The sequence below is a fragment of the Panthera onca genome, chromosome X (genome assembly GCF_046562875.1).
Source record: "Panthera onca isolate mPanOnc1 chromosome X, mPanOnc1 haplotype 2, whole genome shotgun sequence".
In the NCBI taxonomy this organism is placed as follows: domain Eukaryota; kingdom Metazoa; phylum Chordata; class Mammalia; order Carnivora; family Felidae; genus Panthera; species Panthera onca.
The window spans coordinates 4,471,978-4,544,066 of NC_138357.1; the positions used below are offsets into that span (position 1 = coordinate 4,471,978).

Here is a 72,089-nt window from a genome sequence, read left to right on the forward strand (position 1 = left end):
CTGCACAGCAAAGGGAACAACCAATAAAACTAAAAGACAATCCACTGAATGGGAGAAGATAATTTGCAAAAGACATACCCAATAAAAAGTTAGTATCAAAATTATATAAATAATTTATATAACTAAACACCAAAAAAATCCAATTAAAAAATAGACAAAAGACATGAACAAACATTTCTCAAAAGAAGACATACAGATGGTCAACAGACACATGAAAAGATGCTCAACATTGCTAATCATCAGGGAAATGAAAACCATAATGTTATATCACCTCGCACCTGTCAGAATGGCTAAAATCAAAAACATAAGAAACAAGTGTTGGTGAGCATGTGTAGAAAAAGGAACCCTCTTACACTGTTGGTGGGAATGCAAACTGGTGCAGCCACTCTTGAAAACAGTATGGAGGTTCCTCAAAAAGTTAAAAATAGAACTACCATATAATTAACTAATTCTGCTACTGGGTATTTACCCAAAGAATACAAAAACACTAACTTAAAAAGATGTATGCACTCTTATGTTTATTGTAGCATTATTTACAGTAGGCAAATTATTCAGCTAGAGTATAATTCTAAGCGAAATAAGCCAGTCAGAGAAAGACAAATACCATGGGATTTCACAAACAAAAGGGAAGAGACAACCCAAAAACAAACTGTTAACCATAGAGAACAAACCGGTGGTTGACAGAGGGGAGGGGAATTGGGTGGGGGATGGGTGAAACAGGAGAAGGGGATCAAGAGTACACTTACAATGATGAGCACTGAGTAATGTCTAGAATTGTTGAATCCCTATATTGTACACTTGAAATTAACATAACACTGTATGTTAACTACACTGGCATTAACATTAGGATAAAAACACATTTACTGAGCCCCCACTCTGTGTCAGGCACTGAGTTAGATGCTGGGATGCAGTGGTTAACAAAAACAGATTAGAACCTGAGCTTCTAGTCTGATGGAGGAGATCGGTATCGATTCTATAATCCCACAAATAAATGATGAATTGCAACAGAGAAAAGCATTCTGAATGACAAATAAATATGTGGTATAATGAAAGAGTAGGATGGCAGAATTTGTCTGAACCAGGGAGGTCAGGGAAAGCTTCCCTTAGGAAGTTAACTAGGCATTGGGAGAGAAAGGATTTCCCAGGAAGGGAACAGTGTCTGCAAAGGCCCTGGAGCAAGAGAAAACAGGATTCAATGGGATCCCAGTTACTTCTCAACTCACTCCAATCTGATTTCCTTCTCTATTGCATTAGCAAAACAGTTGCTGTTAGGGTTACCAGGGCCCTCATCACAAAATCCATTGACCATTTTTGATCCTTATCTTACTTACACATCCTCTTTTTCTCAATCTCTAAACAAGGATTTCCTCATGTTTCAGCCCTAGACCCTCTCCTCTTCCCACTCTTCACCCTGAGCCTTCCCAACCACAGCCACCCCCATGGCTTCCATGACCCATGTGCACAGATGGCTTCTAAGCCTATGTCCCCAGCCCAGACCTTTCCCATGAGCTCCAAGTCCGTAAATACACTGATTGATGAAACTTATCTCCTCTTACAGACATCTTAAAGGCTCTCCGCACTCAACATGCTCAAAATCAAACTCTGCTCTCCCCCTCTTCCGATGGAAAATTGTTCCAAAGTGTATGTCAGTAGTACTTCTTGGAGGAGTTATATTCCAGGAGAGGGTGGTTGGCTAGTTAGCATCTTCAGGGTAGATGTAGCAGCAGGATGTGGTGAGGGGAGTGTGAAGGTGCTCGTACTGAAGGTTTTAGAAGACAGGAATTGAAATGACGCATGATGGGGCCAAGATAAATTGGGAAGACAGAGAGCTAGAAGAGGCTAATGAACTACTAGTGAGTGGTGTAGAGGGAATAGCATGGACAAAGAGTGTGTGTGACCTATGAGAGAGGACTTGAGTGGCTGGAGTGTGGATGGGAGCCTGAGGAGAGAGGCAAGGAACAGGACCTGGGTCACATAGGTCATGGTAAGGAGTTTGTAGTATGTCTTGATAGCCATGGACCTCATGGAGGGTAGGGCATGAAGTTAGACCTGGGCATGGTGACTGGATTTTGGTTGTGGGATGCCCACGTGAAAATGGCCACCTTGCAGTGAGGTATATGATTCTGGAGTTCCGGGAAAAGGTCAGGGTAGAGCCATTGGTAATTCAGGGCCTCAGTGCGGATGAGCTTGGTGGGGAAGGCATATGGCAGAGAAAGGGCCAGGAACATAGAATGGAGTCCTGAAGGACAGATTAAGAATTTTGCACAGAAGTTTTGGAGTTGACATAGAGGTCACAGGAAAGTGGGGAGAGGGTGGTATTCCTGGAAGCCTGTGGAAGACAGCTTTTTGGAAATCCAAGAGGAGTGACAGGTCAGAGCTGGCAAGAAGTCGCAGAACAAAAGAACCCCTTTGAGTGTAGATGGAGGGCCCAGCACCCAGAAATGTGTCTGGCACAGAAGAAGCACTCCAGGTTTGTAGAAGGAGGGAATTCGGGCGTTTAATGTCTCATTAATAAACAGCACAGGCAGTAGTCCTTGACATAAGTGTTTACCATAGGGCACCCCTAGGGCGTACTGGGCTCCTGTCTATACAAACAATTTGAGTCACTAAAATCAGCATGTCAGCACCAGTCTGGCAGCCCAAACTTTCTCCCTCCTGAGAAAGAACGACCTCGCTGGCCACCGGGAGCGATCTGTTTTCCAGACCGACCCCCTTCCCCCCCCCCCCCCCCCACCTCCGCCCTGGAACCAAGGCCTGGCCTTGGGGCCCTGCAGTGACTTCCATAGGCTGGGGTCCCAGAGCTTCTCAGGACATCTGGTCCACCCTGTGGGTGGGAGTAGAAGATCCAAGGGACAGTATAGGAGCAAAACCCGAACCCACGCAGGTCCACAATCGAGATCTGCTGGGGACTTCCTTCGAGGAAGGCACTGCAAAGCAGAGGACCCCTGAGACACTGGGCCCAGGGCAGGGCCCTGGCTTGCTCTTTCTAAGGGCGACAGCCACAATAACCTTGTGAGGTGGATGCTTTTGCCTCCGTGTGTAGTCCCCAAAGCCGAGACTCCGAAAGGGAAAGTCGTTCTGTGACTGTGCATAGGAGGATCCTCAAGCGCTGCTCGGGAAGGGACTGCGGGGACAAGCAAGCAGTTGGGACCGGGACAGATGAGCTGCGGAAGCAGCTGCGCACTCTCAGCGGCCGCCTGTTCACCGCCGTCCCCCTCCCCAGCAAAAGATTCCATTAAGCCTAAACGCAGCCTGCAATGCGCCGGCCGGCCGCAGGGTGGAGCGCGCGTCCAGGGTGGCAGCGGTCCCCGCGCTCCCGCCCAGCCAGCCTCAGCGGCCGCAGCATTTGTATTCCCTGCGAGCTGAGCCGAGCCGAGCGGAGCCGCAGCGTGAATTATTAAAACCCGACTCAGAGCGCGCTCTCCTGCGTCGGCGTTCGTCGCCCTCTGCGGAGCTGGCTCAGCGTGGCGACGGAGGCCGGCCTCTGGCTAAGCCGCAGTCCCTCGGGTTCGAGCTGGAAGACCTTGGAAGTCACTTGGGCCCACCCTCTACTTCAAACATGCCATCCGGAGGGGACAGGGCCTTGCTCAAGCTTCACGGCGGTACACCCAGGAGCAGAAAACTGGCCTCCTGAACACCGGTCGTCGGGGACCTTTTGCAAAATTCTGAATGTCCCTGGGACTCCAGAGTGGACTGAAGGTCCCCAATGCAAAAATCCCCCTCTAGCCCTTTCCCTGGTGTCTTGCTGTCACACCCATCCCAAGCTTCCAAAAGCACACTGCTTCTTCCCCTCTCCAAAAATGCTCCTGCCCAGTTGTACCTACAGATCCTTTCCTTAAACACCTCCATGGTACAGCCAACAGACCGGGAGCAAAGGAGGGGAGAGGCAAGGTCTTTCCAGATTTCTGCTCAGGGCACACCAGGAAATACCAATGGGGTCATTTGATAAGGCAGATGGAAGGGACTTCTCCACTTTCCCTCTGTGTCCTGAAGTCTTCCCGAGACTGCCACAAGCTGTAAGCACCTGCAGAAGGGGAAACTGAAGCAGCTAATCAGTTAATGAGCAGGCAGCCTTCCTTCCTACTTGCCTGCCAGGCCTGGAATCCGATCCTCCCACCAAGTACCAAGGTCCTTGGATCCAAATTCTCCCAGACGCCTAAAGGGATTCTCAAGTTCATGCACTCAGTCCTGAAGCAGGAGCCTCCCCCCTGGGGGTCTGCTCTTCTGAGAAGAACCTGAAGGACTAGATGTCTGTCTGTCTCTCTCTCTCTCTCTCTCTCTCTCTCTGTGCGTGTGTGTGTATGTGTGTTTGTCTGCCTGTCTCTCTCTCCTAGAATAGAACATACATGGCCAGCTCCAAGGGAGTTTGAAGCAAAATTGAACCACAACTAGTCAAAAAGTTGTCCACTCCCACCTTTTAAAACCTACCCTGCTCAATTCCCACCATGATTCTACAGACAGGTTTCTCAATTCAGCGGTTCAACCCAGCAGATGGGATAAGCCACCAGCATGTCTCACCTGGATGATTACATTAGCCTACCTGCTGCCTTATAGTCTATTTCCAGCACAGTCGCCCAAGCGATCCTACTAAAACACAAGCCAGGACCCATCCCTCCTCTGCTCAAAACCCCGCACCAGCTCCTATCTCATACAAAGAGCCCAAGTCCTCATGGCCTGCAAGGCCACATCTGTCTCCTGGCCCTGACCACCACTCTTACCTCCTCGCCTCTTACCACTCCCCACCCAGCTCACGCTCTGAATCAGCCACACTGGCCTCTTTGCCTTTCTGCAAGCACTCTCCCACCTTGGGGGGCTTGGCTCTAGCTGTCCCCTCTGCTGGAATGTTCTTTTCCTGAATTCATCTTCATCCTTCAAGTCTGCTCAAATGTCACTTTCTCATCAAGGCCTTCCCCAACCACTCTACTTAATATTTGTGACCCCCTCCCCATCTTGTTCTTTTTTCCCTGACACTTGCTAACCTGCTATATTGCTTCCTTTTTATGATGCCTACCGTAGGTCTATGCAGTCGTTTTATATATATAATGCCTTTACGTCGTGGCTCTGGATGTGGCATGAGAACACCAGAGCTGGAAGAGAGACACATACGCCCAAGGGGCTCACACCCAGGCCCACAAATGCTCTTAATCACAAGCTACCTCTCATCCTCGTCACAAATAAATGAGGATTCATGGGGGGGCGGGGGTCGTGTTGACAGGAGACTCCAAACACAATTCAGGGATCAAAAGCAGGTCTTTCAGCCGATGCTCCTGGAAATTCGCCACCTTTGCTCGAATTGTTTTCTGTGAAAATGGGCCTTGAGGTTTAAAAAAGAAATGAAAAGCATTTTGGAAGCACAGCCTCAAATTCCTTAATCAGGATGGCCTGAACTGAAAACGTGGTGATGGCCCCACTAGAGGGACTTGCGACCAATCTGACACGTCATCCAATCACGTATGGCATCCTGAGTAATGTCCGAAGGACAGTTGGTCGACCAGTTGATCAGCCCGTGTCCAATGCTTCATCGGAAACAGATGTGTTTGTTGTTTTGCTCATTACCATGATTTACTGTCTTCTGGGCATATTAAAGATGAAGGCTGGAGCCCACTTTGGTGTGTGTGTCCTGGGGGAATGGGGGATGGAGGAAGGGAGGGAAGGAGAGAGGAAGGCAGGGCCGGCCAAGGAGCTTGGGAGATTTCCACTCTGCACTGGTGGCTGGGTTCCCAATGCTGCCACCCACAGCCGTCCTCTTCCCCCAGGGCACCCAGTTGGCTGAACCTGGCCTGAAGGGTTGGTCCACTTCGTGGAGGGCTCTTCACCAGGCCCCCTTCAACAACCACACAGCATCTGCCACTACCAAAGTCACACAGCCTCATTCTGTTACATGACCAACCACCAAATGAGCAGAGAAAGAGCTGACATTGCTTTTCTCCACAACAGAGACCGGGAATCTATTTCATTTAGTTAATAGGCTTGTGTGTTTTAGAATATTCTCATTCCACAGCCATAAAAACCCAGATTCTCTTCCTCAGGGCTTGGGCTATTTTGCACACACACGTATGTCCACTTGCACAATCACATGTACACATATTTACACCTATGCTCACAAATGGTCACTGACACAGATATATACATTTACTCATGCATTCATACACATACTCACATACTCATACACACAGGAAATCACTCACAACCACATACTTTCACAGCTATCCCCACAGATGTACTGACACTTTCATGTTCATACACTGGCACTGATGCACTGACGTGTCCCCAGGACACCAGTCACCTTTGACAACAGTATTTCTTCCACACTGTTCTGTGGGATGGAGAACTGGGGGGGGGGGGGGGGGGGGTGCGGGGAGAGTGGGAAAGAGTTGGAGAAACCTCCAGGCTGGCAAGTCTCAATTTTTTCTGGCTTAAAATCTTCTTTCATAATAATAATACTAATAATCTAATATCATTCATAACACATAGACAAATTTAGACTTTTCCCATCTTCCAAAGTGACATATACTCCTCATTTTAATTTCTATGAGTTATGAAATGCAAAGAATGGTTTCTCGACAGATACCTTCCAAATGACATTAAGCATGATTAGCTTGGAGACCAAATGTATATTAAGATGTGGGTTACATTCAATCACATGTTAGGATCAAATGCATGCAAACCTACTTTTATGACCTAATGTTGGGACTATTCTATTTGAACTTTGAAAGTTAAGTAATTATTATATTTAATTTACAGATCTTATGTCTAAATGATTAGTTAAGAAACGATATTTAAGGCTGTTAGTTGTAAGGAATTTACTCCAAAAATAATTTCCGGGGCACCTGGGTGGCTCAGTCAGTTAAGCATCCAACTTGGGCTCACGTCATGATCTCACAGTTCGTGAGTTCCAGCCCCGCGTCGGGCTCTGTGCTGTCAGCCCACAGCCCGCTTCAGATCCTCTGTCCCCCTCTCTGTCCTTCCCCCGCTTGCAATCGCACACGTGTGCGCTCTCTCTCTAAAATAAATAAACATTAAACAAAAAACAAAACTAATTTGCCAGTCTTTATTCCAAATGAATGAAAAGCCAAATTGGCTATAAATGCCCCTATATTATCTCTCCCTTAGTTTTTTTTTTTACGTTTTTTTTTTATTTTTGAGAGACAGAGTGAGACAGAGCACGAGCAGGAAAGGAGCAGAGAGAGAAAGAGACACAGAATCTGAAGCAGGCTGTGAGCTGTCAACACAGAGCCTGACGCGGGACTCGAACCCACGAGCTGTGAGATCATGACCTGAGCTGAAGTCGGACACTCAACCGACTGAGCCACCCAGGCACCCCTGTTATCTCTTCTTAACATTGTTTTGTGAAGTAATACAAACTTCTTGGTGTGTTTTACAGGAGTTTGGGTGAGATGAATATGATTTCCATATCTTGTGAAAACCATCCTGAGGTAAATTTGCCAAATTATTATCATTTTTATCCTTATCACCAGCTTGTATTTGAATATCAGGTATTCCTTATTCTTATGCCTTTAAGCAATAGCCCTTTACAAATATAAAATAAACAATGTTTTATTTACATAAGAATAAAATCAATTTACAACTGTATAATGAGTCAAAATGGTCACAAGGGATAGCAGTATTTTGCTGAATTATAAACTGATATTAATTATATCTACACTAAACCCCACACATGTTCACTTCATACTCAGTGAGCTACTTTCAAACTACTCTGGCTTTAAAGAGGAAAATGTTTACAGTTTTTAATGAAGTAACTTTTAATTGAAATCTAACCAGGAGTTTCACCATCTTCAAGTCTATAAAGCCCACGGAACGCCATCACAAACCTTAGCTGGTACAGGCTGATTAAGGCCGTGACCCTCATTTCAGGTGAGACATGGAAGTCCAGGGTTATAGGACAAGGCATGGGAGGGCCATGGCTGAAAGGCAGGGCAGCAGGGTAGGAAGATCAGAAAACCCGGCTCTGAGTTCTGGCTCCCCTACTAACATCCATGTGAGCCTGGATTAGATTATTGCTTCTCGTGGCTTGTGTTTCCTCAGGAGCAAAATGGGAATAATAACAAACAGTGCCCTACTTACTTTACATTATTTGTACAATTATAACCCAGATTTGGAGCCATGAGAAATCCTACAAGCTTTGCTGAGGGGTTTGAGCGGAGTCCATAGCTAGCAAGGGTGACATCGTAGCACAGACGAAGTACTTGGGTATAGGTATCACCAGCAGGGAGGAATAGCCATCTTGTCCAGTACACAGGGTCCTGACTGCAGCTAAACTAGTTCATACCCAAGGATCTCTGCGTGGTCTTCCAACTTCTGTTGGAGTAGGCTTGAAGAATGCAACCAAATTCCTTGTGTGTTTTGCTGGAGTAATAGTCTGGATGAGCTAAATGGGGGATGGGCATTAAAGAGGGCACTTGTTGGGATGAGCGCTGGGTGTCATTTATAAGAGATGAATCACTGGATTCTACTCCTAAAGCCAAGACTGCACCGTATGTTAACAAACTTGAATTTAAATTAAAAAAAAAAAGAGGGGCACCTGGGTGGCTCAGTCATTTAAGTGTCCAGCTCTTGATTTTGGCTCAGGTCATGATCTCGAGGTTCGTGAATTTGCGCCCCACTTCAGGCTCTGCGCTGACAGCACGGAACCTGCTTGGGTTTCTGTCTTCCTCCCTCTGTGCCCCTCCCCTGCTTGCTCTTGCGCTCTCTCTCAAAATAAGTAAAACATATAAATAAATAAATAAATAAATAAGAAAAAAGGAAAAGAGAAAAGAAACAAAAGAAACTACTCTGGACACAGGAGCTAGAGAGAGGAGCAGTGTCTGTATCTTCACTCCTAAACCACCGCCAGTTACAGACCATGGAAGAAGATGGGCTTTTGGGATTCCTGCATTACAAGACCCAAGTGGCACTCGAGACATATCCTATAAGCAGCCCGAAGAGTCATGAGCATGTGTCAGGTCTTCCCTGGTCACTAGGAAAGCAATACAACAATATTAAGACAATTTTGAAATTAAAAGAAAATACGTATAATCCCCTATTCTAGCAGAGCGTTAGCTTTCTCCCTTCCAGGCCTGCCCAGAAGCAACTCCGTGCTCATACTGTGGTTATCATCAGGCACAAAGGATTTTACATTCTGCTTTTTCTTGCCCAAAATTGCATAATTAATATTTCCAAGTTGCTACAGTTTCTGTCATTGTTTTTTATTTGTATTTATTTCTTTAAAGGTTTATTTATTTTTGAGAGAGAGAGCACACAAGCGGGGGAGGAGCAGAGAAAGTGAGGGAGAGAGAGAATCCCAAGCAGGCTCTGTGCTGTCAGCGCAAAGCCCGACACTGGGCTAGAACCCACAAACTATGAGATCATGACCTGAGCTGAAATCAAGAGTCAGACGCCTAACCGACTGAGCCACCCAGGTGCCCTTCTGTCATTGTTTTTTAAAGATAACTTTTTCTCTGTAAGAAAGGTAACACATACGCATTTTAGAAAAGTGAAGAAGCACAAGCCAAAAAAAAAAAAAAAAACCACACACACACACACACACACACACACACACGTTTTCTCTGTAACCCACCTCTGTTGTCAGTCGATGTTTGCCTCTGGCGGAAGCTTCAGTTCTGTAAAGCAGCACCCACATTTTGTCCGCTGCCGCAGAAAGAGACTAAGGAAAGAGAAGGCTTCGACAGCAAGCAGCACCAGGCTGGGAGTGTGAGTTACTCCTACTTGGGACGGGGCAGGAGTGGCTCCCTTCCTGCAGAGGCTGCCGGAGGCACATCACTGCCTTAGCCAACAAGGCCTCACATGATCTGGTGTCCATAACCTCTCTGAAGTCACCTCCTCCCACTCCCCTGACCCCTCGGTTTCAATGACACTGGCCTCCTTGCTGTACCTTGAACATTTTAAGCACACTTCTTTCTCGGGGCCTTTGAATTTGCTCTCCCCTCTGCCTAAAAAAACCACTCTCTCCCAAGATATCCAAACGGCTAGCTTCCCAACCTCCTCCACAAATGGCACTCCGTAGAGAGGCTTTCCTTGGTCATTGAATCAAAAATAGCACCCTTTATCCCTTGTTCCACCTTGATTATTCTTAGTAACATGTCCCCTGCAGACGTGGTTCCCATGTATCTGTGTGTTTATTTTATGTCTCACCACACTAGAATGTCTGCTCCATGACAGCAGGGGTTCACAGTCTGTCATTCACTGCTGTATTCCCATCCATGGCACAGGGCCTAATTGTTGAATGAACAAACACAGGTAATCCCACCTCAAATGCCAGGTAAGAGAGAAGAAAACACCCATCTTATTTCCAAAATGAAAATAATTTGATTGCATTCTCTGATTATAAGGGTAATAGTACATGATCATTATAAAACCTTCAGAAAATAGAGCAAAGTATTCAGAAGGAAACAAAACATTAGCTGTAATCTGTTCTCAGAAAACGGCTGTTACTATTTTGATATACCTCTTTTCTCTCTCTCTCTCTCTCCTTCCCTCTCTATCTCTCCCTCTCCTTCTCTCTCTTTCCATAGATAGGTAGATGATAAATAGATAAAAAACGGAACTCATGCTGCACAAGCTATTTTGTAAGATTACTCTGTACCGAATATACTTGTCATTCAATCTTTGCTCACATCCTGAATTATTCCCTGAGGATAAATTACTAGAAGCAGAATTGTTGGGTCAAAGCAAATGAACAGTCGCATGGCTTAAGCTATGCACTGACAATTGCCTTCCAGAAAGACTGAACCAGTTTTGCTCCACTACCATCTCGTGCCCTCACCAACACTGGTGGTTCTACCTTTTTACAAATACTTGCCCATTTGATAGGCATCATTGCTTTCGTTCGCACTTCTCTGTTTATTAGTGAGGAGGAACTATTTTTCAAGTCTGTGGACTACTTGAAGTTCATTATTCCAAGGCTCATTATCACTGTGGGGCACAACAGAGCCAGATCCTCCCCCTCCACTGGCCCTGGCTTTGCATCCTAGCCTCCTGTACTCACTGAGTGACTTTGGACAAGGGTTACCTTTGCGAAGCCACCATTTCACTGACTGTAAACAGAGGATACTGCAGCCTTCAGAGGATTGGCATGAGGATTAATGATAAGGTATGTGTAACGAACTTATCACAGGATCTAGTGCTTAGTAAGTCCCAGTAAAAGTACAAGAAGAAAAACTAAATTGGTGTTATGTACTCTCAAGAGAAAGGACTTCCCACTGTGTCCTGAGTTTCATGGGAATGTCTGTAGGGGTTCAAAGTTAGCTATAATTTAGGCTATTCATTTGAGATTTAGTTTTTAAAATCAAGAAGTTTGCCAAAATTTTTAGTAGAAATATCCCTTCAATTTTATCCAATGTCTGTTTGGCATGTATTGAAATTATCATGTGCTTAGTCACCTTTGAACTCTTCACTGAAGTGATTGATTATAACAGTGAATTTCCTAATGTTGAATCACCTTACACTCACATATTCATTCAGTCAGAAAATATTCATTAAGGGGCACCTGGGTGGCTCAGTCGGCTAAGCATCTGACTCTTGGTTTCAGCTCAGGTCATGATCTCACAGTTTCATGGGTTCGAGCCCCGCATGAGGCTTGGGATTCTGTCTCTCTTCCTCTCTCCCTGCCCCTCCCCAACTCATGCTGTCTCTGTGTCTCTCAAAATAAATAAATTTTATTTTAAAAAATTCATTAAACATCTGATGTGCCAAGCATTGTCCTAGACTCTAGGGATACAACAGTAAACAAGAGAAAACAAGGCTCTGCTCTCATGAAGCTCATATTCTACTGGTAGAGAGTCAATGAAGAAAGAAATAAATGTACAATGTCCATGCAAAAGACAAGAATACACTTGGCATGTTTGAAGAATGGCAATATGACTTGGATGACTAAGAAGTCTTTGAAGAGTATTAAATGGGGGATTGATAGTCTGACTTATATGTGAAAAATATCGCTCTGGCTGCTGTGTTGGGAAATGGATTGGAGAAGAGTAAAAGTGGAATCAGGAAGACCTTGAAGGAGGCTCCAACTCTCATCCAAGTGTGAGCTGTTGGAGGACTTTGGCTTTGTGGAGCTAGCAGTGGGGGTGCGTTTGCTACACATTTTGATGTATTTTGAAGAGAAAAGCCCATAAGATTCAGTGACACATGGGCTATAGGGCATGAGAGAAGTAGAGGAGTCACAGGTAGTAGAATGGAGTTGCCATATATTGAAATGAGGAAGACTGCATGAACAGGTTTTGGAGGGAAGAGCAAGTGTGGCTTCTTAGATGTTAAGTTTGAGGTGCCTGTTAGACGTGCAGAAGAAGATGGCAAGTGGTCATTTGGAATAATAACTGCTAGATGTGTTTCATTGTTTATTTTATATCATGCTGAAGTCTATTGCTAGCATTTTGTTTAGGAATGTATATTATATTGGTCTGCACCTTTTTCTTTGCCTTTTGCGTTGTCATTTTCAACCTTTCAAACCCAAATTATGCAGAATACTCTGATCTAATTGGTCTGGGTTGGAGCCCAGGTATTCAGGAAACAGTATGCTTCTACGTCTTCAATTTCTTTCAACATTATTCTTCCATTCAACTCTATTTAGCCTTCAGTCCATTTTGGTCACTTATATTTCCCTATGAAACCATCCACGACATCTCAGATTTTCAAAATTTAGACTTTACATAATAATACCTCAAAATTTAAAAGAAATCTCTGCATCTTGGCTGGAAATATCTTTCTGGCATTCTGAGTCATAAATTTGTCTGATACTTTTTTACTGATTATTTGTCAGAGTTTAGCCAATTTTGTTTTATCTCTTCAAATAACCAGCTCTTCAATTTACTTTTCAATTAGTTTTCACTTCACTAATTTATTGTATCTTTATTAATTGCTTCCTTTTATTTTCTTTAGGTATTTCATTATTGTTGATGTTATTATTTCTAACTTTTTGAATGCAATAGTCAATCTTTTCCTTTTATTATTTCTTATTCATTTAACAAAGGAGTTGACTTCTGGGAAAGATGTCAGTAAAAGTGTGCCTTGACAGAAATCTCCCACTGAAATGAACAAACAAGCCCAAAGAGAGAAGAAAACCTTTTTTCTAATGAATACATATGCCAGCTACAAAATATAACTTCTACTAAAGCGAAACAGGGTTTTAGGAGACAAAACCCAACCCTCCAGCTCTGGGTCGTAGAGCAGTGAAGATAATTTCAATTGGTATCACTAGTTCTCTCTGGTTTCAAAGAACAAGATCTAAAAAGTACTTCAGAAAAGACAAGAAACACTCTTTTACTTAAGCCCTGTTCTCCATTGAAGATTACTGGGGAGTGGAGTAAAAATCTTAATATATAATTGTGATATTTTTCTGCTAAAACCAGCTTGTGATGCTGAAAAAAAATTAAGGGAAGTAAGGCTTTGTTACCTAAAACAGGGGGTAGGTGGGAGTGGAATCAAACACAACTCAAGCTATCAATAAAAAAAGAACAGAAAACAGTTGATCACTGGATATATCAGGAATATCAGCAGCAAAAACCATCAAGGCAATCCATCTGAGAAATGAGTTCAAAACAGTGAGACAGAGTCAATCTAGTGAACAAGAAAGAACTTTCTAAAATCTAGTTGGTATTTTCTGTGATATTTTAGAAAATATGCATATATAAAACAGGAACAAACCACTGTAGAAGTAATGGAAAATACTACAGAACAAAAAAGAATCTTTAGAAATATTCAACATAACTGACAAAGTAAAAATACAAATGAAGTACGAACTAGCAAATTGAATGCATAGACATTAGTGTAGTACAACTGCAGAACACCGAAAACAAAGATAAGATCTTGAAAACTTGGGAATGTAAACTGGTGCAGCCACTCTGGAAAACAGTATGGAGGTTCTTCAAAGAGTTAAAATAGAACTCCCCTATGACCCAGCAATCCCACTATTAGGTATTTATATAAGGGATACAAGTGTGCTGTTTCAAAGGGGCACATGCACCCCAATGTTTATAACAGCACTATCAACAATAGCCAAAGTATGGAAAGAACCCAAATGTCCATGGACAGATGAGTGGATAAAGAAGATATGGTACACACACACACACACACATACACACAATGGTGTATTACTCAGCAGTCAAAAAGAACGAAATCTTGCCATTTGCAACTACATGGATGGAACTAGAGGGTATTATGCTAAGCAAAATTAGTCAGTCAGAGAAAGACAAATATATGACTTCACTCATATGAGGACTTTAAGAGACAAAACAGATGAACATAAGGGAAGGGAAACAAAAATAATATAAAAACAGGGAGGGGGATAAAACATAAGAGACTCTTAAATACAGAGAACAATCTGAGGATTGTTGGAGGGGTTCTGGATATGGGGATGGGCTAAATGGGCAAGGGGCATTAAGGAGGGCATTTGTTGGGATGAGTACTGGGTGTTATACACAGGGGATGAATCACTGAATTCTACCCCTGAAATCATTATTGCACTATATGCTAACTTGGATGTAAATTTAAAAATAAATTAAAAAAATAATAAATAGCAAAACAAATTTTAATATATGCATTTATTAACATAACAAAATACAATAAAAGAGTAACAGTAGAACCAATAAAGAAAAAGATGTGGCATATAGAGAACAAGCAACAAAATGCCAGACATGAGTCCAACCATATTCATAATCATATTATAAATATGAATGAGCTATTTCCTTTGTTTTGTTAATGTTGTAGATTGTATTGATTGATTTTTGTAGGTCGAATCATCCTTACATTCCATTCCAGAAATAAATCCCACTTGGTCTTGGTGTATAACAAAAAAATATCTTGAAAACAACTCAGGAAAAAGAAAAAATTACTTATAAAATAATGGCAGTTGGAATTACAGCAGACTTTTCAACAGAAACTGAGTAACTCAGAAGACAAAAAAATAATATCTATACAGGTAAGATTAAATATACATAAACCTAAAATTGGTATGCAGTGCTCATCTTTCTAGAATAAGAATAAGTACATTTACAGATAAATAAAAACTGAGGAAGTTTAACACAAAAGATTTTCTTTACCGGAACTTGTAAAAAATGTAATACAACAAGAAGAAAAATAATCCTCAGAAGGACAATCTTAAATGTAAGAAGGAATCATGAATAATTACAATGGTAAATAAACAGGTAAATCTAAACAAATACTGTTCATATAAAATAATTATAATAGTGTCACATTCATAGAATTAAAAAATACAAAACTGAAATACTGAACAATAATATATCACATTACAAAGTGAAGATTAACACTAAAATGTTTTAAAGTTTGTGTGTCATTCATGAGAAGAGTCAAAATATTGTTTAATTTTAGCCTTTAAGTTAAACATGGATGGTAAGAGTTCAAGAATAATCATAAATGATAGAAATAACAGGCATACATTAAAATCAGTAGGGAGGAAAAGGTGAAAAAAGAGGCATGGAGAGGAATAAAAATATTTAAAATGAGGGGGGAAAAGAAAAAATAAAACATAGGGGAAAACCAGGACAAATAGAAATCTAAAAGTTAGATAATGGAAATAAGTTTAACTATATCAAGAACACAATAAGTGTAAAGAGATTAAACTTGACCTTGAAAATATAGAGATTTTCCTGTTGGATAACTGAAAAGAAAACCCAGATATGTGCTCTTTACAAAAGGCACACATAAGGTATATGTAAGGACATAAATTGAAAATAAAAGGATGGTAAAAGATATGTCAGACAAATACTAACCAAAAGAAGGATAGTGCACCTATACTAACCTCAAGAAAAACAGGTTTTAAGACAAAGAATGTTGTTAAGAATGAGTGAGAGGCTCATTACACCGTAATAAAATTCTTGACTTGCTAGGAAGTAATGCAATATAAAACAATATATGCATAATAACATAACTTCAAATATAAAAAGCAAAATTGACAGACCTGCATGATGAAAATAGTAAATCAACCCTCATAAAGAGTAGACATGCCTTTCTCAATTGTTGATAGGCAAGCCATCAAAAAAATTGCATATGTGTAAAAGATTTGAACACAATTAGCAAACTTGATCTAATGGACTTACAGAGAGTTATAAACTCAATAATTAGAGTATTGTATTCTTTCAAGTACACATTAAACATTTATAAAAAATTAGCCATAATGATAGCCTCATCAAAATTTCAAAGAAAAGATATTATACAGACCTGTTTTCACTAACCAAAAGAAATCCAAAGAAGATTTTTGCTTTTATGAAAAAAGGTCATTACTGTATTAATGTAGGCCTTTTGTAAAAGTAAAGTGGCATAATGCAAACTTCCAGAAGGCAGGGGATACCTATATGTGTCTGTAAGGTCCATTTGGTCTATAGTGTTGTTTAAATCTTCTGTTTCCTTATTGATTTTCTGTCTGCATGATGTATTGATTGTTGAGAGTTGGACACTAAACTTCTATATAGGGACAAGTGGAACAGACCAATGGAACTAGAGAGACCAGTAACTGATTTGCTGTATGAGAGAGGGGGCTTGACAGTTCAGAAAAAGGCATTATTCAATAAGTAGAGCTGGAAAAAAAATTACTGTCCATATGAAAAGATGAAATTTAATTAGTACTTTATATCACAATGAAATGAACTGCCTTACACAACAATTAATTCCAGATGGGTTAGAATTTGGATATCAAAAAAAAACCCCTCAAACTTTTAGTTCAAACTAGAGATGAATATATTTTTCACCTTGGAATGGGGAAGTATTTCTATCCATCAAGATCCACTTATAAAAACAGAATCCATGCTAGGTAGATCACGAGAGAGCAATTAAGACAGCAAACTAGTTGCAAAGGTGTTGGAAAGATAAACAGGCAAATAAAAGACAATGAAGCAACCCAGATGTTAACAACTATAGAAAGTCCCTTTTACTCCTAGGAATAGAAGGACAAAGGGAGGAGCTAATGTCACCAGAGCTTAGTAACTGGGGTCACCTCTTAGGAGCTGTAATAGTAGAGCCTATTCAGTGGGAGCAGAAACAGGGTGGCCTAGTAGGAACTGTAACTATAGAAGAGACATAACCACTGCCCAGAGATGCCACCCACAGCAAATTTGCATTACATTAAAAGCTACAAATTGGCAATTCATATGATTGTAAAGGATTGATATATAAAAGACTGCAAATCAATAAGATAAAAACAAATAATTCAACAGGCAAATAGGCAGAAGACATGAATAGACATTTCATGGAAGAGGAAACACATATGGCCAATATCCATATGAGCAGATGCTCAACCTCATTAGCAATCAGGGAAATGGAAACCAAAACTACAGTGAGATGCCATTTTACACTGATTCCATTGGCAAGAATTAAGAAGTCTGACAAGTGTTGGAGAGGATGGGGGCAACAGAATATCCTATATTTGCTGATGAGAGTGACAATTCATACTACGAGGTAGTCAAAACAATTTGGCAATATTGTAAGTTGGATGTTTGCATACACAATGTAGCAATTCCACATTGGGGTACAATCACAGACATGTATAACAATGTCCACAGAAGCACTGTTTGCCATAACATGAAACAAGAACAACCTAAATGACAATCAACAGGAGAATGAACACGTTAGGATATATTATTCAGCAGTGAAAATGAATGAACTAAAGTCTTAAATGATAATATGGAAATTTTTCAGTAATGATGTTGAGCAAAAAGAGGCAAGCCCAAGATTACATATATAGTATGATCCTCTTTTTATAAAGTTCAAAAAGAAGTAAAAATGAAAGCCTATCGCATGGGTGTGTGTGTGTGTGTGTGTGTGTGTGTGTGTGTGTATATATATATATATATATATATATATATATATATATATATGGTTACCAGAGGGGAGGTTGGGGGGGGATGCATGAAATAGGTGATGGGGATTAAGAGTGCACTTGTTGGGGCACCTGGGTGGCTCAGTTGGTTGAGTATCTGACTTCAGTTCAGGTCATAAGCTGAAGGTTCGTGAGTTGGTTCGTGAGTTGGCTCATGAGTTTGAGCCCCACATCAGGCTTGCTGCTGTCAGCCTGTCAGCCTGTCAGTGCAGAACCTCCTGGGGATCTTCTGTCCCTCCCTCTCTGCCCCTCCCCTACTTGCACTCTCCCAAAAATAAATATTGAAAAAAAGAGTGTATTTGTTGTGACGAGCACTAAGTAATGTATAAAATTGTTGAATCATTATACTGTACACCTGAAATTAATATAACACTGTATGTTAATTATGTTTGAATAAATAATAAATAAATAATAGAAGCAATTAAAAATCTTAAAAGGATTTCTATCTCAGGCAGCTTTTACACCTCTAGTCAGGCGACAGGAGATTTAATCTCTGGGAAATGGGGAACACCAGGCACTGGGAAAGATGCGAGGGTAAGTCTCTCCCTCCCCCAGTCCATAGAACTCTGGAAGCCAAGACTACCAAGTAACAAACCTACACACACACACACACACACACACACACTGAGAGAATAAAAAAATTTTTAATATTTATTTATTTATTTTTGAGACAGAGTACGCAAGCAGGGCATGGGCAGAGAGAAAGACACAGAATTCAAAGCAGACTCCAGGCTGTGAGCTGTCAGCACAGAGCCCCACTCAGGGCTTGAACTCATGAACTGTGACATCATGACCTGAACCGAAGTCAGATGCTTAACCCACTGAACCACCCAGGCACCCCTGAGAAAACACTTTTTAACATTAGAGTATCAATCTAAGAGGTCTAACATGCAATAAGAGTTCCAGTAAAAGAGAACAGACTAAATGGAGATAAAAATTTTAAATAAATGATACAATAAAATTTCTCAAAACTGAAAGACATGAGTCTTCACGAGGGCATGAGATCGAAAGGGCTCCAACAAGTACCCATCAAAATAAATGAAAACAATATCCACATGGAATCTACAGTATCACGAAAGTTCAGAATACTGTGGGTAAGGAGAAGATCCTAAAAGCTTCAGGAAAGGAAAAGTGGGTCAAAAGATTGGTGATCAGAATGGTAGAAGACTTACCAACTGCAATAGTGGAAGCTAGAAGACAATAAAGGCATGCCTTAAATTTTTTTAGAGAAAATAATTTCCAACTTATAATTCTAAATTTAGCAAAGTATCAATCCCATGTAAGGGGACAATAAAGCTATTTTGAAACATATGATCCCCCCAAAAATGTAACTCATGCACCCTTTCTCGGTAAGATACTAGAGGATGTCCCCCCTCCAAGAGTAAGAATTAAGACATAAAAAGAGGGTAATATTGGATCTAGGAAAATGGGAGAGAAAGAGGAAGGAGAAGAGAACTTCCAGGATGAGAGCTGGGCAACATGTCTAAAGAAAAATAAGTCCAAATTGGAGCAGGACAATGAAGAAGTCATTATAGGAAAGGGATCTCCAAAGGCAAAATAATAATAATAATAATAATAATAAATAATAAGGAATCAAACCTGTTGTGCTTGGCTGTATTAAGAGAAATTTTACATCTCTGGGTAGAAAATCTTGACAAAAACTTAATTGTAGGTGTAGAGAAAGCAAAAGCAAGTGGACTAAATGAAGCAAGTATTGACTTCAGGAAAAATCAAAAGGCTTGTAATAGGAAAGAAAAGGGAATCATATTTCACTTGGTGGCTCAGCTGTGGGTAATGTCTACATAGTCATAATAATGTAAACACTGAACATTTTCTTCACCCAACATTATGATAGAACTATATTGAAGCAGGAGGAAGAGAGAGTTTAGGGCAACAGCACCAGTGTAAGAGAGACAACTCCTCATCGTAAATGGTAGGGCCTTAATAAATAATGTGTAAAATTGAAAAATCAAGAAATATTAGCACAAGAACATTGTTTTAAATGTAGGGGGTTCATACCAATGACAACAAATCTGATCTCTGGGGGGTGACACTCAGGAATGGGGAGGGGGCTGAGGCCAGCTGTGTTTCAATATACTGAGAGTGCTGCTTTGTAATTGCATTCATATATCAATGCATTTGATAAAACATTTTTAAAAACCTCAAAGTTCTCCCTCACCTTCCCTACCCGCCCAAGGTCACCAGATGTTTTCCTCCACCTCACACCACGTACAATTAACCCCAGGTGGATCAACTGCTTAAATGTCAAAAGTAAAACATAAAAACTTTTAGTGGACAATAGTTTTCTGACATGGGGGTAGGGAAGAATTTCTTAAACAAGACCCAAAAGGCACTGAGAGAAAATTGATAAATTAGAAAGATCTATTCATTAAAAGACATTCTAATCAAAATGAAAAGACAAGTCCCAGATCAGAAGAGTTTTGTCACACATATAAACAATACAATATCCAAGGCAAAGAACTACAAATCATTAACAAATGGATAAGCATTGCAATGAAAACAGGTAAAGGACATGAGCAGGTATTTCACAGGCAAAAGAAATACATATAATCTCTCTCTGTGTCTCTCTTCGACTCTCTCTCTCTCTCTCTCTATATATATATATATATATGTATATATATATATATATACATATATATCAATATAATCTGTGTGTATATCTATATCTACAATCTCTTTCTGTATGTGTGTATATATATATATAATATTCTATATATAATATACATAATAAATATATACAGAGAGAGTGAGAGAGGGACAGTCTACCTTATTATTGATCAGGGAAATCAAGAGAAGCTGGAGCCATTCTCAAATGTCACGTTCTGCATGAGGCCTTCCCTGACCACCTTATTTACAATTCTAGCCCCACAAGGGGTGCCTAGGTGGCCCAGTCGGTTAAGTGTCTGACTTCCGCTCAGGTCATGATCTCACGGTTCATGAGTTTGAGCCCCACGTTGGGCTCTGTGCTGACAGCTCAGAGCCTGGAACCTGCTTCAGATTCTGTGTCTCCCTCTCTCTGCCCCTCCCCTGCTTGCGCTCTCTTTCTCTCAATAATAAATAAACATTAAAAATTTTTTGATAATAAAAAAATAAAAAAACAATTCTAGCCCCACAAATTCTTTGATTTATATAGCATTTGTCACCGTCTAATACAGTACAGGTGTATTTGACACCGTCTAATACTGTACAGGTTTTTTTTATTTCCTGTTTCCTTCATCCCCCTCAAATGGCAACTGCAAGAAGGCATGGATTTTTGTCTGGCACAATGCTTGGCACTTGGTAGTCCCTTAATAAATATTTGTTGACTGAGTGGATGAATGGATTTAATAAAACAAGAGCTCAGAGAAAACACAACAAATAAAATAGAAAAATATTCAGAGGTTTATTGTGAGCAAATTTCCTCAAAATAGAGCAAGAACTGAATCAGCAGATCATAAAAGCATACCACATATGAAGAAAAAACGAATATAGAATCATTAACTTGGAGGTATGTCCTGATTAAATTATTTAACTTTTAGTATAAAAACAGTTCTTGAGATAGTCAAGCAGAAAGAGCAAATCAGCAAAGGGAATAAAAACCAGACTTCCCTGTACTTCTCCATAGAAACTATCAGCGCCAAAAGACAGTGGAGCAATGTTTTACAAAGTTCTGAAGGAAAGGAAGTATGGCTCAAGAATATTACACCCAGCCAATTTATTCTTCAAACATAAACGCTATCCACGGTCAGGAAAGACTCAGGGAATTGAGTATTCATTAACTCTTCTTGAAAAACATACCCAAAGAGAAACATCCTGCCAACGAAGGGATAGGTCCAAATTCAGAAATAGAGAGCTATGAGCAATGAACCCATTAAAATCTAAAACTGGGACTTTACTATAGAATCTCTACTAAATGACTAGAATGCATTATAGCAATTGACAAAGTAAAGCCAATATAATCAACAAAAATCAGGATGTGGGCGAACAAGAAAACAGAGGTCCCATCCTCTGTTGATAGTGGCTGCATAGATTTTTAAAAGGAAGGGAAGGGAAGGGAGAAAGAGAGGAGGCAGGGAAAAGAGACAGGAGATAGAAGGGGAGAGAAGGGGAGGGGAGGAAAGAAAAAGAAGTTTCCAATCACTTCACTCTACTAGTAGACCTTAAGGAGAGAAGCAGTAACATCAAGTCCTTCAGTTCCTTTATGTTCAGATTCGTTTCTTTTTTATCATTTATATTCAAATAAAACCAAATTTCATACTTTTCGTTGAAACTAACATGACTGGTATGATCCCGGTGTTATAAAATTATTTCTAGATAGTTTGCGGTCTTCTAACTGGATGTGTATATAAAGAGATGTTTGGGATGCTGTTCACCAGATGTTAACTGTATTTTTTTTCTTCTCTAGGTAATGAAATTCTTGGTGATTTATTTGTCTCTTCATTGTAAATCTTAAATTACTTCAATTTTATAATATGCATTACCTACTTTATAAAAACAATACAGGCCTTATTCTTTTCAAAATATTAGGAATGAAGAAATATTCTCCCTTGTGTGTTAACCAACCCATAGGAAGCTGTTTATTGCTGCATTTTTTTTATAATAGGGAAAAATGAAAACAACATAAATGTTCATGTTGGAGGAATGGTTACAAAAATGCTGTGGTATTTCCAAAATAAGCTACAATGCAGCAACTTAAAAGAAAGAAGTACAATTCTACATGGAAAGATTGCCAGGACAGATAGGTGAAGAAAGCAAGTTACAGAATGATGTTTATAGTAGGATGTCATTTGTAGTTCTTTTCCAAACACACACCCCAAAACCCTATGTTTCTGTAGATGGGTTATTGTACAGGAAAAAGTCAGGAGATAGATGCACCAACCAGATAACTGTGATTCACCAGAGAGCAGCCAGGGATGGGGCTGAGTCCAGGAAGCTGGCCTATCTGTAAAGGATGGCATTTTTAAAAGGTGGATTTATCAAGTATTAATTACATAATTTAAAACCCCTTTATTTTTAAGACAAAATGTTCAGCTTGATAGTTTGAAGCTCATAGAAGGGTCAGCTTTGAAGCAGAAGAATCATCCTCTAGTCTAGACCCAACAGCAAAGAGCCAGAAGAATCCGTCCCCTCTCTCCCCAAGATGGGAGGCGGTGGAGGACATGGCTCCCTAATGGGGCGAGGCCTTTTCCAGTTAAGGCTGCAAGGGGATGAAGAAAGACTTCTGGGAAGACATTGAGGAGGTGGTGGCATTTGTTTGCAGCAGAATGGGAGTTCTAAAGGGCCTTTGGGAAGAGCTTGGTGGGATGGGGTACTAGCTGGGCGGAAGCAGGGTGAGAATGCTCCTAACAATACTGGGATGGGGATATTGGGTGGGGAAGGGGCTTGTTTGCCCTGAAGTGCCTGAGGATTGCAGTGATGAGAGGTCTAGTTGGAAATGACTGGCCTCAGACATGCCCAGATTGGCTTATGGTCCCTCTTATGCCTGAAAGCCCCAAATTGGCAGCTGGGCAGCAAGAAACCTGTTCTTGGTGAGAGCTGCCAAGAAATTTGTGGAGCGCTGGCAAAAGCCCTGCTTACCTGGCAAGAGGAGTGGCAGCAAGGTGCTTGGGATGGTGGCAAAGGTCATTATTTATCCTCTACTTATGTATGTAATGGATATAATATTTGTTAATAAAAATAGCAAAGACATAGTGCTTACTATGCGTCAGGCGCTACTGAAATGTTTTTACACACATATTCAGTCCTCACAACAACTCTAGGAAGTAGGTCTGTCTCCATTACACAATCATGGAAACTAAAGCACAGTGATGGTAAAAGTGACTGGCCCAAGACCCCCATAGCTTGTACATGGCAGAGCTGGGATTCAAACTCAAGCAGCCTGGCTCTAGTATCTGAGCTCTTAACCATCATGCTACTTATAAAATACCATATTTTAACAATTCTGAGATTCTTCTTTTTCATCTCTGAAGTTGAGATGCATCTTACAATCAGTGGTATTTCATGTTTTAGCTGGCAATGTTTTCACTTTCTTAAGGGTATGCAAATTCATTCTCCTGAAATCACAGTGCCATGGGGCTTCCCATACACTAGTACTTGGGGGAAGATCTTCAGCACCAGCAAGAAAGACCCAAAATGGGGCTGAGGTGGCATGATGACCACTTCATGGTCCATCTCCCAAATTTCATTAGGTAGCCCTTCAGCAGCAGATGCTAGCAACACAGTGACCAGGTAGGACAAAGGGCATGGTTACAGTGGCCAGCAGGGACCCACAGGGCAGCACAGAGACCCCCATGTGGATCTGAGGCCCCCTCTCCCTGAGGAAAGATAAGAATCTCCCCCATGGCATCTGGCAGCTCTCCATACTTTTGTCTCCCAGTGGCCTCTTCTCCACTCATCACTAACAAGCTGCACTTTCTGGAACTCATTCCATGCCCCGGCACATGATTTTGCCTCCTCAAGCACAGTGCCAAAATACCTGGCTCTTCCAGGAAGCCCACACGTCCCCTTCTGTCCACAGAATCCAAACAAATCTATGGGTGAGAGATTTCAGAAGCTTCATGCCCTCAGCCCCAGATCTGGTAGGTCCAGGAACAGGAGGATGTTCCAGGACACTGTCAAACAGGATAGAGAATTGGAAAACCAGAGTCCTTTTCAAGAGGAGCTTAAGTTATGGCTCAGAGATGGCATTATGTGTCAAGTTCAAAAGGGGGCACAGGCAAAACTAGTGGGAGATTAAAGCTGAACTGGTAGCTGGGGAAGCCTACTGGAGTTTGAGCAGTTAAAAACTAATACAACCCTTTCCTTGTCTGTGCTCAGAATCAAGAGAAAGAGACAAAGTTCAGGACTTCCCTGAACCGCAGGGATGTGCTCACCTTTTTCAAGTTCAAGACTCAAATCTTTTTGCCATTTCCACTTAGCATGCTACACAGAATTTCCCTAAACATCAAGAGAACCAAAATCAAAGGAGGGAAATGACAAGCAGCACTTGCTCTAGGGTGGGGGTCCTGGTTCCAGAAAGAGATTTCTCCCAGTTTCCTCCAGTGGGGGAGAAGGGAGGTCATGCAGTGAACGTGTATGTTTTGGTAGTGCCATAACCCTTCTTCCATCATCTAAGAACACTCAGTTTATCTTTTCAGGAACTACTCTTCCTTAATTAATATGGTCTTAGAGGGAGGGGGCTGTCAATCATATCTCCGAAGAGCCAATGAGGGTAATCCACCCCCCTAGCCAGAGGAATTGGTCTGGGATGAACACATGACTGAGCCTGGGTCAATGACAGTCTTCCCAGAAAAGTACATGTTGAGAGAAGCTCTATTGCTCCAAGCATCACAAACTGTAAGAACCAACTAACTTTAGTCATTAGTTACTGTCTACAGAAGAAACAAATTGTCTAAAGAATGAAGTCAAAATTTGAGAAGAAAACGAAGAGATGGAAGAGAAGAAAGTAGAGGCAAAGAGAAATAGAAATATTGAGCCCCTAAGGCCAGCTCAACCCCTGGACTTCCCAGTCTAGTGAGCCAATAAATGTCTTTTTGTACACAAGCTAGTTTGAGTTGGGTTTTCCATTACCTGTCACCTGAATTGGCAATGCACATACATGCAAACCCAGAATTCTGAGTGGATCTTCACTCAGGACACCAAGGTGGCACAGCTCCTCTGCATTGTTTGCTTATAGCTACTGTCACAAACTGGCTTCTTCACCCTCAATTGTCCACTTCTTCTCTCTTCATGGCTTCTATAGTCCTGTGGTTCATGTTCCCTGATAACCAGCCCCCATATCTCATCCCATGGCTTGTCTGATCTCTACGGACCTAATGATCTTTCAACTTCTGCTCCCACTGCTCAGTATCTTATCCTCCAAAAGTTCCCACCTATAAGTTCCTTAGAGGATCTGATAGGTCAAGATAATTTTGTGTGTGTGCTGGGCCATAGCATAGACCAATACATGGCTACCCTGAAATCTCCTTGAAGGCACCTAATAAGTATTTCATATTTGGCAAAATTGTATGTACACACACACACACACACACACATATATACACACACACACACACACACGAGCAGGGGAGAGGGGCAGAGAGAGAGAGAGTCCCAAGCAGGCTCCACACTCAGCATGGAACCCGATGTGGGGCTCAATCTCATGATCCTGGGATCACAACCTGAGTTGAAATCAAGAGTCAGACGCTCAACTGACTGGCCACCCAGACATCCTGTGAAATTTTAAATAGTAGTGTAATTTTTAATTTTTCATTTCCACATGTTAATTGCTAGTATATAGAAATACAATTGATGTTTATATGTTGATCTTGTATCCTGCAACATTGTTGAACTCACTTATTAGTCCTAAGAGTTTTTTTTTTTTAAACTATACCACTTTCTTACACCATACACAAAAATAAACTCAAAATGGATGAAAGACCTAAATGTGAGACAGGAAACCATCAAAACCCTAGAGGAGAAAGCAGGCAACAACCTCTTTGACCTCAGCCGCAGCAATTTCTTACTCAACACATCTCCAAAGCCAAGGGAATTAAAAGCAAAAATAAACTATTGGGACCTCATCAAGATGAAAAATCTTCTGCACTGCAAAGGAAACAACCAACAAAACTAAAAGGCAACTGATGGAATAGGAAAAGATATTTCAAATGACATATTGGATAAAGGGTTACTATCCAAAATTGATAAAGAACTTACTAAACCCAACACCTGAAAAACAAATAATCCAGTGAAGAAATGGGCAGAAGACATGAATAGACACTTTTCCAAAGAAGACATACAGATGGTCAACAGACACATGAAATGATGCTCAACGTCATTCATCATTAGGAAAATACAAATCAAAGCCACACTGAGATACCACCTCACACCAGTCAGAGTGGCTTAAATTAACAATTCAGGAAACAACAGATGCTGGAGAGGATGTGGAGAAACGGGAACTGTCTTGCACTGTAGGTGGGAATGCAAATTGGTGCAGCCACTCTGGAAAACAGTGTGGAGGTTCCTAACAAAATTAAAAATAGAACTACCCTACGACCCAGCAATAGCACTACTAGGAATTCCCCCAAGGGATACAGAAGTGCTGATGCATAGGGGCACATGTACCCCAATGTTTACAGCAGCACTTTCAACAATAGCCAAATTATGGAAAGAGCCTAAATGTCCATCAACTGATGAACGGATAAAGAAGATGTGAGTTATATATACAATGGAATACTACTTGGCAATGAGAAAGAATGAAATCATGCCATTACCAGCAATGTGGATGAAACTGGAAGGTATTATGCTGAGTGAAATAAGTCAGTCAGAAGACAGATATCATATGTTTTCACTCATATGTGGATCTTGAGAAACTTAACAGAAAACCATGGGGGAAGGGAGGTGGAAAAAATAGATACAAACAGAGAGGGAGGGAGGCAAACCATAAGAGACTCTTAAATACAGAGAACAAACTGAAGGTGGACAGGAGGGTGGGGGAGGGGGAAAACGGGTGATGGGCATTGAGGAGGGCACTTGTTGGAATAAGCACTGGGTGTTGTATATAAGCCAATTTGACAATAAATTATATTTTTAAAAATTAAAATAATAAAAATGCACTAATAATAAATAAATAAATACATAAATAAATACATAAATAAATTCCCTGAGGTTTTCTACATAGAAAATCATGCCATCTGCAAATGAGGACAGCTCTGTTTCATAAGGCCAAAATTAATAGAACCGAAAAAATAAATATACAAATCCATAATTATAGTTAGAGACATCAACCCCCCTCTGTCAGTAATTGATGGATCCTGCAGGCAGGAAATCAGTAGGGCTATAGATGACCTGAACAGCACTATCAATCAATTTGATCTAACAGACATGTTTAAAATACTCCATGCAGTACCTAGTGCAGACTTGGCTTATGATCCTAAGAAGCATCTGAAGTGTGTAGCAGCTGCAAAGCATTGGATACTAGATAAACTAAACAAAGTGCTCCTGGTCCATACGCCAATACTCACAAGCTGAGAGAATGTCTTTCCCCCATCCTTTTTCTAAGGAACAGATTTAAGTATGCTCTAACAGGAGGTGAAGTAAAGGCAATCTGCACGCAGTGGTCCATTGAGATTAATAGCAAGGTCTGCTATTAATGTTGATGGATGTCATCAGCACTGACAAGACCAGAGAGAATTTCTGTGTGATCTATGACACTAAGGATTGCTTTGCTGTCCATCATATTATACCTGAGGAGGCCACATACAAGTTGTGCAAAGTGAGAAAGATCTTTGTAGGCACAAAAGGAATCCCTCATCTGGTGACTCACGATGCTCACACCATCTGCTACTCTGATTAAGGTGAATGACACCATTCAGATCAATTTGGAGACTGTATGGTGAGAAGTGCTAATTTGGGGAAAATTGGCGTGATCACCAACAGAGTCAGACATCCTGGCTCTTTTTGATGTGGTTCGTGTGAAAGATGCCAAAGGCAACAGCTTTCCCACTCAGCTCTCCAACATTTTTGTTATCGACAAAGGCAAAAACAAAACAAAACCAAACAAAAACAAAAACAAAAAAACATGGATTTCTCTTCCCTGAGGAAAAGGTATCTACCTCACTATTGCTGAAGAGACTGGCTGCCAAACAGAGTAGTAGGTAAAATAATCTGTAGGTAAGGTGATTGGAAATGTCTTTTACTTAATTAAAGATAATATGGCATGAAAATAAAATACTCCATCCAGGGCACCTAGGTGGCTCAATCGGTTAAGCATCAGACTCTTGATTTCTGCTCAGGTCATGATCTCATGGTTCATGGGATCAAGCCCCGCATCGGGCTCTGTGCTGATGGTGCAGATGCTGCTTGGGATTCTCTCCCTCTCTCTCTCTCTGCCTCTCCCCGGTGCGCTCTCTCTCTCTCTCTCGCCCTCTCCCTCTCTCTCTCTCAAAATAAATACATAAACTTAAAAAAAATACTCCATCCAAACAACCACAGAATACACAAACTTCTCAAGCTCACATGGAACATTCACCAATATAAACCACATTGTGGACCATAAAATACACCTTGTGATTTTAAAGAAGAAATCATATAAAGTATGTTCCCATACCACAGTGGAATTAAATTAGAAATCAGAAACAGAAAGGTAGTTAGAAAACTGCCAAATATTTGGAGATTAAACAGCATGCTTATAAACAACACATGGGTCAAAGGAGGAGGCTAAAATAAATCTAAAAATAATTTTAACTAAATGAAAATGAAAATACATTTATCAAAGTCTGTAGGATGCAGCAAAAACAATGCTTAGAGGGAATTTATAGCATTGAATGCATACATTAGAAAAGAAGAAAGATCTAAAATCAATCACCTAAGCTTCTATGTTAGGAAAATAGAAAAAAAGAGCAATTTAAGCCTAAAGGAATGAGGAAGAGAAGAAATAATAAAAATTGAAGCAGAAATCAATGAAATTGAAAACAGGAAAACAAGTGAAAAAAAAATCAATGAAACCCAAAGCTAATTCCTAGAAAAGATCAATAAAATTGATAAAACTTTAGCCAGGATAACCAAGAAAAAAAGAGAAAAGGCACAAATTACTAAGCTCAGAAATGAAAGAATATCCATCATTATTAATCCCATGGACTCTAGGATATTGAACACCAAAAACAACTTTATGCCCATACATATGATAACTTAGATGAAATAGATTAATTCTTGAAAGATACAAACTACCAAATTCATGCAAGAAGAAATATATATGAGGACGCCTGTATAAAAGAAATTGAATCAATAATTATAAATCTTCCAAAACAGAAAGCATGAGGCCCAGATGACTTAACCGGTGAACTGTACCAAACATTTGAGGAAAAATGATTACAATACTCCACAGTCTCTTCCAGAAACTAGAAGCAGAGGGAATACTTCTGACTCATTCTACAAGGCCAGAATTACACTAATACCAAAGCCAGACAAAGACATGACAATAAAGGAAAACTACAGGTCAGTATCTCTCATGAAAATAGATGCAAAAATCCACAAAACTATTAGCAAATCAAATCAAACAATATATAAAAATAATTATATACCATGACCAAGCAAGATTTATTCCAGGTATGCAAGGCTGGTTCAACACTCCAACTCAATTAATGTAAGCCACCACATCAGCAAACTGAAGAAGAAAAATCATATGACCATATAAATTGATGCAGAAAACACATTCAACAAAATCCAGTAGCCGTTCATGATTTTTAAAAAGAAACTCTAAGAAAACTAGGAATAAAGAGTTGGTTTCAATTGTCCATTTTTCCTTTAGGTTTTGAGCTAAATCTTGACTTCTTGCATCACTAGTTATTCTTTTACTAAGTGCCAAATACTGTTTGTAAAAAATTTAAAAGATACCATGATATTGTGAAGCTGCAGTTAATGATATATTACACTGTAGTTTTGTTTCGAGCAGATAACTAGCCTAGGAATAAATTAGATTAATCCAATTAGGGATTCAGATGACTTTAAACTGACGTTCTGTCCTTTTTAGGGCTAATATAGTTCTGGCTAATGCTTATTCTTAGAATGTAAGATTCCTTCAGGATCCCAGCTCAAAACCTGGGGTGGGGGGTGGGAAGGAGTTACCAAGTCTCTTCTTTAGTGGGTCCTGGACTCTAAATTTGTCCCCCGACACCCTGAATCTGCACAACTTCTCATCCTCTTGGCTGTGGCTTTTTAGAATTGGCACTTTCCCCTTGAAAGAAAAAAAGCCAAATTCCAGGCACTGCTCCCTGGGCTTCCCTTCTCTTCCAGACCTTGGCCCTATAAATTCTTTCTGCCTTGGTAGCTTTGTGATGTTCTCAGGCAGGGTATCTTAATGCTTTTCTAGCTTCTCTAATTGTTCTCAGTTGGAGGATTTGAAAGCAACATTCTCTTTCTACATTTTAGAATACACTGATATTTTCTTTACGGCCCAATATATGTTCCACTCTTGTGAGTATGGAGGGGTACTGACAACCTGAATTTTATGATTACACAGTATAGAATATGATATATATCAACCAGGTATTGTGACAGATTATAATATTGTTCCCAACTTTCTGCTGCTGTCCATGTAAAAAGACTACACAATCCCTGCCCACTAGCATGTGATTTGTGGTGCCATCCTGTGAATGGAATATACTTCCCCATCATCTCAGTGACATTAGGCTTGGCCATATGACTTACTTTGGTCAGGGAAATATGATTGGAAGTGGTCTGAGGCCACAAGGACCTGAAGGAAGCAGTCTGAGGCCACAAGGACCAGAAACTTTAAGAGCCATCACTGGCTGCGCCATTGTTCTTTTCCCTCTGGCGCAATGCCGACACATCCTGGAGAGGGGCTCCTCCTTCACTGGATTTCAGATGGAGCAGAACCAGAGCCTACGCCAACCAACATGTAATGTGATCAAGAAATAAATGCTTGCTGTTGCAAACCACTGGTCCTTGGAGGTTGTTTCTTACCACAGCATAACCTAGCAAAAGATGATAAATATAGATAGATTTTATCATATTGTTTAGATCTTCTATATATTTGTTTATCTTTTGTCTATTTGTTCTGCTATGTGCCAAGAGAGATAAATTTCTTGACTCCAAATGTGTTTCTATTTCTTGTTGCATTTTCTATCCTTTTTCTGCATGAATTTTGACACTTTATTATAATTTGGTTCAAATGAAGGTGTCAACTTAAAAAAGCATATATCCATTACAGTTAGTAAAATGGTGTTAATGCTAATTCAGCTGTAGCTATGAGGAAGACACCCTGGGCTCTGACTCCTAGCAAGGTAAATTCTCAGAGTTCTGTTGTGCAACTAGGAGAATTTATCAAGACTTGCCCCTAGCCAGAGGCAAAATACCTTTCAAGATCAGTGAACTCTACTGGTTTTTGAGACACCTATAGTAACTAACTGGATTTTCCAAGTGTTCTGAGACTGAGATGGGAATACCGTATAAGTAGAAGGCTCCCATCGCTGTACAGCTATCTCCCAGAGAGGGATGAATCTGCTAGCTTCCAGTCCAACCACTTGAGGGTTTAGGTAGAGTGAGCTACTGCCCCACCTTACTCCCACTGTGAACCTCAAATTTCAGGATGAAGTGACAATACAGATACATGGGATCTGCAACTCTAAGGGAAAAAATAGTGGGTTTTGGTGATGTACTGCCTCCCCTTAATAACTGGTAATGTTATTGTTAGTATAATAATTATTATATGACATCCCTGCCCATTCTATGTGGCTCAGAGGGGCTAAAATTCCCACTCTGCTTGAGCCCCAGGGGTGGTGCTACATGGCTATGCCCCTAACCTCCAGAGGCACAGAGGCATAGACAGTTTGTTCACACTCTCTTCTTCTCCTTCTCTTCTCTTTTTTTGTCTCTCTCTGTTCCCCTCCTCTTCCTTCTCCCCTCCTCCTCCACTTTTCTTCTTCTTCTTCTTTAGTCTCTCTCCCTCTCTCTCTCTCTCTCTCTCTCTCTCTTTCTCTCTCTCCTCTCATTGCTGGGGGTAGAGGTGCACCAATCTCATGAAGCAGCTGGGGAATGAGTCAGGCTATTCCAGACACCACTGCCTAGCACAAGGCCCATTTACCCTCAGGTTCCTCTGTGCCAATCTGGCATAGTTACACCTGGCAACTGAAGAGTGTGGCCAGTTGCCCAGGACAGTGATCCAGGCCCATGACGTGCCTCTCATGTGTGTTTTTCTATTTTTTTCTGGAAATGGGTTAGGCATGTGGTACCATTCATTACAGTCCAGGTTCCTTTTGTGTTACAAGATGCTCTGATTAAGTACTTAGGATTATGATGACAAAAGCCTCTCTTTCCTTGGATCCTCCAACGTTCTCACCAGGCACTTGAAAGTGTCGACACAGTGCCTAGACACTGCATGAGCCCTTAGGAAGGAAGTGTTCTTCATTTCTTTCTGTTTCCAGATGGGGACATAGAAGTTTACATCACTGGTTAGAAGAGAAGAAAGGCCTCAGAGTTTTTGACTCCAAGGCTAGTGCTCCTGGCCCTACACCAAGCTAAGTTTCAATGAGCAATGCCAAGCCATAATGAATAGTGCTGAGGTAAGAGCATGGGCCTGCCAGTCGGGAGGCCTGATGTATGAGTTTTCCTGGGCTGCCATAACAAAATTCCATAGACTGGACAACTTAAACAACAAACATCTATTTTCTCATATTCTGGAGGCTAGAAGTCTGATCTCAAAGTCACATAGTCTTCTCTCTGTACATATCTGTGTCCTAATGTCCTTGTGTTATAAAGACACCAGTCATATTGGATTAGGGCCCACCCTAACAGCCTAATTTTATCTTAATTAGTTCTTTAAAGACCTTGTCTCCAAATACAGTCACATTTTGAGGTATTGGGGGTCAGAACATCAACATATGATTTTGAGAGGATTCAACTCCATCTGCTTCCACCCTGTCACTCCTAGCTTTCAACTTTGGGCCAGTCCCAGACTTCAAATTTGCACCCTATGAAAACAGAATTGGGCCAGATCTCTGAGGCTCTGTTCACTCCTGATATCTTCAGTGTCATAAGCCCTCTCATCAGAGATCTATGGCTGGGCAAGTTTCCAAGGCACCCAAACAGACTGGAGCAGGAGCTGACTCTGTAGAGAAGAGCTGCACCCAGAGGTACTAGGGACCCTGCATCGGGGCCCAGAAATTCGACAGCATCAGGACAGAACAGAGAGAATGGGCCAGGAAGATGGGGGGAGTAGTCACCCACTTGATATGACTCCACACCTCTGTTGAGTCCAGAACAAGGGAAGTAAATCCAGTGGTCAGGAGCCCATGCTTTAGGGTTAGACATCTGCATTGGAAAGTCCACCTAGCGACATAAGTGGAGGACCTTGAACAGGCTACTCAATCTCTCTGGGTATCTTCCATAAAAATGAAGCTAAGAATAACACATAATTCACAGGTTTGGTGTGAGGAATAAATGAGATAATTTTTATAAAGTTCTTAGCCGAGTGTGTGGCTTATAGTAAGTCCTTGGCGATAGCTAAGTTGGTGCTGCTGTGGTACACCACCCAAATCGCCCTTCAGAACTAAAGTGCTTGTTTTCTAGCTGCTGGGAATGCTGCTTCTCAAGTGTCAACTTCCTTGACTGCTCCATCAAGTTATCAGCTTTTGCAGGAATTGCCCACAGGTACCTAGAGCAACGTAGCCCCAGGTCACAGCCCCTCTGAGGGGCAGCCTCATCCAGTGACTGGTAGATGTTAGGGAGGGGAATAATGACAGTCTCTCCTCCACCATTCAGAAAGATAACTCCAAAGTTCCCCACCAGGTTGGGTGTGTCCTTGTCATGACTTCACCACAGCTCAACTTGTTTCTCTGCTTCCTGCCCTTCCCTTGTCCAAGTATTGATCCTGAGAGAACATTTCCATGGTACAATGGAGGGAATCGCTCTGTGATCTCATTCTTTTCAACTCTACCTTCACTCACCCCATTCCAGGCCCATGGGCCTCCTTGCTGTTCTTCACACACACCAAGCTGCCTTCTCCTTACAGTGTTTGCACATGCTGTCCTCCCTGCCTGGGACACACTCCTCAGCCAAATGGCACACACCTTCAGTGCCAAATTTCTGCACCATCTCCACTATCTGGCACCTGCTGGCCTTTTTTTATGCTTTATTTTTATCCATAGCACGTACTGATATACTATGCAATACAATCCTTTATCTTCTGTATTGTCACTATCCCCCAACCAGAATGTCATCTCTGTGAGGGCAGGAAATTTTGTCTGTTTTTATCTGGCTTGTCTGTTTACCCAGCACCTTAATCAGGGCCTGGCATGTAGTGGATACTCAATAAATATTTATTGAATGAATAAATGGATGAATGACTAACCTATATGGGAATGGGAAGTGCCACCTAAGCTGAATGTGAAAGTGAATCATGACCATGGGGGTTATTATTCTGAAGAACCTCTAAGAAACAGTGCACAGGAGTTTGACTTGTGAGTTTTCCACCTTGGACTTTTGGGTACTTTAAGGTTATAGGTTTTTTCCATGTAATTTATTTTACAGACCCTCAAAAGTCAATCAGAAACAAACTTTTTTTTTATTTTACAAGTGTGAGCATGTGAGGAATGTGGTGCAGGCAGAGGGCCCTGCAGCCTGGTTCATTGGCTCGCACACATATGTAAAACCCATTCATTAAACAGGTTTTACAGTAAACAGAAGTCTTTGCTTTTAACTCCTTTTTGAGGTAGCCCTTTTCAAAGTGGGCAAGCCCTTTGTGCGATGGATAGAATTCAAGCCTAGAGTCCTTTGTGAGTGGCCCACACATGAGAAACGTTTGAGAAAGACAGTGAATGTATTTTCAATAAAATCTCTGCAGTGGCCTGGGAGATAAGATGGTATGTTCTGGTTAATACATGTGTCTGCCAAACAGAATTGATGTGAATCCCCAGACCTCCATGATCTTGTTCCAGAGGACTGGTGCATACCAAGTATGCAGAATATCAACATTCCACCAAACAGAACTGTCTTTTCCTTTTATCATTCAGGAGCCACTTGAGACACTCGCAAGCCTCACAGCCACTTTGAAGCTTCTTAATGCTCAGTGATCATGCGAGTTTGAGATATGTAGGTATCACTGGCCTCTAGTTGGGAACATGTTCAGTGGTTTTTATAGTGAACTTATCAAATGAAAGTCAGTTCCTTGAGAACTTGTTTTCCACGTATCTTCTAATGTAGCAGTTCTCAGGGCATAAATGGTTTGGAGGAAGCCCCCTTGAACGGAGGAAAGTCTCTGAATTATCGGGGGAACTTTTTCAATGTGAGTACTCTCACTCACCATTCAGCACAGAGATTCGGACCCTCCCACGGTTGATAACAAAGCAGGTACACTTATATCTGCATCACCAACAAGAGCACTGCTCAAGCACAAACCTTGGGCTCCACTCCCCACCCTCCACCTAATGAGAGTCCAGCAATGGGTAAGCGGGAGGTTGCGATCAGCCTGCCTGCTCTACCTATTTGCAGTACGATCTTAGACAATGAACTTAACATGTTTGAGCCTTAGTTTCCTTTTTTGAAAAATGGGGCTAATCATCCCTGCACTGAGTGTCTCTGCATATTTTCTACATGCAGGGGGCCACAAAGCCACCTGCAAACAGTCTCATCTCTGCGTGTGTCTGTGTGGGTATGCACATGCACACACCAAATGGAGTCACACAAATGGCATTTATGTGTGACCAATTTCAATAAATATTCCAAAGGGCCTGCTGCCCTTCTCTGATAAAGACTACCCTTTGATATATTCCAATAATGTTTCTGTATATTTATTGAGTTCTACTCTGACCTCCAGATCATTTTCAGTTTTGCGTGTCTGACCTGCTAGGAATGGCCATTCTGAACTACAATTCAAGTTAGATTTTTCAGGGTGCTTCTCATCTTCCTACATTGTTGCTCAAGGCTAGAAAGTGTGCATATCCTTAGAAACTGAGCTCAAATGCATACAATCACTCATCTATTTAATAATTCATTTTTTTATTTTGCAAATATATGCTGAGGGCCTACTAAGCACCAAGCATTCTGCTAGGCTGCAGGATACAAGTATAGTTTCTACCTTTATGGAGTTTATAGTCTAAAGTGGAAACAAAACTGAACAAAGAAATAGTCAAATACTGTGACAATTTCATGAATGGAGTGTCATGACAGACAATGGAAGAAAAGGATAATCTACTGACATAGGATAATAACAGGTAGTGTCTCTACGGAGGGAACATTTTAGCCAAATCCAGAAGTATGAGGAGCCAGATATGAGGGAATAGAGAGAGGGCATTTCAGGAAGAGGAAAGAATAAGTACAAAGGCCCTGAGGCAGGAAGATGTGATGGGGGAAAAAAAGACAACCTCCTAGTGACCAAGAGGTTGGGCTGGCTCCCCTGGCTTCCACAGGCAACAGGATTCCCCATTTTCTTTCCTGGCTCAAGATGGTAAGGGGCTTCTTGCCCACCCTTGCTTCTCTGTACTGAGATACCAGCTCTGGGCTGGAAGTGGCTTCCTCACTAGGCTGGAAAAAGCAAATGGAGGAGAAATGGGTGTCACCAGTGAAGCTATGTTTGAGGAAGTGCCATCTCACAAACCCCAGAACCTCCATGGTCATTGCTAGAAGACTTTGGGGTAGGAGAGAACAATGCAGGCCCATTACATTCACCCTGATAATTTGCCTACCATGGAAGTCCCTCGCTTGTCACCATTGCCAACACATGCCCTTTTCCTCACCCCAGGACACAACTGAGACCATGTTAGGTATCTAAAGATTCACTTGAGTGCTACAGGGTAATAAAACTTAAAGAAACACAAAAAGTAACATGTAACCAGAAGTGACTTTATCAGTTTAGCATATGGTCTACCAAGGTGTCTCCCTTTCTAATAGCATCTACCTCCCTGTACACAGACTGTTTTTATCTCTTGCCACCAAAGAGGAGTAGAATCATAGACTCTTTGTCCAAACAGGGACTCTTTAAAGACTGAAAGAGCACTACTAATATTTAGGCTGGAGGAGTATGTAGAAATTGCCTTGGCTAACCAGGACATATGGTTACCCTCGGAAGAGCAATATGAGGCAGAGAGAGGCAGAAGCCCTTCCCAGGCTTCCAAAGGCCTGCTGTTTTGCAGATATTTCCTATTCTTTTCGTAGGCATATGATAGAATTGAATTTCCCTGATCCCTTGATATTAGGTGCAACCAAGTGACCTGCTCCAGCTGATGGTTTATGAACACAAGGGTGGTGTTTCACTTCTGAGCAGAAACAGAAAAAACAGTATATAATAGGCCATGTTTCCTTTTTTTCTGCTTCAGTGTTACTGGAATCATGAGGTCAGAGCCTCCCTCAGCCTGAGCTCTGAGAATGATATGGAGCTAACCATCAACTGAGCTGCAATCGGCATAAGTGACTAAGTGAGAAATAAATCTTTGTTGCGATTTTTCTCTGACATTTTGCAGTTGTTTCTTACTGCAGCATCTCCCAATCCAACTGACTGATTCTACTCCCAGGTGTCAGTTCCAGGTCCCCATGATGGAGCACCTCTGTGCACAGATCCACTCTTCCCCTAGACCCTTGCACTAGCCTGTCTTCTGGGTTGCCCTGGAGCTACATTCCCCAAATGATGACAGTGGCCTTCTCAACTAGCTGTCCCAAGCCCAAATGAGAGCCCAGAGAAGAGCCATACTAAAGGATGGAGTCACGAGTTTGTAAAGGTATGGTCTTAGCAGTGAAATGAAGGGAAAAAAATGATTGTTATGTGATTGAATTGTGTTCCAAAAAAATTCATATGAATTCCCAACCAGCAGACTCCAGAATGTGACTTTATTTGGAAATAAGGTTAATGCGGATGTCATTAGTTAAGATGAGGTCATTAGGGTGGGCCCTAACTCAGTGTGACTGGTGTCCTTATAAAAAGGGGAAATTTGGACACAGTGGCACGCACACAGGAAGAACACCATGTGACAATGAAGGCAGACATCAGAGCGATGATTGTACAAGCAAAGGAATTGCAAAGATTTCCAGCAAACCACCAGAAGCTAGGGGAGAGACGTGGAACAGATTCTCCCTTACAGCCCTCAGAAGGAATTATCCCTGCCAGAATATTGACCTCAGATTTTAACCATCAGAACATTAGGACAATAAATTTCACTTGTTTAAGCCACCCACCTTGTGGTAATTTCTTACAGAAGTCTCAGGAAACTAATATAATACAAAACAATGGTGGATCTAGCAACAGAGCTAGCAGGCAGATTTTATAATCCTTCCTGCAAGTCTCAGAGCATCTTCAATGTCCCTTGACACAGATATAGACCCAGACACGGGGACAAATAGAGACACAGATACGGGTATAGATAGACAAACAGATACAGGTATATATAGGGACACAGATACAGGAGAGAGAGAGGTACAGATAGACACCCAGCTATAGGAACAGATAGAGACACACATGCAGGTACAAATACAGACACAGACAAAGGTACTTGTATACAGGTAGATACAGGTACAGATGGAGACACAGATAGGAGTGGATATGGAGATAGAGACAAAGATACAGGTACAGATAGAGATACAGATACAATGTAGAGAGACACAGGTACAGATAAAGATAGAAACACAGATCACAATGGAGACCAGTTAAGATACATACAGATAAACATAGACACTGAGGAACAGGTAGAGATACATAACCAGATACAGGTATGAAGAAAGAGAGCCCTAGAAAGAATTACATATAGAGACACAGATTCAGGAACAGGTAGACATCTGTACATAGGTCCAGATAGAGACACAGATAAAGATTCAAATAGAGACCGGATACATATATTCATATGTATGATTAGAGACCCTGATACAAATATACACAGAGAACTAGAAATAGGTAAAAATACAGTAACACAGACACTGACAGATACAGATAGAGATACAGATATACAGAAAGGCAAAAATACAGATACAGGTAGAGATAGACACAAGGACAGATCTAGATCGAGATACATTTCCAGATAGAGATATAGATTCAGATATAGTCACATGTAAATACAGATAGAGATAGTGACCCAGATACAGGGATAAGTAGAGACAAAAAATGTACAGAATGAGATCAGATACCAGTACAGATAAATGCATAGAAACGGATTCGGGTTGAGATATAGGTAGAGGTATAGAGAGAGTCAAGATTCAAGTACATACAGACCCAAAAATATAGGAACAAATAGAATAGTACAGGGATAGATAGAGACACAGATACAGGTACAGACAGAGCCAGTAACAGGTACAGATGTAGACACACATAGAGGTACAGAGACCCAGATAGGGGCACAGACAGAGAAAAAGTATAGATACAAAAGCCCAGATGTAGGTAGAGATAAAGATCCAGAAAGCATTATGGATAGAGACACAGATGAGGGTACAGTACAGGGAAAGGTACAAATTTGCAGATAGAGGCACAAATACAAGGACAGATGAAGATACTGGTATAGGCTGATAGAGATGACAGACAGATGGAGATGCAGATACAGAAACAAGAGACCTCAATACAGGAAAAGAGAGATACAGATACAGGTACAGATGGAGACACAGATTTGGGAAAAGATAGATATTGACCCAGGTACCTAGGAAGACACAGATACTGGTTCTTATAGAAATGCAGATAAGTGAACAGATAGACAACCAGATACAGGTACAAATAGGTACCCATTTACAGATACAATTAGAGACACAGATACTAGTATAGATAGAGACCCACCTACAGATACAGATGGAGACCCACACACCTACTGAAAACCAGATACTGATACTTGTAGAGATACTAAAACTGGTACAGATAGACACAGTGACTGATACTCATATAGATAGAGAAACAAGTGCACATGGAGACATACTGAAGTATGGAGAGAAGCACAGATACAGGCATAGACAGAGACATAGTTACACACATACAATTACAGATACAGATGTGAATACAAATACAGACACAAATACAAGTACAAATAGACAGTCACTGATATAAATGGAAAGACATAGGTACTTATGGGCACAGATAGAGGTAGTTAAAAAGATAGACACAGATACAATTAGACACACATATACAGATACAGGTACAGGTAGAAACCCTGCTACAGGTATGACCAGAGAGGTAGATACAGGTATGATATAGAAACAGATACACATACAGAGACATAGATACAGGTACATACATAGACACAGATTATTTGGGTGCAGATAGAAACCCAGATACAGGTACGGGTAGAGACATAGATTGATGAATAGAGAGAGACCAAGTACCAGTTAAAGATACAGTTTGAAGCACAGATAAAGACAAGGATAAGTCTGTCAAATAGATTCAGTTTCACATAGGGACACAAATCCATGTACAAACACAAATACAGGTACAGATAAAGACATAGCTTCATGTATACAGACAGATCCAGACACGGGTACAGATAGCGACACAGATACAGGTGCAGGTAGAAACAAAGACAGTAGTACAAGTGGAGAGACTTATTTACCATTACAGATAGAGACCAAGATACAATTACTTATAGGAGAAAGATACTGATACAAATAAAGACACAGGTATTGTTACAGAAATCGATACAGATGCAAAGTTACATTACAAATAGAGACAAATACCAGTACAGATAGGGACACAGATACTGTTGGATATAGAGACACAGAAACACTGATACTTGTCCAGTGGAGAGCCAAATGAAAGTACACATATGCAGGTATTTATAAGGACCCAGATACAGGTACAGATTGAAACAGGGATACAGGTACCTCTCTCTGTACAGATACAAGTACAGATAGAAACACGGATCCAGATATGTTAATGACATAGATACAAGTACATATATAGTTCACACAGAAGTAAGGATAAACCCAAATACAGGTATTGATGAAAACAAAGATAATAAGTACAGATAGAGACTCAGATACAGTGACAAAGACACAATACAATTAAAGATGGAGACCCAATTATAGGTACAGATGGACACACAGACATAGGTGCAGATAGAGAAAGAATACAGGTACACACTGAGACATAGATATATGTACAATAAGAAACACTGATTCCTATACAGATACAGACCCAGATACAGTTACAAATAGAGAGACAGATACAGGTAAAGATGGAGACCAAGACACCAATACTTAGGAGACCCAAATACAGGTGTAGAGAAAAATCCATAGAGCGGCTCAGATATAGACAAAGATACTGTATACACACGTGGGTACAAATAGAAACACAGATTCAGATACAAATAGAGTCATATATACAGGTACATATAGAGATTCAGACACAGGTACAGATAGAGACACAGATACAGGTACTTATTAGATGTAGATACAAGTACCTTTTTTTTTCTTTAAGCACGAACCCAGTCCCCCACTCCCACAAATGATGCAGTCGAGTTTCCCACACTTGGGGACATCACAGGGGTCAGCACATCTGAAGTGCAATGAATAAGCCTCACCCTGGGAAAACCACCCTCATGATCACAGTATCTCCCCTGCCAGGTAAGTATTAGATACAAGTATCTTACAGATACAGATACAGGTACAGATAGAGATACAGACACTGATATTTATAAAGACATAGATATGTAAGATAGAAACAGAGATACAGGTACGGACTGAGACACAGAAAGAAATACAAGTAGAGACACATTTAGAAGTACTCATAGAGACCAGATACTGATAGAGCTCAGATACAGGTACAAACAGACACACATGTACAGGTACAGATAAAGATACAGATACAGAGAGTGACATAGATGCAAACACAGACAGAGACAGACACAGCTACAGATATAATTCTTCCCCATCACTGACATCAAAACTCAAAGGCGGCTTTAATGGCAACTGGGAGATGTCAAGTGCTAACAGTTGCCAGTATCATCAAACAGCATTTATAAATGCCTTTTAGAATTCTTTGACAGCTATGTTTCCTCTAAAGAAGTTCTCACTGGTAATGAGAATTATAAGGACAATTGGCTTTCCCTTTTCACTTGGGCAGCCTGGCAATTCAGAGCATATGAGACAACCCCTCCTGTCAACAGTAGCCCTGATATTCTGCATATTCATACATTTCTTTGCTTTGCTTTGATTTTCTACTGTTGTTTGTGCTTTCTCTAGGCCTGCTTCTCTATTTCTATTGTATCAGATCGCACACATTTTTTAAGCTGTGTCAAATTTCTTTTCAAATGAAGCCAGGTGTCCATCAATGAAATGGAGGCAGCTATACAATACAGTGGTTGGAACAGACAGACCAGCGTCAAATTCCAGCTCTGCCACGTCCTCCGAGCTAAGACGCCACCCCTGTTCCCCCAGAGATGCTTCAGTTTGAAGGGAAAGGCAGCCATCTGGGTAGTGGACTCCGTGTGTGTGAGACTGCCGGCCTGGGCTGCCTCTCCCACACTTGCCCTTGATCCTTTGCCTGAGAAGGACTGAGGCCAACAGTACCTATGGGGAACAAAAGGCAATGATTAACAAGGCTCTGGGCAAGCCGACCCGAAGTATGAACCCAGCTCTGCAGCCAGCCACCCAACATAAAAGCCTCAGCTCTTGGCCTCAACCTCCTTTCGCCTTGCCCAGAACCTGTGTGAACTTGACCTGGGCCACAGGCCACAAGGCCAAATCCCAGGCTAATGCGGGTCTGGCTCCAGGTCCCAACTAGGCCCTTCTCCCTTCCCAGCTCAGTTTCCTCACCTAGTCAGCATTGTTCATATGTTTATAAAAAGGAGAAAAAGAGTTTCCTTTTGGTTTCTCCTTCGTACTACAGTAAGAAGTACATGTTCAATGTACGAAGATTTTAAAAATACAGATGACCTTCGGATGCCTGGTGGCTCAGTCCGTTAAGTATCTGACTCTTGATTTCGGCTCAGGTCATGATCTCATGGTTTGTGGGTTCTAGCCCTGCATTAGGCTCTGCGCTAACAGCACGGAGACTGCTTGGGATTCTCTGTATCTCTCTCTCTCTCTCTCTCTCTCTCTCTCTCTGATCCTCCCCTACTCTCTCTTTCTCTCTCTCTCAAAATAAATAAATAGACTTAAAAAAACAGAGATGGCCTTGTGATGAGTACTGGGTGTTGTATTTAAGTGAAGCACTGAATTCTACTCCTGAAACCAAATTGCACTGGATGTTAACTACAATTTAAATGAAACCACTCAAAAAAATACAGATGACCAAAAAGAAAACAGCGCCCAGTACTCACCCCCCAAACAGAGCCACAGTTAGTATTTTGCTGTGGGTACTTCCAGCCTTGATTCTACCAATGTATATTAGTTGAATCTTGGGAAATTGTTGTTTGGGCTGGGCAAAAATGGTTGAATATCTGCTATTGCATATGGCTTATTCTAATAATACATTTAAATTTTTTTTTTAATTTGAGTATAGTTGACACACAATGTTACATTACTTACTGGTGTACAACACAGTGACTCAATACTTTATATGTTGTGCTACGCTCAGCACAAGTGTAGCTACCATCTGTCACCACACGACGCTGTTACAATACCATTGACTATGTTCTCTCTGCTGTGCCTTTTATTTTCGTGACTTATTCATTCCAAAACTGGAAGCCTCCAATCATTTATTTATATATAAGCACATATATGTTAATTTCTTTCAAAATAGGATTATATTATACGTATTTATTTATAACATTTCATTTCTTGAAATACATAGTGAACACAGTTCCATTTAATATGGTTAGAATCCATATCCACATTGTAGAGAATGTCTCAGTATTTCAATGTATAGATATATGATAATTCCTTTAACCAGCTGCCTATTTTTTATTATTTACTATGTCAGCTACCTATGAGTACTAATGAATCACTGCAAACCTTGGTGCCTTAAAATAACAATGATGTGTTATTTCTCATGATTTTGCAGGTAGGCCTGCTCTCCTTCTGCTGGGCTCTCCTGGGCTCCCTCATGAAGCTGCAGACAATCAGGGAACCTCACTGAGCCTTAGTGTCCAAGGTCTTTATCGCAGGTCAGGCATGGAAACATGTAGTGCCCATGTAACTGGACTACTCAGACTCCAGCCCTCCAGAGGCCTCCAGCATGACCCAAAGCCCCAGGCCCACATAAATGCACTCAGGCAGGACGATCCAAAGGCTCACAGGTTGTGTCTCAGGAGCCAGTGGCAGGCTAGTCTTTTCTTTGGAACATGCAGCCTCTGAGCACCCCAAGCCTACAGGGTAAACCCTTTACTGCATGTGTCTCCCCTTCCAACCCTGGCGGGTGGCATAGTGGCCTAAGGATTCCAAGAGGATGGAAATGGAAACTGCAAGATTTCTTAAGGCCCAGCCTTGGAAATCACACAGTATCCTTTCTGATGCATTGCACTGGGAAGGCAAGTCACAAGTCCAGCCCAGGGTCAAATGGGTGGGAAAATTCACCCTACCGCTTGATGAAGGGAACAGCAATATTACATCGCAAAGGAGGATGGACACAGGGAGGTATAATTCATTGGGGGCGTCATTATAACAACATACCAAGCAAAATCTCTTCTAATTATTTGCCATTATAAGCAGAGCCATGATAGTCACCCTTATCTAATAATTTTCCATCGATAATGCACTTTCTTTTTCAACATTTATTGTGAAATATTCCATACATATAAAAAGTATAAAAATAATGTAAAAAGCACGTAGATGTTCTAAGTTTAAAGATTTGTAGACTTAAACCTGTGTAGACTTTTCCTTTGCAATTGTAGGTTTTCCATCTGTAGGACAGTGTCAAATTCCGACACTTAAATATATTTAATATGTGATTTGGGTATTTCTGGATTCTGTAGCAAAGGAATACAAATGGAAAATCTGTCAACTTTGTGAAATTTTTGACTTGGATAAGTAGTGAGAAGAGAAATTAGAAAAAATGTTTGTTACCTTAATATGGGCATGTTTTTGAATTGGCTATATTTTTTAAAGCACTGTGGAAGTTTGTTTTTAATAAAAAATCACAATCTGAATTATTCTAAACACACTTTTAAAAGAATATGATGGGATGCACTTACATTTTTGCATGTATGTCAATGGCTTTCTTAGGGTACCCCCCAGGACTATAGTATATGCCCTTTGCACAAATGTTATATGTGTTGCTGAATTTCCTGCCACACATGCTGTCCTAATTTACTCGCTCACCCTTCTTTTGCAGCCTCAATAAGTGAAAATAATTTTTTGTTTCATTTTGTATTTTTTATTACGTTGAAGTTTTTGTATATTTAATAATTATTTGCTTTCTTTATTTTTGTGGGCTTTTTGTTTGCATTTATTTTTCATTTTTATTTTTTTAACTGATGAACAGATTTTTTAATTTTTTTTAATTTTTTTAATTTAAATTCAAATTAGTTAACGTACAGCGTAGTCTTGGTTTCAGGAGTAGAACCCAGTGGCTTGTCTCTTAATATGACACCCAGTGCTCATCCCCACAAGTGCCTTCCTTAATGCCCATCACACATTTAGCCCATCCTCCCTCCCACCTCTCTTACAGCAGCCCTCAGTTTGTTCTCTATATTTAAGAGTCTCTTATGGTTTGCCTCCCTGTGTTTTTGTCTTATTTTTCCTTCCCTTCCCCCATTCATCTGTTGTGTTTCTTAAATTCCACATGAGTGAATCTATGATATTTGTCTTTCTCTGACTGACTTTTCTAAAAAATATTTATTTATTTATTTTTGAGAGAGAGAGAGAGAGAGAGGAAGAGAGAGAGAGAAACAGAGTGTGAGTAGAAGAGGTATATAGAGAGAGGGAGACAGAATCTGAAGCAGGCTCCAGGCTCTGAGCTGTCAGCACAGAGCCCGACGCCGGGCTCGAACTCATGAACCACGAGATCATAACCTGAGCCAAAGTCGGACACTTAACCAACTGAGCCACCCAGGCGCCACAACTCTGACTGACTTTTTTAATCATTTTGTAATTGTGGGGTTTGTCTTTTGCCTATCGCTATTGGTAACTCTTTTATGTTAAGGATATTAACTGGCTATCTGTCCATTTCGGACTTAAGAAATATGTCAAGATGCATGAGGAAGGTACGATGCAGTTGTTCTTAAGCCCATTTTATAGATGGGGAAAGTGAGGCTCAGAAAAGAGAATGCTCATAGTGACATAGTAAGTTCGTGCAGAAGCTAAGGGAGGAATCCAGGCTTCTGTCTCCCAGCCCAGATCACTTCCTCAGCACCACAGGCCTTTTTACAGCACTGACATTCTAGAAGGAGAGGTGACCTTCATGGGAGTCTGAACTGAAGCTTGGAGCTTAGCCCCAAAAGCCCCATCCTCGAAGGGGAACAGGAACAACATTACTGGGGGAGGGGGCCAGTCCCAGCAGACACTGGGCTTTCCACTCCCACTGGCCACAGTGAGACAGTGGGTTTAAGGAAACAAGTGGACTGGCTGAAGGTCAAAGCTTGTAAAACTGGAAAAGAAAAGACCTATTATTTCTTCCCTCCCCCGGCAACCCCACTGGGGCTAAGCATACTTTGCACCTGGTTTGCAGAGGTCAAAGGGTTCAGAGGAGAAATCCATTTATCTTTACTTTTCTCAAGTGACTGTGGTTAACCTGTCACCAGGCAGAAGACCTTGCTCTACCAGATCAGGGCACCTGCTACTGCGGGTCAAATCCAGCTTTCGGCGGCCGCACCCTGTTTATCCATCAACATGAAGCTCTGGCTTGTTCTTTGCTAAGCGACAGCCAGCGGGTGCTTGCCCTTCTCCCTCAAGACAGTCCTTGCTGCATGCTCCTTTGCTTGAGAAGAGTGCAAAGGGAAAAATGTTCTATTTTTTTCCATCATGTGCACAACAGGAAGGATCCTGCCCGGCCCACAGCTCCAGCACTAACATCTGTGAGACTTCAGATAGCTCCCCACCCTCTTGGGACCTCAGCTTCCCCCTGTGAATGATAAGGATTTGGACTTGATGCTCCCACAGGATCCTGCTAGGCCTCCCATCTGGGATCTCTCTGTTTATTATGCCAGGATGTTTGAGTACCCATTTCGGGTATAGCCAAGACCCCCTCTGTAGGAAAGTCCTCGGCGTCAAGAAGGCCTTCAATGGAACAGGCAGAGGACAGGTGCCGTAAGGTGATGTGAGAGGACCCAATAAGATTTCCAGGGTTTGGTGGCAGCAACAGAAACTGACCCAGATAAACCAAGAGCCCCAGAGTAGGGCCAGGGCCAGCTCCTCAGAACTAAGACTGACTTTCATGCTTCTCTGCTGGGAGAACCCTCCCTTCCATGGAGGTGGTAGAGATGCACGGGAAGGAAAAAGTACATGAAAAGATGTTCAATGTCATTAGCCATTACAACAATGCAAATCAAAACCACCGAGAGACCACTTACCGCCTACTAGGATGACAATAATCAAAAAGGTAGAGCGTAACAAGCGCTGGCAAAGGTGTGTTGAAATGAGAACACTCAAGCGTTGCTGATGGGGATGTAAAATGGTGCAGCCACTGTGGGAAACAGTTCTGTGGTTCTTCAGTAAGTTACACATAGAATTAGCATATGGCCCAGCAATTCCACTCCTAGGTCTAGACCCAAAGACAATTGAAAGCATATGTGCACAAAAACTTGTACACACATATTTGTAGTAACATTATTGATAATAGCCAAAAAGTGCAAACAGCCCAAATTTCCATCAATTGACGAGTGCATAAACATGATGTGGTGTACCTACACATTCGTAAAAAGGGATAGTGTGCTGATACACACTGAAAACATAAAAGACCACACACGACATGATTCAGTTCATACGAAATGTCCAGAAGATGCCTACAGAGAAACACAGAAAGTCAATTAGTACATGTGTTATATTTTACAATGAAACAACAAACCCGAAAAGAATAGCCTGGCTTGGGCAGGGCAAAAGGTTTTGTTCTCATTAGAGTCTCACACCAGTCCTGTGAGAAAAGACTTGGAAAGGAAAAATAAAATAAATAAAGCTTAAATATACAACCTAAAAATTTATGGTAAAGAAAATTCCTGTGTGGTTACCATCGGACTCAAGAAACAGAAAATTGGAAGCACCCAGAAGATCTTGTAGGAGTTTGCTAGGGCTGTCATAACAAAGTACCACAGACTGGATGTCTTAAACAACAGAAATTTATTTATTTATTTATTTATTTATTTATTTATTTATTTATTTCCTCACAGTTCTAGAAGTTGATCTTAAGATCAAGGTTTCAGCAGGTTCAGTTTCTTCTGTGGCCTCTCTCCTTAGCTTGTAGACAGTCTTCTCCCTGGGGCCTCACATGATTTCCCCCCGCCCCCAGACCTCTTGGTGCATGTCTGTGTCCTAATCTCTTTTCATTATAAGGATACAAGCCATATTGAATTAGGGCCCATCCTGACTCATTTTAACTTAAAAACCCTAGCTCCAAATATGGTCACAATCTGAGGTACTAAGGGTGGTGATTTCAATATATGAATGGGTGGGGGGTAGCTCATAACACCCCTCATGGTAACAACCTTCTTCATCCCCCACCAGAGGTAAACACTATTTTGACTTTTATAGTATCGACTACTTGCTTTTCTTTATAATTGAGCCATCTGTGTGCATCTCTAAACAACAGAGTTTAGTTTTGCCTGTTTATGAATTTTGTATAAATTGAATCACACAGCTTCTTTCACTCAGACAATGCCTATGAGATTCATCCATGTTGCCGTGGATATCGCTGAAGTTCATTCGTTTCCACTGTATGAAGATATCACAAATCATTTATCCATTCTGCTATAGATGGACATTTGGCTTGTTTCCACTTTTGTGAATTGCAGGTGAATTGCGGTTGTTTCCGCTCTGTGCTCATTATAAACAGCCTGTTGTTGTTTGCAGTCCCTTTCTTGGCCCTCATGTGCCTGCCCTTGTGTAGAGAGCACATGTAATTTGCTAAGTGATGCTAAACCATGTTTCAAACTGGTGCTACTGACATAGACTCCCATGAGCAGCCCAGAAGTTCCACTTCCTCCACATCTTCCTCAATCCTTAGAATTGTCAGACTTGTTCATTTCAGCCAATCTCCTGAGTGTCTGATGGTAACTCATTGTGATTAAAAGTTTTGTGAAGTAATTGTTCCAACCTTTTGCCCATCTGTCTGACTTTTTCTTATTAATTTGTCAGCATACTTTATATATTCTGGATGCAAGCCCTTTGCATTTATATGTATTGCAAATATCTTCTCCCACTTGGTGGTTTGCCTTTTCGTGTCTTTTGATGATGATCTCTATTGCAATTTATTAGCCTTTTATGGTTAGTGGTTGTTATGTGTGTTTTGATTCCAAAGTATTTCCTTATTTTATGAAGACATTTTCCAATATTATGTTCTCAACATGTTACTGGTTTACCTTTTCACCTTAGGTCTGCAATCCACCCCGAATTGGTTTTTGTGTGTGGTGCCAGGCAGGGCTTTAATTTCATCTTTTCATATGGACCTCTCACTGTCCTAGCACTCTTACACATTTGTCCTAGCACACTGACACACTTGTCATAGATCAAGTGTCCATGTATGCTCTTGGTGGGGTCTGGACTGTGACACTTTGTCCTAAGCTCTCAGCTGTTTCTTCTAGTTCAGCCAACCCCAAACAACCCAGGGCAAAAGCAATTCCAAGTGTCAGGCTCACCTCTCTTGATTCCCCACTCTCCCAGATCTTGGCTTGGTATTGTATTTCACTATCTAGTTAGCTCATTGATGCTTCTTTTAAATTTTCTCTTAATGTTTATTTATTTATTTTTTGAGAGAGAGCATGAGAGCAGGGGTGGGGCAGAGACACAGGGAGAGAGAGAAAGAATCCAGGCAGGCTCTGTGCTGCCAGCACAGAATCCTGGCACGGAGCTTGAACCCACAAACCACGTGAGCATGACCTGAACCTAAACCAAGAGTTGGATGCTTAACCAACTGAGCCACCCAGGCGCTCCAGCTCATTGATGCTTTTAAAGTGATATTTTAAAATATTCTGTCCACTTTTTGCCACGGGAGGTTTGGTTCAAATTACCTAGTCTTCAGTGATCAGACATCAAAGTCCAGAACACTTCCTTTTCCTTGATTAAAAAAAAAAAACTTTTTTAGTAAGAGATAATGAACATACAATAAAGTGTATAAAGTCTTCTAACCTTAACTGTACCCCTAGACGCATTTGTATGTATGTATGCACCTGTATATCCATCATTCACATCAAGACCAAATGTTTGCAGCACCCCAAAAGATGTCCTCATGTCCCTTCCCAGTACCCCACTCCCAAGAATATCCACTATTACTATCCACTATTTTTGCCTATTTTGAGCTTCATATAAATGGAATCATTTGATATGTATTCTTTTTGTGTCTCAGTGTTTTCTTTCAACATTATGTCTGCAAGATTTACTCATGTCATTGCGTATACCTGCATTTCATTACCTTTCATTATCACATGATATTCCACTGGATGAATATACCACAGTTAATTTTCTCTTTCTTCTGTTGACGAGCATGTGTGTTGTTTCCAGTTTGGGGCTGTTATGAATAGTGCCATCATGAACATCTTGTTCATGGCGTGTGGGTCTGGAGCTATTTCTACTGGTACACACACGTAGGAGTGGAATTACTGCATTGTAGGGTATGCCCATGTTTCGGGTTATTTTACAATTAGTATCTTTCCCAGTTTTATTTAAATAGCATTGGCATACAGCACTGGGTAAGTATAAGGTGTGCAGCGTAGGGGCACCTGGGTGGTTCAGTTGGTTAGGCATCCAACTTTTGGTTTTGGCTCAGGTCATGATCTCACAGTTTCATGGGTTCGAGCCCTGTGCTAGGCTCTGCACTGGCAGTGCGGAGCTTGCTTGGGATTCTCTGTCACCCTCTCTCTCTGCCCCTCCCCTGCTCTCTCGCTCTCTTTCAAAAATAAATAAACATTAAAAAAGATAATAAACGTTAAAAAAAAAAAAAGGTGTGCAGTATAGTGACTTGACCGACATATATTGTGAAATGAGTTTAGTTAACATCCATTATCTCACATAGATACCAAAACGGGGCGGGGGTGGAGGAGGGATGCTTCTTTCCTTGTGATGATAACTTTTAGGATCTACTCTCTTAACAACTTTCAAATATAGCAAATGCTTCGTTTTCATAAACACTACCAAGCAGCTTTTCACAATGAATCTACCAATTTATACTCTTACCAGCAATGTTGTCTGTCTTTTTTATTTTAGCCATTCTGGTGGGTGTGCACTGGTAACTGATTGTAACTTTAACTTGCATTTCCCCGTTGGCTAATGAGCATCTTTTCACGTGCTTATTGGCCATCCTGACTTTTTTTTTTTTTTACGGTAGTCCTTTAATTTCCTTTATATAATCTGTTAATGATTATTTCTGTCTTTAGCTTTTTAGTTTTTCTTGGGTCAATATTGGTACTTTATATTTTGCTAGGAAATCATCTTTTTTCCCTCGACTCTTTCAAATGTATTGTCATAGAGTTTCTGTAACAGCTTTATTGAGATACACACGTGCCATACAATTCACCCATTTAAAGTGCACAGTTTGAGGCACCTGGGTGGCTCAGTCGGTTAAATGTCCAACTCTTGATCTCAGCTCAGGTCTTGATCTCAGGGTGGTGAGTTTGAGCCCTGCATTGGGCTCTGAGCTGGCCATGAAGCCTACTTTAAAAAATAAAAATAAAAAATAGGGGCACTTGAGTGGCTCAGTCAGTTAAGTGTCTGACTTCGGCTCAGGTCATGATCTCGCGGTTTGTAGGTTCAAGCCCCATGTCAGGCTCTGCGCTGACAGTGTGGACCCTAGTTGGGATTCTCTCTCTCCCTCTCTCTCTTTCTGCACCCTCCACTTGTGCGTGCTCTCTCTCTCTCTCTCTCTCAAAATAAATAAATAAACTTTAAAAATGAGCCAAGTGTCCAAGAATATTCAAAATGGCCTTTAAAAATAAAAAATAAAAATAAAAAATAAAATGCAAAGTTACATGGGTTTTAGCATACAGAGTTGTGCAACCATCACCACTATCTGATTTTAGAACATTTTAATTACCTGTCCCCTAAAACCCCATTAGCAATCACTCCCCCCATTTCCCCCAAACCCCCATTTCTCAGACCCAGGACATTCAAATGTCTATCCATGGGAGAAAATACATAATTTATAGTATATATACACAATGAAATACAGTAGTCAGAATGAATGAACTAAAGCAACACAATGTGCATGACTCCTTGTGATGCAATTTTGTGTGAAAAAAATAAGCCTTAAAAGATGCATATAGAGGGGTACCTGGGCAGCTCAGTGGGTTAAGCGTCCGACTTTGGCTCAGGTCATGACCTCATGGTTGTTGGGTTCAAGCCCTGCATCAGGCTCTGTGCTGACAGCTCAGAGCCTGGAGTGTGCTTTGGATTCTGTGTGTGTGTGTCTCTCTCTGCCCCTCCCCCTCTTGGCACTCTCTCTCTCTCAAAAATAAACATTTATTTTAAAAATTAAAAACAGAGGCATATAGAATGGTAGTACCTCTTTGTAAATTTAAATGCAACTGAAATTTTATGATGTGGCTCTCAATGATTTCCACCTCCTGGTATTCATGCCCTTGTGTAATCTCCTCCCTTTGAGCGAGGGCTGGGCCTAGTAACTTGTTTCTAATAAATCTAACGTGGCAATGGTGATGGGATTTCACTGCTGAGATTAGGTTCCAAAGAAACTGTGACCTCCACGTTGCTCACACACCCTCTCTCCCTGGCCCTTCTCACTTGCTCTTCCTGAATGAATCAGGCACCCATGTTGTATGCTGCCCCGTGGAGAGGCGCATGTGACAATGAACGGAGGGCAGCTTCCAACCAACAGTGGGAAGCTAACCACTGCTTAGAATCACGTGAGTGAACTTGGAAGCTATCCTCCTCCGCACAAGACTGGAGGTGACTGCTACCCTCGCCAAGACCTTGCACCAGAGCCTCCAGCCAAGTGGTCTGGATTCCTGACCCAAAGAGCCAGGAGATAATAAAAGTTGTTATATTTCAAGCCACCAAAGTCTGGGGTAACTTGTTATGCAGCAACACATAACGAATATACGTCTCATTAAAGCAAACTGCTTGTGAGAAACAAGGGAAAGGAAAGGAGAAAGGAAAGGGGAAAGGGGAAAGGGGAAAGGAAAGGAAAGGGGCGCCTGGCTGGCTCGGTCGATTGAGCGTCCAGCTCGTGATTTCGGCTCACGTCACGACCCCAGGGCGGTGGGATCGAGCTCCGTGTAGGGCTCTGTGTTGAACGTGGAGCCTGCTTGGGCTTCTCTCTCTCTCCCTCCTCTGCCCCTCTCCCCAGCTCACGCTATCTTGCTGTCTAAAATATAAAATAATAATAATAATAAAGCAAACTGCTTGCAATTCCCTGGTACTCACTATGCTGCTTCTTTGCTCTGGGCTTTTGTGTGTGCTAGTCCCTCTTCCCATCCCTCTTCATTTAGCTAACTGCTCTGTTTAAACAAATAGCTCCAGCTCCCCTCCTCCAGGAAGACTTCCCTAATTGGGCGCTGCCTAAATTGCCCCTCCTCCTGACTCCCTAGGAGCCCCCTGCTGACTTCTATTAGCCCAGTTACTGTATTTCAATTGCCTGTTTACTTAACTCTGCCGCTGTGTGCCTTCATTTCCATAGCCTCAGCCTCTAGTGGGATACTTGGTACTTAGCACGCATTTCAATAGGCAGGGTGGGTAATCACACAGATTTTGGAGTCAGCGGACATCAGTTTAAATCTACCCCCAACTATCTGTGTAACGTAACACAGGCCACTTAGCCTCTCTAGAACCTAGACCTTCTTACTCCTGGAGTAAGGAGGGGGTGAGCAGCCCCACAAAGTGCATTCCAGGCACTGTGCTAAGTATTTGATGTTCCCACTACAGTCCCGTGCGGCCTCTTAATCTTAGCATGATCTCCAATATCTAAATCAAGGTAGAAACTTTGGGGATTATGCTACTCAATCGGCTGCTTTTATTTCATAAATTAAATATACGCAGAAGAGGGTTTCTTGATATAGAAGTTAAAAGCAGTTCCAGCACAAGAGGATTAAAACAATTATGGCTAGCCCAATGTTTTTAAGTGACATATTTCAGCCTTCTGCTAATGTTTCATCACTGAAATATCAGCCCTTTTTCATGTAAACCACCGAGGGTTTGGACAGAGGACAAAAGCATCATATGTTCTACACATCTTGCAATGAGAACTGTCAAATGTTGCAATCAACATTGCCATAGTATCACCGCTGACATGCTTCCAAAAGACTTTTAAAACAAAAACCCACCACAGGCCTGGAACAAAATACACAGCCTAGGAAAATGTGCATCTCATATGTCCTCTGTGGATTGAAAAAACCAACTGTGGCCTGAGGCCAACAACAGGAAGGCTCTTTGAGCTTTTCCTCAAATGCTCCCAGTTTAGAAACAGATTTAGAAGTGTGACTATAGAAAGGGGGAAGCCCCCTTCTACCCAAGGGATTTAGTTTCCCTCCGGGGAAATTTCTAGCTCTGACACTCTGGTAAGATCATACTATAGCAGACAGATCCTACCAGGGTGTCTGCTGGAGGTTTCCCGGGGGGGGGAAACTGATTAAAAAAAAAAGCCTGAAAAATGCAAATTCCAGACTAGTCCTAAAATGGAAAGACAGGCTGACAGCATGAATGGTCTGTGATTCCAAGTTACGAACTTTCCCTTGTGGGGAAATGTGAGCTTAGACACTGCTAACCTTTGAGACGATTCCCTCTCAAACCTGCTACTCTTCAGGGGCTCTCAATTTTTTTAAAAAGTCTGCTACCCGTCCAGTGCCCCAAGTAAGAGGATAATAGACTCATTCTCAATTCCTCCTTCTTCCTCATCCACCCCACACCCAACCCCTCAGCAAGTCCCCATAATCCTAAGTCTCTCTTGAATCCAACTCCTTTTCCTACCCCCATGACCACCACTCTTGTCCAAGCCGTCAGCGTCTCAGCTAGATAGACTCCAACAACCACCCTTTCTCTCACCTTCCCTTGCAGCTCAGGTGGGAACCATAGACTGCAGGTGACAGGGATGGAATTTTGCTTCCAGGCCTTATCCTAAATGCTGCTTTTCGGTGACATGGAGGTCACGGGTTGAAAATGGTGGCACCACAAATGGAAGGAGCTGGGATCCCTGAGTCACAATATGGAAGGCTGCCAGCGACATATCTCCTTGGACTGTAATGCCAGTGAGATACAAACCTTTTCTTGTGTTAAGTCACCATGTTAAGAATTGTGTCAACAATTGAGGGTTGCTCTTTGTAGAAATTGGCTTATCCTAACATCCTGCTTCCACTCTTGCCCCTCCCCACATCTTCTTTTCTCCTCACAGATGCCAGTGTAATTTAACTACAATACATATCTAAACATATCGCCATCTAGCACTCCCCAAACATCAACATATGAAAATTCTTAAATGCTTGCCCTGGACCTTAGGCAAGTTCAAAATTCTTAAGATGGCCTACAAGGTCTACCCCTGGTGAACTTTCCCCTGATCTGTCTCTATTCATTCATTCATTCGCTCATCCATCCATCCATCCATTCACCCATTTATTTATTCAGTGAATATATACTGAGCACCAACTATGTATCATCTGTAGCTATACTAGGTCCGGGGATAGAGTAAGGGTAAGAGAGAAAGGAGGAAAATCATTCGGGAAGCTATTACATTTGCCTAGGAAAAAAGATGGTGAGGACCTAAGCTACAGCATGTCTCTAGCTCTAACACTCCAGCTCTCATGGCACTTAATAGACAGATCCAACCATGGCACCAGAGTGGAAGATTTCCCTGGAGGGATACTGATAAGCAAAAACCTGCAAATGCAAATTCCAGCCTAGCCGAAAGAGGGAATAGGAGAATTTAAAGATATTTGCCTACATGCCCCTCATGAATGAGAAGAGGGGTGGGTCCAAGATATTTTAGGAAATACATTTGGCAGGATTTGGGAACTGACTGACCAACTGACTGTGGAGGGTGAGAAAAGGAGGCTAGGTGGAGCTCCAGATGGCAGGCTGTGGTGAAGAACACATCTGGAGGAGATCATGAGTTTATGCCAGTACCACACTGTGTTGATGATTGTTGCTTTGTAGTAAGTTTTGAAATCAAGAAGACTGAATCCTCCAGCTTTGTTCTTCTTTTCCAAGATTGTTCTGGCTATCCTGGGTCCCTTGAATCTCCATATGAAATTTGGGATCACTGTGTCAATTTCTACAAAGAAACCACCTGGGATTCTGATAGGGATCACACTGAATTTATAGATCAATTTCAGGAGTATTGCCATGTTAACAATCTTGTCTTCCAACCCATGAACATGGGATGTTTTTCCATTTATTTAGGTTTTTAATGTCTTTCAACAACGTGTGGTACTTCCCCTCACACAAGTTTTGCACTTCTTTTGTTAAACTTATTGCTAAGTATTTTATTTTGATGCTATTGTAAATGGGTTTACTTGGTTTTATTTTGAAATTGTTCATTGCTAAAGTATAGACATACAACATTGTTGTGTACTGATCTTGTATCCTGCAGTTTTACTCAACTCATGTATTGCTTCTGACAGTTTAATTTTTTAATGTTTATTTCGAGAGCGAGCACAAGTGGGGGAGGGGCAGAGAGAGAGGGAGAGAAGAATCCCAAGCAGGCTCCAAGCTGTCAGCACAGAGCCAGACTCAGGGCACGATCTCACCAACAGTGAGGTCATGACCTGAGTCAAATTCAAGAGTCAGAAACTTAACTGACTGTGTGACCCAGGCAACCCTCTTCTGACAGTTTTATCTGGAAATTCCTTAGGATTGTCTATATACAAGTCCTGTCATCTGCAGATAGAGCTAGATTCATTCCTTCATTTTCAGTCTGATGCTTTTGCCTTTTCTTGCCTAATTTACCCAGCTAGAACTTTTAGTACAATGATAAGTACGAGTGGCACAACTGGGCATCTTTGTCTTGTTCCTGAACGTGGTGGGAAAGCTCTCAATCTTTCATTGAGTCTATTAGTTGTGGGTTTTCCTAAGTGTTCTTTATCAGGTTGAGCAAGTTCCCATCTATTCCCAGCTTTCTGAGTGGTTGTTTTTTTTAATCACGAAAGGGTGCTGGATTTTATCAATACTTTTTATCTATCTATTGATGTGGGGTATTTTTTTCCTTTATTTTATTGATATTGTATCTCAGTTTCTTTTTTAAACTAAAATCTAGAGTGTCCGGGTGGCTCAGTCGGTTAAGCATCCAACTCTTGATTTTGATTCAGGTCATGATCTCACAGTTCATGAGTTTAAGCCCCACATCAGGCTCTGCACCTGCTTGAGACTCTCTCTGTCCCTCCCTCGTACTCTCTCTCTCTCATAAACAAAAAAAAAGCTAAAATCTTAGGAGCCTCAAGATACGAAACAGTGGGGGGTTGCTCTGGTGGAAGCAGAAAGTGAAGCCTGGGTTCCACAGGAAACTAGCCAGTGTCCGAAGAAGACGAAGTAGCCCTCGTGGCTGTCATCTAAAAGTCCTCATTGGGCCTGGCTCTGTCAGCCAACTAAGCCCTGACCCTCAGCCTCAGGAGGCCCTGGCTGGCAGGGCTGGCTGACTACAAGTACTTAGCCACTTTATCAACAGCAGCTCATTAGCATCCTGCAAATTGCATATTTATCCCGGCACAGGGCTCCAGAGCCAACTCCCCCACTACCCCTAGGGCTGAAGGGTTGATCTAGGGGCTTTGGAATCCTCAACACTTGCCCTTTTTTGATAGTATCTCTCGATTAAAGAGTTCAGATTCTTGGTTACAGCAAACCTTGTACTTCTAAAACCTTGATTATAATCAACCCAAAATACTGAAGTTTGGTGTTTCAAACAGATTGCAGACAGCCCACTGATTACTTTTTGGGAAGACTGATTAAGACACTTTATTACAGAAAATGAATGCATCCAATGTCCCCAAACACATTTGTGACAAGAACAGACACACAGGAGACACAGACAATAGTTGCTACATCACAGGCCTTGTTCTTTCCAAAGGATAAAACATCATTCAAAAATGGGGTAACGGGGTTGGGAGAGAGGTGGTTAGAGAAAGCAGGTACCGTCCTTTTGATTAAAAAAAAAAAGTAGTAGGTTGACATTGCAAGAAGCCTTAAGTGGTGACACCATCCACTTGTAACTTCACAGAGAAGCTACAGACCATCATACCATTGAGAGGAGCCACTTTGTGCTGGGGTGAAAACGTGGACCAAGTGGCCTTAGCTGGAATCTTTAGAACTAAATTCCTTAGTCAAAGATCACTCAGCACAAGGGGGGGGGGGGCACAAAAGTGTCATCCCCTTGCATAGCTGGCCTGTCTAGCTACAACCAGATAGTCACCACCTAGCAAGTTAGCTCTCCTTTGGGATTACAAGTTGAGCTTCTCTTCCACGTTTGATGAGGTTGACCGGTTCCTAAATCTTAGCCTGGTACATTGTATGTCAGGAGGCAGCAGTTTTAGCCTACGATGCCAAGCCATGGCTAGACGAAAGCGACAAGAGCATGGCTGAGGCAGGGGGTTAATCCTGGAATAAGTGCCTCTGGGCAAACCTCAGGACCAAGGGTTTTTCAATTAGTGGTCGTTTTCTAGAGGAGCTAGAAAAACACATTTAGGACAAATGGTTCTGATGTGAAAAGCAATGGCTATGAATACAGATTACAGTTTGGGCCAGTGACCATGACCATGACATACCCATCCGGGACCGGACAGGGTGGGGAAGACACAGCCTGCAGAGGCATGCAAGTTTCCAAACAGTGAATTTTAAGAAAAAAGCTGCTTTCTCCTGAGTCATGTCACGAAAATACTCCCGAGTGCTTCACAGCCTCAAACATAACAGTATTCATGCCAGGTGATACTAATGCTCACCCACAATATAGTTTCCTCTATTGCCAATGGTGAAGATGAGTCAGCCCTCAAAAGGGTTTTCCACACCACCACTAGCCACCGTAGCCATCGCATCACCCCCTGCCCCAACTTGGACAGAATGTTCCACCAGCCACCAACATGAAATAACCACTGAAACACAAGCCGAGCTTCTCCCAGGTTAACAACATGTAACAACCACCTATGTTTGCAATCAATGAATGCCAGTTGTGGGCAGGCCATCCAACCTCACATATGACGCGTGTGATGCTTAGAAACAACTGATCCTGGCAGCCTACCTGCAGCTCAGGTGCCCTGAGATGGAGCCTGCAACGCCACCTGTAGCCAGCTTCCTTGGGCTGTTTCATTCCTTGAAGAGGTAGGAAAACAAATGGATACCACTCCCTACCCCACCACCCTTCCCCCCTCACTGGGGTCCGGTAGACAGAAGCAATAGCTGTGCAGAATGGTGTTGTGGTTGTTGAGCAGAATGGTATTCTGCTACATGTACTGGGGGCAGGGGCGATGAAAGAAGAAAAAGAAAACCTGAACGAGATACACCATACCCTTAGGAGATTGTTTTTCGCTGTTTAGCAATGAATTTGGCCCCACAGCATGGGGGGCAGGGAGGGCGGTGGCAGGAGGCAAAAAAAAAAAAAAAAAGCCCTGCATAGTAGTCAGCCTCAATCCTAACCACCCACCTTCCTGCACCTCTGAAGGCTGCTGCTAAAACTTGCCTGGGTCAAGTTATCTTGGCTTCTACATTCAGCAGTTCAGACTTCATCTTACACCACTCAGACACAAACAAAATCATGCAATACCTTCAAGTAGCCTCTTCATCTCCATTCTAAGTAAGCTGGCCACATTCAGAGAAGATACCAGATGTGCAGGGAGGCTAGTCCCCAAATACAATGGAGGGGGTTGTTAGCTAAGACTGCTGGGAGTCAGAAATTTAGACTGTTATAGTAGAGAACAGTTTTAAAAATGTAATACTGTTTATTTAACTTCAAAAACATTTCAGCATTCTAAACATACAAAAAAATAACAGAACGTTGCAAATTGTGTTTAGTACAGAAGGTTCTTGAACTCTCATTGATGCAGTGGCTCTTCGCTTTGCTGACAATGAAGGGTTCTACGGTTTGTTTCAAAACAGTTTAAAACTACCGCACTTAACTAAAAAAGATCCAAACACTTCTCATGCCAGCTGACCCCCCCTTTTCCACAGCTAAGAATGCCAGCAGAATGCTAGGTCACTATATACAGAAACAAGACAACCTGAAGCTAAACAGATGCCCACTGCAGTGTCCACAGGCCCAGCCTCACAGTGCACGCCCTGAGCTACAGCCCCTCCAAAAGGCATCTTCCCCACAGCCTCAAGCCACGCAAGGAGCATCAATCAAGATTTTGTCTCGGTTGTTCTGTCCTTTTTTTTTTTTTTTTTTTTTTACAAACTATAGATATGTACAGTTGAGAACTCAGGATTTCTAGCCAATAACCATAGAGTTAACACCACCTTACAAATTCAAAAAAGAAAATGCCAGAAACATCTTTAAATGCCTTGTCACACCAACAGCAAAGTGCACAGAGTGAGGAGAACACGAGAGCCTTTTCATTTTAAAAATGTTTGGAAATATGTACAACTTTGATACAGTTTCAGGGTGCTCCAGACCCCCATGGCCGCTTCATGTAAACCACTGACAATTTCTAGAGCACTTTGAAGAGACTACAATATGACCATGACCCAATTGTGTAATTAAACCTAACGAGGGCAACAGACACGCCTCAAATAAGAGAGGTGTCAATGACGGCGCTCCCTACTCTAAGGTATTCACAAGGAGACAGATAAACAGTTTTTTTATTCATCCTCCTCCTCCTCCTCCTCCTCCTCTTCTTCCTCCTCCTCTTCTTCATCTTCCTCTTCCACCTTTTTCCGGGCAACTTTTGCAGGACCCTTTGCGCCATCAAACTTTCCTTTAGACTTATAGTCAGCGACATCCTGGAAGGAACAGGGACACATTCCAAGTGAACAGACAAGCTCTCCCGCAGCCGTTTTAGGCAATGATGGCAACATGCCATCCCACCTCAGAGTAAGAAAGCAGGAATGGACAACACGTACGACAGGGCAGCTATCTGAAGTAGGTTTTCAGATACATACAAATTTGGTTCTAAGGCGCTCAGATTTAAAAGTTAAGGGGTGTTCAACAGCACTACCAAGTCCTCCGCCCACGGCGGCCCATGTCATCAAAATTTTTAAGACTGCCTGCAGTTGTCCCAAAGACCAGATTCTGTCAGAAGCATGAATGCCAGCACTCGCGGCCGATCTTGCAGGGAGATGGTCCCTCACGAGCTATGCTAACTACTCAGCCCACCGAAGCAACCTCACACCCCCCACCCACCCACACCCAGGGCGGCAGACTGCCCACCCGTCCAGCTTGGTAGCCTGGGGACAGCTGGTCCGCCTCACCTTCTCATACTTCTCCTTCAGCTTCGCTGCCTTGTTGTTGTAAGGCTGCTTTTCACTGTCACTTAAGTTATTCCACATCTCGCCCAGCTTCTTTGCCACGTCTCCAATGGAGATACCAGGGTTTGTAGATTTGATCTTGGGGCGGAATTCTGAACAGAACAGGAAGAATCCAGACCTTGGGGGGAGAAAATTGTATATGTTAGATGAGAACCCACAAAAACGTGAGCTTAAGCCAAAAATCCCATTCCTGAGCTTACATACTTCCTACCGCTTGGACACCCCCCTAAAGTAATGTGTGATACCATATTGACAACGTGACCAAGTGGTAGCTTCCAGAAGGTTTAAGATGCTTCAAAAATACCTGGTGCTTTCTCAGTCTCTCAGTTACTGGGAAAAGGGGAGAAAACGTGCCTAAGGACCCTGATGCCCAGACCAGGCTGCCTCCTTCCCAACAGAAAGGCCAACAGGCAGCCAGAAGCACACAGCTCACAAATACTCAGCCTTAACAGCGGACTTCCCTGGCCCAGCCTTGTTAAAGCCCCAAGTATGGAACACTTTGCAGTGTATCTCAACGTTTTTTAGGTAACGTGTCTTCTTAAAATCTTTCAGGTAGAAGGAAAGCTCTTAACTGTTATCCTGAATCCTACAGTCACTTACGGTGGCCTTTTGGGGGCATTAGGGTCCTTCTTCTTCTTGCCTCCCTTAGCTGGTCCATAATCCTTCATTTCCCGATCATAGCGCACTTTGTCTGCCTTTGCCATTTCATCAAATTTAGACTTCTCTTTCCCAGACATTGTCTGCAAAGAACAGGCAAGATGAGTCCAAGAGGAAGAAAACAGCCCCATGGGGCTACTCTGGAAGTGAGTAACCCCCTGCATATGAAATCCAACTAAGACTACCTTGAAGGACACAAAAGAAAAGTACCTTCCACCTCTCAGAGCACTTCTTGGAAAATTCTGCAAAATTGACAGGGACCTCTGGGTTTTTCTTCTTATGTTCTTCTCTGCACGTCTGCACAAAGAAGGCATAAGCAGACATCTTGCCCTTTGGTTTCTTGGGATCACCTTTAGCCATCCTGACTGTGATGGATGAAGGCAGAGAGACAAAGAAAAACAAATACAATGACTAAAACAGACCTAGGAGACATACCAAAGGCAGAGCAAAATTAAAATTAACGTTGCCATGAGGAAGCAGCCCCCCACCCAATGCCTGATGCCACTGGCAGCTGAAGGCAGAGTGGGGAGGAAATCAGCTTCACTGTCGCTTGTCATTTAACTTTTGACCAGCATGAAGCGCGCTGGTTTGCGAGTTACTTCTCCGAGAGCGATCAAGTTCTCCAAATGGAACCGACCCAAGTGGGGTGGCTGAGCGCTACATTCCGATTCAGAGCGACTGCTACGCTTTGAAAACTACAACCACAAACTGGGAAGGGCACGGGGAGGACACCTTTGTAGGGGTGCGGGCGGATGCCAGAAGCTTGAGACCAATGACTTAAGGCTAGCTGTCAGCTGTTTAACTCCTGTGTTACAGACAAAAATATGGTCACCGCTGCTACACGCGAGATCAAAGCAGAACTGTAAATAGGGAACATTTGAAATTTCACTATTGTTGACACGTTTTTGGCTTATAAAAATGGCTTTTGCAAGAAAGGTGATCTGGCAAGTGAGCAGCTATCCCTGTACTAGTAGTTCAAATCCGTCACTTTGTCATTATCTAAAGGGGGAGGGGATGCCAAAAGGGCTAGTCTTGCTCATCTGTAAAGCGGAACGCATGTCCAGCCAGGAATACTTTCTCCAAAGTTTCCAAATAAAAATGCAGCTGTGGCGTGTCATCGTCCCTGTCCCACCCCCCCAGCTTCCCGCCATCTTTTCCTTTTCCCACACCCAAGGTCATCATGTAAAACTAAAGCGCTCCCCTTTGCAGGGACCGACCGAGGGGCTGCGTTAGGGCCCCGCAGTGGCTGTGCGGGTGGGGCGGGACGGGGCGCAGGGGAGCCCGGGGCTGGCAGCGGGCAGCCGGGCTCGGCCCCGTGCTGGGTCACCCGGACACCCATAATTCACCTTCCATTTTGTCAAAAGCTTCCTGATGAAAGAAACTGCCCCTGAAATCCCCCGCTGCCACCCCCGGGGGGCGCGCGGGGCCGGGGGCGGCGGTGGCAGCAGCGCGCCGAGGGCGCGGAGCCGGGCCGGCAGCGACGGCTGCGGCTGCGCCCGCCGTGCCTCCGAGCCCCGCTCGCTAAAATGGCTGAACCGCGCGCGGCCGGCGCAGGCGGCGGCGGCAGCGAACAAAGCGGTCCCGGCCCCGCCACCGCCGCCGCCGCCGCCGCCGCCCGCTCGCCGGCCCCCACCCCGCCCCGCCCCGCCCGGGCCGCCCGGGGGCGCGGGGCGGCGGGGGCCGCGGGCCGGACCCCCCACCCCCCCGCCGGCGCGGGGCGCACTCCTCGGGATAACAAAGGCGCCCGTGCAGCCATGACGCTCGGCCGCGCCGGGGCCCGCGGCGGCGCCCCCGGCCCTCCACGCCGCCAGCCCCGGGCCGCGGGCACCGGGGCCGAGGCCAGAGCCCGCTCTGGAGCCCCGCCCGCCCGTTCTCCCCACGCCGGAGCCCAGCATCGCGCCAGCCATGTTAGCGGCGGCGGCGGCGGTGGCGGTGGCCGCCAGCGGGCAGGCGACGAGCGGGGGGCGGCCGGCCCGCGCACCCCCGGGCCGCCGGGCGCTCCCGCGACGGCCATGTTAATGCAGAAACAGCAGTGCAGCCCGCGGGCCCGCGCGGCGCCCGGCCGAGCCCGGGAGCGAAGTTTGCCCGCGCCGCAGCCCCCGGCGGGCACCGGCCGCCCGTCCCCCGCCGAGTCCGTCCCGGGCCGGGGAGCACCCGGCCCCCTTCCCAGTGCCGCCGCCCCGCGCCGGGACGCGCGCCGCCCCAGCCCGCAGCCCGCAGCCGCCCCTGGGCTCGCGCCGCCGCCGCAGCTGCCCCAACATCTGGCCTCTGGGGTCCGCGGTCCCTCGGCCGCTGCCCTGGGGGGCGGGGGCAGGGCGGCGGTCGAGGGCGGCTCCCCGAAGGGGGGCTCAGCCCCGACTGCGGGGAGCTGAGGATGAAGCATTGAAAAGTTGAAACACCTGAATTGCTTCTTCCTTCCCCGCCACCTACCAAGAAGGAAGGAGAAGGGGCGGGAAGGGCGCGGGGACGACAGGCAGGGGAAGGCGGCGGCGGGGCGCGCTCGCGGCGGCGCGGGCCGGAAAGTTGTGCGGGCTCTGCGGCGGCGACGGCGGCAGCGGCGGCGGCGGCGGCGGCGGCGGCGGCGGCGGGCGCGGGCGGTGCGAAACGTACCTGTATTGTTCGCTAGTCTGGGCAGCGCAGGGCACGACGCGCGGCTCAGCGCTCCCCAGCCTCGCGCTAGCTGCCTCCACGAGAGCCGCCTGATTGGCCAGCGGGCTCCGCCGTTTAAAACAGCCTCCTCGCCCGGCCATTGGCCGCGGGCCTCATGCATATTAAACAGGCGCGGGCGCCCATTGGGCGCGGCCGCTGGGATCATTCATTCAAACAGAACAACCCGCCGGCGCTGGCTGCTGAGGCAAAACAGAGGAATAATAATATTCTCGCTTTTCCACACCGCCCCCCGCCACCCCTTTGAACCGAGCTGGGATCTCAAAGGACTTTGGAGGGGTGGCCACGCCATTCCCGGAGGCCTCGGCCTCTGGCGTGGGAAGACGAGGTCGAGCCCGGCTGCTCCAGCCTCTGCTCCCGCCCCGCTGCGGCCTGGGCGCCTCTGGCCCGGTCCCCTGGCCCCCAGGCAGCCCCTCAGCCCCAGAAAACCTCCAGGGACCGAGCGGCAAGGGTCAACGGTCCTCCACCTGTACCCAGTTTTCGACACAGCTCCGCGGCGGGGACCCTGCCTCAGTTCGCTGGCTCCTCATTGCAGGTGGAAGACAGCAGCTCGCTCGCCAACACCTCGAGATATAGGCGCTAGGGCCATGCTACCCCTCCCGAAGGGGACCGGACTGCGCTCCTGCGGATCGCGCTCGGCTAGGCTCTCTGCACTAACTGCCAGAAAGTCGATTTGTGCCTGCATTCGCGGAAAGGACAAGCTAGGTGGGCTGGAGGAGGAAAACGGAGTTTGGCAAAAGCAGAAAAATTGTGAGACATTGTAGTTTTGTGGGCAGGGACCCCCTCTCAGCTGCCTCAGTTCAGACCCACATTCCCTCTGCTCTTCTGATAACACACCTTGGTGAAGAATAAAAGTTGTTGGAATAAATGAATGGGCTTTTACTTGGCCTTGGCTTTGCCACTAGCTGGTGATATGGCCTCCAGCAAGTCACTTCTTTTCGGGGGGAGGGGTCAGGCAATGGTTTTCAAAATGCAAGGGGTGTTTGGAAGTGCCCCATGACTGGGAGTCCTTGCTGGAATTTTATAAGAGAAGGGGATGGCCAGTGATGCTAAATGTTCTGCACTGCACATGACAATCACACACAAGGAAGTCATTTCCCACTCCAAAAGCTAGTATCAGCCTTGTTGAGAAATATGAGGGCCCTTCCCTCTTTGAGGTACCACAAGCTTCCTGGAAAGAATGGAAGAAAAACGAAGGATGAGGAAAAAGAGCACATTTTAAGGGTTGAAATTTGGAGAAAACAATGTAAGAGGAATCATGAGCTTTTCTATAGGAATTTCCCTTTCTAAAGCACTTGAGCCAAGATATCCAGCTATTTATAATTCACATATTTAGAAATGAGACCCACCAGAAGATGAGTGTTCTAAATGCCGTTTCCAGAAACTGTGTCTGAGTTTGAGGCGGGCAAGGGAGCTGACTTCGCAAGTCATGTTCCTTGCTACCCCCACCCAGCTCTTGCCAGCTTCTCTGAGCCCCCTGGGAAGGCCTGAGCCCTTGCATCTGGCACTGCTAGGCTTCCATCATTAGGGATCCAACTGAGACCAAAACACAAGGTAGTGCCACTTTTGACAAGAGCTGACAAGCAACAAGTCATTTCCCCAGGTCCCCAATTTAAAGACTCTCAGGAATGCAAACATCTTAAGGCCACCTGGTCCAATCCTTTGCCTTGTCTTGTGAGAGCTAGCTGAGTGGTTGCCTACCTTCTGCTTGCATATCTCCACTCCTGGGGAGCTTACCACCTCACTTTGGGGCTGTCTCTTCCATCTCAGGCAATCTCTGAGCCTTGGGGTCACCATCCTGCACATAGCACAATCTCTTACCCTTCTGGGATTTCATGGCAGGCCAGGTGTCTTCTCCAGGCAAACGGCTCCAGGCTCTACCACGATGGGGCTCTCAGGGTCCAACCTGCCCAGACCACTCCCTCCTGCCCTGTCTCTGCCCTTCCCAGAGGGGAGCAGGGTCTCCACATGTGATCTGACCACTGTCTCCCCTCCTCCAGAGTGCCCTAGCCTCTCAATGTCGTTAGGCCTTTCTAGGCCCGAGATGTGACTTGGGGTCTCAGGTAGGACAGGAGTCTCCTTCTGATCCAGCCACTGCCTGGTGTACTGGCCACATCGGGAAGCTGCACTTAGCAGCTGGCAGGTACCAAGGTGGGGGAACCAGAGTGGTCAACCTTCAGAGCCCACAAGGCACTACTTGGGGGGACCCTGGGTGGATAGTGAGGTTCACACTTATAAGCAGAGGCAACTCACAGACAGCACATGTATACACACTCCCACCAGGGCACACTGAGGGCATTCCCAGAGACAGCAGCCTGAAGGCCCCGTCTAAAAGAGACTGTACAGTAAGTGGTGCCCAGACACCACCCTCAAGACCCATTCTTCCCCACCCCCTGCCACAGCCCTGCCCATTGGTCTCCTATTTCTGTGGTCATACTTCGAATGATTAAGGGGTTCGTATTCTTCAAAGGAATGATTTCCATCTCTGCTCCTGAGAAAGTTCCTCCTTCTGTCAAGCCGAAGCGCTTGTCCAGAAGCTAACGCCTATGGACACTGTCGTTAGAACTTCACAGAACATGATTATGACATGGCTGAGTGAGTCAGAGATCTGAAGATGGTTGCCATGGTTCCTTGCTCCTGCTGCCCCCCCCAAAATGCACATATCACCCCAAGTCTCTATGTCCTACCTCAGCAGAAACTCATAATTCAGTTCCATGTTCAGAAGGGGGGTGAGGGGATGTGGGGGTGGGGCAGAGGCAAGGTCCTGGGTTTGGGGTCTGTCAGTGACTTTGGGTTTGCCTTTAGCTATATCACCTCACCTCTCTCAGCCTCAGTGTCATCTCTCAAAGGTGATCTGGCCCACCTATCCACCCTAGCCACTGTGCAGTCTGCTTGTGAGCGAGGTGCCTGAAGGTGGTCTGCTTGTCATCACCACCTGGGAAGGGCTAAAGACCAGTCTGGAAGTTGAAAAAAGTGACTAAAAGTCAGGGGTGCCCAGGCATGGCCTGGACTCAGGGGGCCGGAGGCAGCCTGCCTCCTCTGTCTGCAGCAAAGCCCAGGGCCACGTGACTTGTAGCTCCAACTGGTCAAGGTGATGGAGGGCATTCTGGGCCTCTTTCTGCCCTGGCCGGCACTGGAAAGCACTTTAACCACATTAATCACCTCTGAGGCCCAGCACCAGGCCAACCCCATCCACAGAAGGGGAACCTCAAACCAGAATCCCCTAAGCTGCTTGGCTGCCTGGGGAAACCTTGAAAGTAAATAGGAAATAGGGAAAAGTGTGGCAAATGCTGTTTAACGGGGTTTTCAGTTCCTACCAACTCAAGGCCCCCAAAAGATTAAAGACAGTCCTCATCATTCAACAACAAAAACGAAAGCCTAGTCCCCTACCTTCTTCTCCACTCCTCCCCTACTGCACCACCCTACCCCCAGGTCTTCCTGGGGTTGCCCAAGGCTTAAACGCGGCCTCAGCGAGGCTCAACCTGGGCAGCCTCCTTTCCAGATTTCATTCAAGTGCAGCCAGAGTGGATACGGGGTGGGGCCAAGTTTTAGAATCTTTTAAAATATGTTAAGGGTACTGCTGTGAAGATCCTACTGGAGGCCGACCCTTTCAGGAGGGGTCTAAGAGCCTTTGTAATCCAGATCTTCACAGGTAGGGAGTCTTTAACGGCAGGCTCCCAGGCCCTCCCTGGGGTCCTGCCCTACCCTGCTCACCGCCCCCCCCCACCTGGTTCCGGGCCTGGAAACTCCCGTCTCCCCCCCCCCCCCCCCCCCCGCTCTGCTCTTCGGTGGGAACTGCATTCCAGCTGGACTTTTTTTTCCCTAGGGAGGAAGATAGGTGGTCAGGGTCTCTGGCTATTATAAGTTATTGTAAGTACACAGCTGGGCAGAACCTTCGGGGACCGCTAACCCAGCCTCCTCCTGACGCAGGGGACTGCACGGGAGTCCACAGGAGTCACGCCCGGCGTACCCTTAATAGCTCAGCCCCACCGTGGGCGCGCCGGCCACTGGCGAGCTGGCGGGGGGACGAGAGGGTACGGGAAGGGCAGCCGGCGGCCCCGGGAAGCAGGGGCTCCTGGCTCGGGAGGCCCGCCCTCGCTCTCCCGCCGCGACGCCACGCGCAGGTCTGGCCGCTGGGGCCTCCCGGGCCGCGGCGTGCGCGTCCCCGACCGGCGCGGCCGGGGTCTCGCCTTCCCCGAGCGGCTCCGGCCCCTGCGGCGGGAGCGCGCGCCTGGGCCACGACACCGGAGGCGGCAAGTGGGGCAGCAGCGGGAGGGTGGCTGGCCGCCGCCTCCCCGCCCGCCGCCTCGTGGGGACGCGGCCCTGGCCACCACGAGCCAGCGGCCCGGGCCTGCGGGCGAGACGGGCCTGGCACGCAGGGCCCCTGTGCCCTCCAGGCCCGTTCCCGCGAGCGCGCTCGGGGCCGGGGCCGGGGCGGGGGCGGGCCGCGGCGCCCCGGCAGCCACGGGCCGGGCCGGCCCCGCGAGGTGGCCGCGCCGCGGGGTAGCGGTCAGCACGGCGCCCGCGGCTGCTCCCGCCTCCCCGCCCCCACCGACGTCGCGAGGCCCGGGAGACCGGCCCTTCGGTGCCTGGCCCGAGAGCTGCCGGGCCGACTCTGACTCACTGAGCAGCTAATGGGCCGGGACCCCCTGTTCGGGGGGAAAGGTACGAGCTGTTTCTCTCCAGCCCGGCGGAAGGGATTCCTGCGGGGGGGGGGCGGGGGGCGGGGAGCTGAAGACTGCCGCTCTGAAAAAATGCCACTGGAGTTGCTAGTTTCTGAAATGCACCCCGTTTCCTCTTTCCGGGCCTCAGTTTCCCATCACGAAAACGGGGGGCAAGGGCTGGTCCCTGGGGTCCCTTAGAGCATCAACGTGCTTAGGATTGCCGGTGAGGCCTCACAAAGGGAATGGTTTTCCTATCTTCACTCGCTCCCTGGTTCCCCCCCCACCACCTACCCGCTCCAAACTCAAACCCGAAAGGTGGTCCTCTGCATGCACCAGCCCCAAGTTAGGACGACTTTACAAACAGGCCCCATGGATGATGAAAGTAGCTGACTCTGAGGTGCATGGCCCTTGTACTGACCACACTTGTCCCCACCCCCTCAACTTCAGTCTGTAGTCAGAACAGCAGCTGGAGGGCTCTTGTTAAGTCAGACCCTGCTCCTCCTCTTCTCAGGACCTTCCGACCATTACCTTGTCGCCTCAGTCTTCCCAGTGTCCTTCAGGGGCTTACACAAGCCACTTCCCAACACACACACCTCTGATTCTATGTCTCAGTTCTCTCCTCACCCTGCCCCCACCTGATTCATGAATAGCCTTCCCAGGACCTTGGCACTCGCTCTTTCTTCTGCCTGGGACGCTCTTCCCCCATAAAGATGTACAACTCTCGCCCTCACTTTTTAGGTCTCTGCTCTAATGCCACCTTGCTGATTGATGGGCTCCCCACCTGACAAGTGGCCACAAGAGGACAGAGACCTCTGTTCTCTTTGCAGTTTCCCCAGTATGTGTCTCAGAGCAGCCACTCCATTCAAATTTGTTAACCTACAAATGCATTTTCAATTGACCTTGATGCTCTAGGTAAGCCCCAGGGCAAAAGGACTTCCTTACATTCTTAAGACAAAGTCTCTGTCCTCAAGCAATGCGCCATCTAGACAGTAGACACACCAAAAGCTATCAACAGTCCAGGATGAAATAAATGCCAAGACAGAGGGGCCAGCAAAGTAGAGCAAGTAAAGGCCAAGAAGCAGCCTTTATTCTGATTGTGAGTGCAGCCAAGTCTGGCAAGGCTTTCTGGCTAAGGGGGTCACTTTGAGCTGGGCACCGAGGGTTAGCGAGGTTTCCATGGGCAGAGAAGAAGCAGATTACCCCGGGCTGTGGGGAAAGGAGAACACGTTAACCGAGGTGTGGATGTGTGTGATCTGGTGGGAGGACCCAAAAGCTAGAGTGGTCAGGGAGGGCCTCAGTGAAAGGGTGTCCCCGCAGATGTTCTCACCTGCAGGTTCCGAAAGGCCCAAGGCAATAGGGAGCCGCTGCAGGATTGGGGGCACATAGTGACCCAAACTTCTGAGAAAGCTCTCCCTGTTGCTGAGGAGGGGTGGGCCGGAGGCGGCAGAGGCAGAGGGCTGGGGACTTGGGTTTGGGATCCAGGCAGTGAAGGTGGGGAAAAGTACGTGGATTTGTGCCCCACCCACCTCCCATCCAACCTCCAGCCAACAGCAAGTGTGATCTTTTTTCAAAGTGTAAATCTGACCTTCTTGTCAGCCCACCAGTGCCCTCTCCTCCCATTGCAGTGAGGACAACATCCCCGCCAACACACACACGTTTCTGTAGCCTCTTGTAACTTGCCCTCCCCTTAACCGTTAATGCCAGTTCCCTCAGGGGGCCATCCCCACCTCGCTACCAGAAGTGCAAACGTGTACCTGCTGTTCGGCTGCCTGGACCCAGTCCCCTTCTGGGGCCTGGGCAAGGCCTACCCACCCTGGAGACCTCAGCCCAGTTACTCCCCAGGGAGGCTCCTGAGGTCCCCCAGACCACACTTTCCTTTCTCCCTCTGGCACTTCTCCCAGCGCTCACTTGGCCAGTGTTTGGGTGATTGCTGTCTCTGCTGGGCTTCTGCCCAGCTAACGCAGGGCTTGGGACCCAGGAAACGCTCGGAAATGCTAGATGGAGGAATGAACTCCTGGGGAAGTGAAGGCCTGCCTGTTACTGGATGCTCAGTGCAGGGAGCACACCCTCTGTCTGGTTGGGGAAGAGGCCGATGAGAAAACTCAAGGACAAATGCCAACTCCAGAGAGGACTTAATTCAGCCAAGCAGGGGATCCCCTCTGTGTGTACATCTGAGGGCAGTCCCCTCTGGGTGCCTGGTGCCACGGGGCAGCACTGGGGAACTGGAGCGGGCTGGGTTGATTTTCAGCACTAATCAGGACTTGCTTGCAAAGGGAGCCCCATGGTCCAGTTAGCACCACATAACTGTGTGACTCGGGCAGACAACCTCAGCTCTCTGTACCTTCGTTTTGCCATTTGCAAAACGAGACCAGCAACAGGACCCACATCAT

The 72,089-nt window shown here is 44.1% G+C and overlaps 1 protein-coding gene, 1 non-coding gene and 1 pseudogene across 4 annotated transcripts; 1 reads left to right on the top strand and 2 right to left on the bottom strand.

Annotated features, from left to right (window-relative positions):
- The first annotated feature begins 27,709 nt into the window (after positions 1-27,709).
- On the top strand, positions 27,710-33,346 carry LOC145714451 (small ribosomal subunit protein eS4, X isoform-like; annotated as a pseudogene).
- Positions 33,347-41,711: 8,365 nt separating this feature from the next.
- On the bottom strand, positions 41,712-41,871 carry LOC145714795 (U1 spliceosomal RNA). Its single transcript, XR_014137001.1, has one exon. It is a non-coding gene; the product is annotated as a U1 spliceosomal RNA (small nuclear RNA).
- Positions 41,872-60,163: 18,292 nt separating this feature from the next.
- HMGB3 (high mobility group box 3) lies at positions 60,164-67,573 on the bottom strand. 3 transcript variants are annotated; one of them, XM_081794270.1, is made up of 5 exons: positions 67,473-67,573; positions 62,579-62,733; positions 62,312-62,451; positions 61,655-61,829; positions 60,164-61,186 (listed from the first exon to the last, which is right to left on the bottom strand). In XM_081794270.1, the coding sequence occupies exons 1-5, from the start codon at positions 67,516-67,518 to the stop codon at positions 61,046-61,048; spliced, it is 657 nt and encodes a 218-aa protein (XP_081650396.1). In that variant the 5' UTR covers positions 67,519-67,573; the 3' UTR covers positions 60,164-61,045. The 3 variants fall into 3 exon arrangements, with proteins under 3 accessions (XP_081650396.1, XP_081650397.1, XP_081650398.1); XM_081794271.1 differs by lacking the exon at positions 67,473-67,573 and adding an exon at positions 64,979-65,074; XM_081794272.1 differs by lacking the exon at positions 67,473-67,573 and adding an exon at positions 64,768-64,882.
- Between the last annotated feature and the right edge of the window lie 4,516 nt (positions 67,574-72,089).

Coding starts and splice junctions, on each gene's coding strand:
- HMGB3 (XM_081794270.1), bottom strand. CDS start 67,518: ATGGAAATCATTCCTTTGAAGAATACGAACCCCTTAATCATTCGAA. Junction 62,734..67,472: donor GAACCCCTTAATCATTCGAA/GTATGACCACAG, acceptor CATCCATCACAG/TCAGGATGGCTAAAGGTGAT. Junction 61,830..62,311: donor AATGCCCCCAAAAGGCCACC/GTAAGTGACTGT, acceptor TCTCCCCCCAAG/GTCTGGATTCTTCCTGTTCT.